At 43.4% G+C, this 65,332-nt stretch overlaps 5 protein-coding genes across 6 annotated transcripts; 4 read left to right on the top strand and 1 right to left on the bottom strand.

The window, feature by feature from the left end:
• Window positions 1–2,891: 2,891 nt before the first annotated feature.
• Window positions 2,892–7,234, top strand: rpl26 (ribosomal protein L26). Its single transcript, XM_071903343.1, has 4 exons — window positions 2,892–2,954; window positions 3,778–3,949; window positions 4,056–4,196; window positions 7,069–7,234. The coding sequence occupies exons 2-4, from the start codon at window positions 3,782–3,784 to the stop codon at window positions 7,195–7,197; spliced, it is 438 nt and encodes a 145-aa protein (XP_071759444.1). The 5' UTR covers window positions 2,892–2,954; window positions 3,778–3,781; the 3' UTR covers window positions 7,198–7,234.
• A 2,109-nt stretch (window positions 7,235–9,343) lies between these two features.
• atp6v0e1 (ATPase H+ transporting V0 subunit e1) lies at window positions 9,344–11,658 on the top strand. 2 transcript variants are annotated; one of them, XM_071903412.2, is made up of 4 exons: window positions 9,344–9,563; window positions 10,118–10,165; window positions 10,994–11,117; window positions 11,264–11,658. In XM_071903412.2, exons 1-3 carry the CDS (start codon window positions 9,460–9,462, stop codon window positions 11,085–11,087), a joined length of 246 nt encoding a protein of 81 aa, XP_071759513.1. In that variant the 5' UTR covers window positions 9,344–9,459; the 3' UTR covers window positions 11,088–11,117; window positions 11,264–11,658. The 2 variants fall into 2 exon arrangements, with proteins under 2 accessions (XP_071759513.1, XP_071759502.1); XM_071903401.2 differs by having other exon boundaries at window positions 9,346–9,563; window positions 11,267–11,658.
• A 480-nt stretch (window positions 11,659–12,138) lies between these two features.
• On the top strand, window positions 12,139–15,999 carry bnip1a (BCL2 interacting protein 1a). The gene is made up of 6 exons (XM_071903473.2): window positions 12,139–12,229; window positions 12,497–12,589; window positions 12,754–12,845; window positions 13,047–13,151; window positions 13,279–13,397; window positions 14,054–15,999. Exons 1-6 carry the CDS (start codon window positions 12,149–12,151, stop codon window positions 14,248–14,250), a joined length of 687 nt encoding a protein of 228 aa, XP_071759574.1. The 5' UTR covers window positions 12,139–12,148; the 3' UTR covers window positions 14,251–15,999.
• Window positions 16,000–17,796: 1,797 nt separating this feature from the next.
• nkx2.5 (NK2 homeobox 5) lies at window positions 17,797–19,501 on the bottom strand. The gene is made up of 2 exons (XM_071903689.2): window positions 19,168–19,501; window positions 17,797–18,470 (listed from the first exon to the last, which is right to left on the bottom strand). Exons 1-2 carry the CDS (start codon window positions 19,499–19,501, stop codon window positions 17,860–17,862), a joined length of 945 nt encoding a protein of 314 aa, XP_071759790.1. The 3' UTR covers window positions 17,797–17,859.
• A 34,458-nt stretch (window positions 19,502–53,959) lies between these two features.
• On the top strand, window positions 53,960–58,201 carry stc2a (stanniocalcin 2a). The gene is made up of 4 exons (XM_071903700.1): window positions 53,960–54,098; window positions 56,389–56,531; window positions 57,356–57,567; window positions 57,841–58,201. The coding sequence occupies exons 1-4, from the start codon at window positions 53,960–53,962 to the stop codon at window positions 58,199–58,201; spliced, it is 855 nt and encodes a 284-aa protein (XP_071759801.1).
• Window positions 58,202–65,332: the final 7,131 nt, after the last annotated feature.

Genomic DNA, 65,332 nt, shown 5'->3' with positions numbered 1-65,332 from the left:
TGTTGACCTCGCCTCTTACAGTAACAGTTAAGAGCTCCACTATTAATTATTATATTTATGACTTGAATTTCACAATGTGCACCGGGCCGTGGGAAAATATGAGAGTGAGTGAGTGAGTATGCTTGAGAAAGAGAGAAAGAGAGAAAGACTGAAGAGAAAGACTTGTCTTACATTTGTTGTATTTGTTGTTTTGTGGTTGTATGCTTTGGCAATATGTATGCATGTATGTCATGGCAATAAAAGCTCATTGAATTGAAGAGAGAGAGAGAGAGAGAGAGAGAGAGAGAGAGAGAGAGAGAGAGAGTGACTGATGAAAGGATAAAGGGCAAGGGGCAATAGTGTGATGCGTAGAGGAAGGAATATATGAGTCAAAGCAGCAAGTGAGTGAGTGAGTGAGTGAGTGAGTGGGTGAATGGGTGAGTGAGTGAGGAGATGAACGACTGCATAAATGCATGAATGGCTTGCTCTCCTCCTTATATAGGTCAGCTCTACAAGCTGTGAAGGCCTCTTGCCATGACCACATATACCCTGTACCACGCTATCTCCCTTCCTGTGCCAGAGGGCTGAGGGCAGAGCGCATGCAGGCGGGAGGAGGGCAACCATGCAAGGCTAAATAATGCAGTGGCTCAGTCTCCACATTATGACCTAGTAAAAGGCTGGTTATACAAACAGTCAGGCCCTCTTGGGCTCTTGGGCTGCCCTGTCTGACTGCAGGACCAGCAGCATGAACCTAACGGCTCTGATAAACCCATCCGCTGCCTGTCAGGGCTCAGGTCAGTCCACTCAACTCAAAATTTCCAAGTCCATGACAATAAATGTATAGACTGGATATAAGTATCTTTACATGGAAAAAGTTTGGGGGATTTTGAGGAAATTCCTCCATCTGGATTGAGTGAATTGTAGATGAATTGAGCCCAGCCCCGTCCCAGAAAGGCCTAATGCCTATACTGTTGTTCGATGGGGATCTAAACAAAGGGTGAGTGATTGAAAAGAACAAGAGAACCAAGAGTATGGGAGAATGGAAGATACTAAGGCAGCAGTAGGTTGGGATGTGTGACTCAAACTGACGAACACAAACTGATTCTAAGACTGTCTCTCTTGAAATGGATAAATGCTGTATAGCGTTTAGGCCTACGTGTTGACAGCCCTCCCTCAAGGATTTAACAAAATCAGTAGAGTACTGGGCTACCCCCTCCCTGGACAGACACAACCACACACACACACACACACACACACACACACACACATACACAGGACTCCCAGTCACATGCTTAAGTGAAGTCAATTGCTTCAGTGCTCTTCCCATCTGCCCCACATCCAGATTTCATAATAGCTCCAAGAACTTCATGGAATGTGACAAATCTGCAGTGGGGGTTTATCAGCCACACAATAACATCACAACTTCTATTCACATGATGCTCCCTCATATGGGTCTGCATGTTGTCATGTACAGAGCAGCAGTATAAACACTCATGTCACCCGCATGCCTTCCTCCCCTCCTCGACCGTACACACTCAAAGTAAACACTCCCAGCCCCTGACAGCCCCTGACAGCCCCCTCGGCGTCCCACCCTTACCTTCGGTGTGGCAAGTGGAGGACAGGATGGTGCTCGGAGGGCGGAAGAGGTACGGGAGATAACGGGAAAAACATTTCATCTTCTTCTCCGATGCTTGCCGATGGGTGAAGCGTTGCGTCGGGGACTCCACATCCGCACTGCCGCCGCGACAGCCAGAGAGCACCGAGGGGTGAGGGAGGGGAAAGGCTCCCTGTCCACACAGCAGCAGCAGCACCAGCAGCAGGGGGCTATGACAGCATCACTTTCAGGCAGGCAGGCAGGCAGACAGACAGCGCAGGCAGGCAGGCAGGCGGGCGGGCAGCAGGCTCCGGTAACTGTGCGCCGGGGAGCGAACAGCGCACTGTGTCAGCGCGTCTCCGCTTCCGTGTCGGTAGTTCACTCCCAGGATAAGACCGCTATAGGACAGGGGGTCGCCCTCCCAGCCTCCCAGGAATCAGATGGGAGGGAGAGATGTGAATGCGTGTTTGCTCTGTCTGTGTCAATACCCCTCCTTGTGTTTGTGTAAAAGCCTCTTGGAGTAATGAAGCTCATTAAAATTAGATGCACCTCAAAGCTGATGATGATAGTGATGTTGATAAAACCCATAGGCCTAACCAAAAAATCACTCCCATGATGTTCCTATAGGCTAATATTCCTATAAGGAGGTGATACTTAGCCAAATAGTGAGTTTATAGCCTAGTGGTTTTTAGGCCTAGTATTTTTTATGTTTGGTATCACTATAATATTCTTATAATGGATTTGCTGTGCTATATGTAGCCTAATAGTAGCCTATCCGAACATTTAGCCTATTATAGCCTAGTTCCTTTTCGTAAGATCCAGGAACAAAGATGACAATAGCCAACACTGTGTGGCGAACATAAGCCAAAGTTAATACTTGATGAATCATAGAGGAAACTTTACAAGTGGTGACCAGGTTATGATTTATTGCTTTTGGCGCCATCTTGTGACACATTTTCATATGGGCAGCAAGTCGCAAAGTACAGAGCTTGACCGTCGCATAGGCTAAATAAAACCATTGGACTGTAGCCCATAAGAAAATAGGGCCCGTTGAAATCATGCTTATGGACTTTGAATGATGCAGGACCATAAAAGGTACAGTCAGATGTAACAAAAAACAAAAACAAAAAGAAATAATTTCAATAAGTCTTATTCAACTAATAGAACCACATACAACAAAGATAACAGCACTAACAAGGCCAAATCAAGGTGCTAGTGGTTGTTGTTTTATTGTAATGGCTATAATATAGATGTTTAGCTGTTCTGTTCTCATATGTATTCTCGTTCTCCAAACGTCTCGCGAGATTTGTGTGTGAACTAATGTCAGCGGAAGTACTTTGAGACTCTCTTTTCCGCCGGCCATAGAGGAGTCATCGGCAGGGTAAGAACTCGGGGCAGACAATTTCACGAAAGTTATCACCATCCATCCTGTATTTCAGCTCAATGTGTATCCCCATAAAGGCGTAAATAGCCTATTTACTTTGTCACAATTAATAAACGGCCAATATTGAACCCAAGTTGCCTATAGATTACCAAGTAAAACCTCAGTATCTCCGTCCCCCTCCCTCGTCTATCAGTAGCCTACCCGCATGTTGACGGCGGAGAATAGGAGGATAGATACAACGCAGAACCGTAGAAAGGTCCCTCGTTTCTGCAGTTAGTGAGCTGAACTCTGACAAATAACATTTTGTTCGAGGTCTGTAACTTAACCTGCTAGCTGTTGAGCTAATGTCCGAGAAATCCTGTCGCTAGGACCTGGCTGTAGTGTTATGCTAATGGTTTAGCGTTAGCTAGCTAACTTAGCATCCCATTTTCCAGAACTACCTTACGTTAATACAGGAAAACCAGAAGGTGGGCATCTAACCGGTTGCGATATGCATACAGGTTGTGTTTCAGGGGAGGTGGTATGCGGAGAAATACTTTAAATGTTAAAGTGGATGTGTTTCCTGAACTGAATGCTAACTAGCTACACCTTAAGATCATGCTTTTTCTGGTACAGTACTTGTACGTAATTTAATGCGGACGCTTAGTGACTAACAGACGCTAGTTACTGTCCTCTCCATTTACTTTTGAACCCTTGGACTTTGCATGATTTAGACAAGTAAGTTGGAAGTTTGTTGGGCCAAGTAGCATTACCCAACCTGAGCATCTTATCTGGCAGTGTGAAGTGGTTTTCAATGGATACCTGTCTTGTGTTCTCATAGCATCATGAAGCTGAATCCATTTGTGACATCCTCTCGGCGCAAGAACCGCAAGAGGCACTTCAATGCCCCCTCACACATCAGGAGGAAGATCATGTCTTCCCCTCTCTCCAAGGAGCTCCGTCAGAAGTACAACGTGAGGTCCATGCCCATCCGCAAAGATGACGAAGTCCAGGTAACGTAGTTTGGCTTGCTAAATGTTTGAGATTTATCAGGGAATTGGTATAAAGGTTTTGCAGCACCAGATTCTTCATTTACGTTTTTGTGTTGTGCGCCAACAGGTTGTCCGTGGACACTACAAAGGCCAGCAGATTGGCAAGGTAGTGCAGGTCTACAGGAAGAAGTACGTCATCTACATTGAGCGTGTGCAGAGAGAGAAGGCCAACGGAACCACAGTCCACGTCGGCATCCACCCCAGCAAGGTGAGACAAAGTTGCCAAGATTGTGTAAATCTGTGTGTCTGCCTTTATGTAAATAAGACAGATTCAAGTGTAAGAGGGGAAGCCCTGTATTGTGCACCATTTTAGTTTTCAAAAGGCACTGGGGAAATCAGTGGATGAAAGCAAAGTTTAACAAGCTGTATGGATTTTTTGCTTTTGTAGAGTTTCATCTGGACTGTGCAAGTAGGCGTCTAACCTGGTAGTCTGTACACCTGCATTGTGCAGGTGTGTAGTTATGAAGGAGTATGACTGGCAAAAATATACTTCTGCAGCACGGTGCAAGAGGCAGGTGTATCCAGGATGGTTTTGTTAGTCCCTGAAAACTCTGCCAGCAGCTCACGCAGAAAACATTTCAGGGTTCCTGCCTCAGTGTCAGCATTGCCGACTCTTTCTCTGTAGTTCGTCAATTTCAAAATAGCCCTCCAGCAGTGCCCCAGTTGGACCATTAGATAATCTTAAAACATAGCCTAGTTTCATAAAACGTAAGAATTTTTTCTGAGAGAAACCAAGCTGAGTGGATGTTCTTCAGACTTGCATGCATTACCTTTTGGTTCCACTGTATCTACAGAAAACGTCATTGTTCTAATTAGTGGTGGTCAGTATGGTAAATATATCACAATATCTTCAGATATTATCAAGACACATTTTTTTTTTATTTTCTAAAGCTAGATTGCAAGTTAGTGGAAATTACAACCCAATTACAATGGTATCAGTACTTCATTTGCAGCCTTTAAGTAAACTATATGCCAGTAAAAGAATTGAGGATCAGTCAAACTAGGTTTTCAGACCCATTTAATGCTCGTTTCAAAAGGTAAACAAGCACAGCATGTCTTCACAATGAAAGAATAAGTAAAACTCATAGGGCCTTAACTTGCCATGGCAAAACATCGTACTTACATAATTGGCCTGGAATTTTCTTGCACCATTCCATGTACAGTTGTGGTATAGTGTTTTTAGAAAAATTGTGGCAGGGCAAACTTGACAGCATGTATTACATCTTGCCAGCCTTTTCTTTTCTAATGGAAGTGCTTCTCAAATGAATTGGCTAACAGGGTCTGATGCTGCCATCAAGTACGCTTCATAAGCTCCCTCTTCCAAGTTGGGAAGTCATAAATACGGCTTGTTGTGCGTTCATGTGCTTTTGGTCAGAAATAACAATGTACCCTGTTGTGGCCGTTTTTGGATTTTATAAATCAAATAGCACAGACATACATTGTGCTGTGGCAGCAGAATGGAGAGGAAGTTATATCATGAATTTGATATTTTAATAATCAAATAATTGACAAATGCACAACAACTAAAAGTTAGTTGAAAATAGAAACAGCAGCATTTATTTATACAGAATACCAAACAATAACTTAGTACACCACTTTTATCCTCAAGTATTGACGCACTTTCCATGCTTTGCGCCTCTTATCTTACATGCAACTCTGGTATCATAGAGAATCCTGGCATAACCATTTTGTTGGGTTGTTCATTTGCGCTCAACTTGTAATTATAATTTCACAAGGAGCTTGGCATTTGAACTAGATGTTAAACCATGCAAATTTAAGATTTCAGATTATTAATAGTTGCAGTGAAAAGTTATGTGAAATCAGTGGATGTAAATGGCTCTAGCAAAAGTTATGAATGGAAAATGCACATTAATTATATGGTACCATATCACAATGTGCACAATCTCCCTGTGAAGACAAATCATTACAGTTAATGCCCACCCTTAGTTCTGACTGCAGCCCTCAGCATACCTGCCAACCATCCAGTTCTCCCTTATTTCAACACATCTGTTAATTCAATTTTTTCCCCCCAACATCTTGTATTTAACACTTATCCTAAGCTCTGCGCTGCATTGAGTGCATTTGGCAGTAAATGTGTTTGTTCATGATCAAATGGAAATGGCGGTAGGTTATAGAATGTCCACAGGCTTTGAAAAAGCTATACAGGTGGCATAACTACCCAGATGTGATTCATGAAAATTACATTTGGTTGTCTGGGGCATGGCTATTTTTTGCAATTGCTGTTGAGCGAGGCTTCTGTCTGTTCCCGCTTGCAGTAACATTTTATTATGTCATCTGCATTTGTGAATTGGCCAAAACAAAGTGTAGTTTCTGCACCACTCATAATGACACACGGAGCGTTTATTTTGGCTTGGCTAATTGCTGGTATAGCCGAGTGTTACAGCTGCATTTTCACATCAATGGGTCAATTTTAAATTGACAAGCAACGGTTGATGAATTGACCAAATATACATAACCATGTAGTGTTTTATGCATAATATGAGCAAATCAGTTTGTTTTACAATTGACCCTATAAAATGCAAAATTAGCAAAAAGGCAAAGCCTATATGACCCCTTCCAAACTGATTCTTGCTCAAACAGCAAGCTGGAATGGTGATCAATACTACTTTAGCATAAACTGATCAGCCCATCCTGTTCACTGTCTGAAGCTGAATTTGTGATCCCTGTTACAATGTTCATGGCTTCTTCATTGTGTATCTGTACAGATTATATTACTGGCCAGACAGATCACCCCTCTTTGCTAGACATTCACTCAGCAGGCACTCAAGCGGTCCATAAGACCAACAACCACATAATTTCTTTGAGGATGTGCACACGTTTAGTGGGTACAGATGTGATCGATTTGTGGACTTGGCTTTGTCATTGTTGGAAATATGTCCTTTTATTTGCTGCACATGAGTCTGTCATTGCATTGCCACTAATGTTATGACTTGTGAACTTGCTAGACTAGGCCAGGATTTTGAGACATGAGGTGAAATGCCCTTCTTGCATTGCAAGACTGATGTAAATGCCAAGAAAAATTCATGGTTTTATTAAAATTTCCATTTTCTTCTTTTCAGGTGGTCATCACCAGGCTAAAGCTGGACAAGGACCGCAAGAAGATCCTGGAGCGCAAGGCCAAGTCTCGCGCTGATGGAAAGGAGAAGGGCAAATACAAGGAGGAGACCATTGAGAAGATGCAGGAGTGAAAAGGATCTTTTGCTAAAAATAAACTGTATAAATGGATTTCACTTTGTCCGTCTCATTTGTTGATAGTGGGAGGAGGGGGTTCCTTCATACTGACATAGTTTCAAGTGTAATTTGGAAGATCAAAATGAAATATTTCATTTGGGTAGAATGCTTTTAATTTTGAAGTATACATATCTTGACTGCGTTCAGGGTCTGTAATCACAGCCACATTCTTCCATTTTGAAAATGTAGTTGTGAAATAGAGCTGAACAATTAATCAGGGGAAAAAATGAAATCGCAATATAAACTTCTGCTATTTCCAAATTGCAGAGGCTGCAATTAATTGCTTAAGAGAGGAGCATCCAAAATGGATTTCTAAACAAGGTATTTTTGTAATCTTTGGTCCATGAATCAAGTATAATATTGGTGAAAAACTTTAATCATACTCAACCTCAGTAAATCCTGCACACTGACATTTTATTTTTAACAAAATCACCTATTTAAACAATTTTAAAGTTCTACAAAATGTGTGACAAAAATGAATTGCAGTTTGAATTGCAATTGCAGTATTCTGTGAAATCAATTGCAATTAGATTTTTTGTCAATATCTTTCAGCCCCATTGTGAAACTACCAGCATCTACTAGAGAGGTAGAACCAGGTAACATTTCATTGTATAAGGGCAGCATAGAGACCTGCACACTAGCTAAAAAAAAGTGTCCAGACCAATGAAATTCTTGCATTAACCAGTTGGTTTTGACATACTGTTGTTTTTTTGATAGTGTATGGGTTTTTATACTGCACTCATTTGATGTCTCTTGGCCTGTGCATCCATCAATCTACAGATTTGGGCTTCTTTAAAGGTGCAGTGAGTTCTTCAAAGTTTCATTGTGTCCCTGATCATATTTATTGGAATTACCCAATCATACTGAGAACTGTGAGTGGAGGGGTCTGAAGTGGTTATGAGAGCGGTCCCCCAGAGAAGCTCACTTTGGAGGTTGACTGCTTGTGCACGTTTATTGGGGTGTGCATGCTGCAGAGTTTATGATGCCTAGCGGTTATTATTCCTGTCCTTTGATCCCTGAAGGATATGAGGATGTCAGAATTATGAGTAGGCAATATGATTGCAATGGCCAGATATGCAGGAGATGTCTGCATGAAAGCACAGTGTTGTGATATTTGCATAGAAATGACAGTTTCATTGAAATGGGGGACCGGGTGATAATCTATCAGAACTTGGCAGACAAGGAAATTGCAGGCGAGCTGAGTGAAATGCTGTTGATGGGTTCATAAGTCTTCTGAGTCTTTCACTGATTGAATTCGTCCTGCATCATTCTAAAGGGTCAGACACTAAGATGGGAGTCGCATGTAATTGGCGTACAATATGAAGCGTTGGTTTACAAAACGCTACATGTGTATTTTGGGGAGGATCATTACCAGAAGTTCATTAAATATCTCTAAAATAGAATGGAGCCTGTCATAGTCAAAATTATTTTGTCCAATAATTTGGGGTACCTATCCTTTAAAAAGTTATATTATTTGTTTTTTGTGCTATCAATCATTTTGTAAACATAGGCTTTTAGGTGTCACTTTTTTTTTCTCTGAATGGGACATATTTCATTTTGGCCTTTTGGAATTAAGCCTGTTATATACTCTTCCTTTGGGTTCCCATATAAAATATTAGGGAAATGTGTCCAGAGCAGAACCCCTTTTAAATCCCCAAACCGGACAGCTCTGTTCCTCACTTCTGATTGCCTGAGTGACGTTTAACGCCGCTGTAAAATACCCAATAAACGCACACCTGACTTTTGTCGCTTAGCAACCACGTCGTAAGAACTGTATTGCTTGGCAGAAGAATAACGTAATAATTTCGATTATTAACACTGAATTACTATAATTGAATAAACTTTTCAATATTTTAAGACTTTAATACTATTTTAAATGTTGGGTTTCTGCTGGTATATAGAAGTAATGAGGCACTCGAACCCTTGCTTTACAGTCATTTTTGATAGCTACGACGGTTGAACTTAGGGTTTTAAACTCCTCTTCTCTCCCTCTTCTAAAGTCCCTGTAGGTTAAAGCACAGTGTCAAGGAAATAGATTCAGACTTTATTGCTCGGTTTTCGTTCCTCCCACCTTCCTTGGCTGATGAATGGTCATGTGATACGTGCTGCCTTTTCTCTGTCGTCGTGTGGATCTTGACTACAGCTGTAAAGTACCGAAGTTGTCTGAGTCCGAAAGTTTGTACTTCTGAGGTCTTCTTGGTCTTGAACCAAACAGAAACATGGCAGAACTTAGTTTTGTCATTCCCATGTCTGTCATGACCCTGTTTTGGGGCATTGTTGGAGGAGTAGTGCCCTGGTTTATCCCCAAAGGGCCAAACAGAGGGTGAGTTTGTTAGCTTGACTAGCTATCAGCTGGCTAGAAAGAGCTAACTTTGTTTTTGTGTTATCCTATCAATGTCATTTGGTGAAAGTAGACTGTCTTCCTTTACCCCGAGAAATAGGATGAGAGAAAGTAGCTTTACTCTCAATAAGTTACTCAACGTTACCTGCAAAACTAAATAAAGTTTATCCTTGTGAGCTACTCGCCATTAAGTAAAAGTCAACGTTAGCTAACTTAGGCTAATTTGACAGTTCTGACTGGTGAGGATAACGCTAGCTTTTGTTTGTTTCTGTATTTTGTTTTGGGCCTTTTGATCGTACTACAAGAAACTTTGTATTTCCTCACTTTTAGACCAAGAATAAATATATTCCGTTTATGGAAAATGTGCCACATTTTGTAACTTCCCTTATTTGCCTCTTTGTCACTTGCATCATGAGATCATGTGTTAAATGAAATGGTCAAGGATGTTTTAAAAACACATTTAAGCTAGTCAGTCTATGCTCATATTTAACTCTATACCTCCAGTTGTAACCATTTCTCGTCTCCTTTGCCCACAGGGTGATAGTTACCATGCTGGTGTTAACTGCAGTGTGCTGCTACCTGTTGTGAGTACTGCCATCCTGGAAATGTAACATGTTGACTCTAACTACATAAGCTGCATCTTAAGTACTGTAGAGTAATATTAGGTGGTGTTGGTCAGAGTGTTTGAAGACAAATCCTAGATTTGCAGCAACATATATACACTAGTTGCATAGTGCATAGTAGATGGTGCACTGCATAGTAGATCAAAATGATGGAGGGTCCAAGAGAATTAGGCTTATAATATACATTTTGAACATTTTGAATGACCAAACCAATTGAGAAGCCTGTCTTTTCCACAAGCCAAAGATTATCCAGTTATACAGCTGAGCCTATGGACAATCTGCGATAACATTGATTGACTCGGATGGAGTTCGATACAGTCTTCTCCCCTACCAATCCATATTAATTGTGTGTGTTGCTGAGAAAAACAGTTTCAAAATTTGTCATGCTTACACATTTTTAACAGGGAAATATAGTTCCTGTTAGTGTTGTTGCGCATATTTCTTCCTCATCGTTAATTATTTATCATCAGAGGCTACCAAGTGTGCAGATAGTGTCGTGTTACATTTCAGATGGGCAAAAGGGGGCAGTAGAGACAAAGCAGAATGTTTCAGCCTTCAAGTTAGTGGTCTGGTGTCCCAAAGGCCCTCAGAGTGACGCTATATGAAATCATCTTAACGACTAGACTGACTTCCTATCGTGATAAATGTAGGCTTAGTAGCAGAATCAACACTTATTGGTGAATAAGAAATACCCATATTGTTGAGCTTTGGAGGATGTCTTTTGAAATACATGCTGGTGTTGTTGTGGTCTCCAATTTGATGTTCATGAATATCCATTCTGTCTCTCAGCTGGCTGATAGCGATCCTGGCCCAGCTGAACCCCCTGTTTGGACCGGCTCTGAGCAATGACACCATCTGGTACCTGAACTATCATTGGCCTTAGTCCACCCTCCCAGGCCTCCTGACAGTACAGGTACACTGCTCATATTTACTTTTCCTTCTGACAGAGAAAAAAACATATTGAACATACAGTTGAGATGTAGCCTATAACTATTTGGATCGGTGGAAGAGCTTTCTCTGTATAACACCTTCAACTGTATTTATTGTGAATTCTCTCAGCAGGGTCGGACCTGAGTCACTGCTCCACACCAATGGAGCGTTCGCTCTTCACTCCACAAAGAGATCGTTCCTTCTTAATCTGCCTTAAAATCGGATCCCTGTGTGATTGTCGAGAGATGCCCACAATGGTGCCTTGTACAAACTTGATTCCCAAAGGACTTCTGAGAGATCTCATTGAATGTGCTTTAATTTAAATAAAATTGGCCTTCGCTTGGCGTTGTTTTGTTCATATGATGTATATTGCGCGTTGAATGCCTTTGCTGTTAATACGAATGGCCTTGCCATAAAAAGTCGATGTGTGGTGTCTTTGATGTGACCTATTTTTGTCTGTTTATATTTGTGATGGATGTACTACATTCATTAATTAGTAATTAATAAACTATGAATCAATTCTAGTGGTCAAGTACTGTGTTGTTTGTTATTATGCCTAATTGATGAGCTCATAACTTTGATTAAAAGTTATAACTGTACTGTAACACATCTATGTCATTACCTAGTAATAATAACATTATCACAAGTGTACATGGAACAAGACTCTTTTTGCACATTAAGTTGAAACATGAGTATATGCAATTTTATCATGATACAATTATTTAAAGTACCTTCAGTTCAGTTTTATGTCCTAGATGGTATCAAAGAACGGTAGGCCATTTCTGTTCAATGCTCTTTACACACGAAAGTAACTAAATCCATGGCATTTCAGTCTGTTATGGTCAAGATTGTTGTTGTTTTATATATAGAACAATGTCTGTATGCCACAAACATCAGTCGATAAGTAGCTTGTAGGAGACCACAGGAGATAACAGTGCATTTTGTCGGACAAAGTCAAAACAGTAATTTACCGGCGTCCCGCTTGCCGTAGTTAGACCCTCTTCGTTGGCAAACATGGCGTCGTCAGATGTCCACGTCCGAATATGTGAACAAGAAATACTCAAATATGACTTAGAAATCAAGGCTCTCGTCCAGGTGGGAATATTAACTTAATAAAACTACTTAATGCTTCGTTATTAGACACTGGTATTTCACCTTGTCATTCAGGGGAATTGGTCGTTTTGTCTCTCAGCACTTGCATTGCGTGTTCCCAGCTGCCAGCAGTAGCTAACGGTACCCGGCATATAGCGTTTCTTTCCATTTAGAAACTACGGCATTACTTAGTTTTGATGCCAATGAATAAACCTTGCAATGATGTATGAGCTGTGTGTGTCTCCCATCTGTGTCATGTTGTCTTTCCAGGATATCAATGAGTGCACAGGACCTCAAAACAAGCTGACAGAGCTGAACTCCAAAGTGAAAGAGAGATTTCACAACCTCAGATTGCGGATTCAGGTAAGAAACATTGCTTGTCAATCTCTCAAACATCATTTGCAGTCATCAGCACAACCATAAGAACTCCAAAATACCCTACACATGTGGTGTAAAGGAGGTAAACCCAGGCTCCAAGCACTGCAGCAACTTGTACTTGGATTTATTATTATTTTTTACTTTGACAGGATTTAGAGCAAATGGGAATGGAGCAGGACAAAGAGTCGGACAAGCAGGCTTTATTCAGCCAGGTAGAGGGACATCGAAAACAGATGCTGAGGTAATGCTTTTTACACTGAAGTAGTAGACTACCATATGCCAACTTATATGAATTGTCATCTTTGTGTCCTCCTCCTTCATTTGTGTTGATAATGCAGACTTCACTGCCACTCTTGGGGGGGGGAAGCATTGTGTCTGCGTAAACAATGTAATATATATTTGTATATTTTATCTAATATATCTTTTTTGTATGTTCTTGTAGTAACCAGACGACTTGGAGGAAAGCCAACCTGGCCAGCAAACTGTCCATAGACAACCTGGAAAAGGAGGCACTTCTTAATGGAGCAGACAGTGCTGTGAGACAAAGGTGAGCTTGAGTCCCCTCAATATCCTAAACTGTCCCTTTGTAGGACCACTTTAATTGGTAGGACGGTTACATCATCTTCATCTCTTCTGTCACTGTGACTATTAAATCCCCTATCCCTTCAAACCAGGAAGATGACCAAAGAGGGCCTGGCCCAGACATCCAGTGATATTACAGAGAGTCTGATGAGTATCAGCCGGATGATGGCCCAGCAGGTACAGCAGAGCGAGGAGACCATGACGTCACTCGGTTAGTGGTGCATCCTTAATCACAAGGATAAAACACCATGTCCTGGTTTATGTGTAGTGTATGTGTGGCTATTACTGTGGAGTTTTATGAATATAGAGATTGAAGTAAGGCAGAAGAACTAGAAAAATCAAAGAACCACATTTCAATAGGAGCTGCACTGGCTTTTATTTTATTTTTTTATTAAAATGACAGTATTTGCATGCCTGTAATGTTTAAAAATGAAGACTATTGAGTAGGGCTAGGCAATAAATATTCAATATTATTGTTTGTTGTCTTTCAATAGAATCACATCGTCATAAAGTAATGATAAGTTATCGCAATGCACAATTCGCAATGCACACTGTTGTCTAAATTGCTGATAATAAGCAAATACTAATTAAAATCTCACACAAAATGAGATCTGAAACAAATAAGGAAATATTATTTGAAAATGTTAGCTTTATCGTACTTTATATTACCGTGCAGTTCAATGTCATGAACATCACTTTGATTATTTAACATAACTTTTCATATGAACAGATACACATACCGTTATATATTGGTATTGAAATAACTTCTTGTTATTATCGTGATATTAATTTAATCACCCAGCCCTCCTGTCAAGAAAAGGCTTGTTGAACCACTGTAGTGAACAGTGTTTTCTCTGTTGTTTGAAGCGACCTCCTCGAGGACGGTCCAGGAGACCAACGAGGAGTTCAAGGCGATGACAGGAACCATCCAGCTTGGGAGGAAGCTCATTACCAAGTACAACCGCAGGGAGCTCACTGATAAACTGCTCATCTTCCTGGCTTTGGCCCTCTTCCTCGCCACCGTCCTCTACATCCTGAAGAAGAGGCTGTTCCCCTTCCTGTAGTCCAGGTACTTTTGAGGAAGCTCTGCTATAACTTTATGCAAATGTTTAGGATTTTAACTGTCCAAAGTCACCACAAACTATTTAAAAACAACTCAACTCTGAATGGTGCGTGTCATGTTATACACAGTGCATTAATTTCTGCTCTATGGAATACGGACTGCTCACTCAGCTTAACTGCAAAGGTGCTGGAAGTAAAACATTGTCCATGAAGAGGAAGGATTTCTGCACATCTAGGTCCATTCAATGTCATATTTATTGCAAAGATTTTGGTCTACGCAACTCTCATCAGACAAAGAGAATGATTAATTCTGCTGTAAAAGAGGATGTACTTGTTTGTAGCACAAATTTGATAGGAAGTCTATCTTTGATTAGTGTGACAGTGATGCTGTGCATTGCTTTTGTTGAAATCTTATGTGAGAAGAGTGACGGCCCATACTGTTCTTTTCTTTTGAACATTCCTATGAAATATCCAAGCTGTTTTATTTTGTTGTTGTTGTTGTTGTTGTTGTTGTTGTTGTTGTATAACATCAAAGATGCATATATACACACAGAAGTTCTTGAAGTATAGAAATTGAATTTCTTTGCGACTCTCAGATGGCACTTTAATTCAAGATACAGGCTTGTTTTGCTTCAGTGGTTACTAACAAATCAGTTGTGTGAATATATATTTTGCAGGCAGATGTAAAACTCATGTTTAGCTATGACATGCTGTAAGTCCTCATATCAGGAGCAAAGTCAATCAGTTTGAGAGTGAAAAATTGTCTTCAATGAAAATAATGTAAACAAAACTTCAGTATAATCAGACTATAGTAAAACAAGTGGCACTATTCTCCTGATTCCAGTTACAGCTCTTCCTTCATCTCTTATCATTCCAATTTCACGTCTAATTGTGCAAATTTATATATAAACATGTATCATCTGTAGACTTTCTGTTGTAGATGATACATTGACTACGTAACAGAAAGGTGTCCCTTTTTGTATATTTCTCAGTCTTTTCTGTAACTGCATCGTAATTTAACCAAACCATCATATAGTTTTCACTGTTCATTTTATTGTTGCCTGATATCATGCAGGTGCTGTGCAAATGATGTGCAAGGCCTATTGTTATATAATGATATAATGATAGTTTTAATTTATTATTCCAATGTAGCAAGTTAATGCAATTTTGGGAGAAGAAGTATTTAAATTATTTCTGCTAACTAAAGATTCAAACGCAACCACACTAACCTGCTGTTGTAGTGTTTCACTATGTAATCAGAACAGTATATTTGCACATGGAATTGTCTGTTTATTGTATTCAGTTATTATATACTGTAGTATGTATATAAGACAAAGTAGCTTCAAAGTAAGAGCGGTTATACTCTCTTCCAACTCTGCCCGTGTTCGCTTGGCACTGGCCTGCAGCAGAGCAGAAAAGCTCAGAAAAGCAGTGGCAGTAATCACATTGGCAGAGATAGAGAAGCATGCGTCCCTGCCTTTCTTCAGATAAGACCCGGAAAAGCAGATTATTCCGACCCGTTTCCCTCTCCCTTTCCAGCGCGGGTGGAGGGTGAGGGGGGATATTTTTAGGTTTGTGTGGCTTTGTTATCTGACGTTGCCTTTTCAACACCTCAGAGGAGCGGGTGGCCGGAGTGGCTACATGACCTTGCTACCCTTTCCACAATTGCCTGACATTGCCATTTTGGAAAGAAAATCTGTGTAAATGTTGTCAGTATTGATTATCAATAAACACACAGCCTTCTGGCCTTATGTTTTGGACCTGTCTCAAATTTGTGTTTTCTTGGGGCATGTTTTTCCATTGAGAATCAAGACAACAGAGTGTGTGTGGAGAGACCTAAGAGATGCCTAAGCATCTCTTACTCATTTAAAGTGGTGGCAATTGGGCATAGCCAGTTCCTCGCCTGTTCATATAGCTGCACACTTAGGCGAGGCTCCTGGCTCTATGTCAAGCAAATTGGACTATTCTTGCATTTAGCACTGCGATAGTGTCAATCAAGTGTCGAGGCGGGCCGTATCTAGACAAGTGGGTCTCAGGAGAGCAAACCCAGTACCGGTCTCATGACGTAGATGCAGGAACCAGGCAGTTATTAGGAATGTGCACCACTCCAGATTCTTGTAGTGAATTCTGCGAGGACCATTTGTTTTTTTCAGTGTTTATCTGTCTGCTATTGGGCTATCATAGACAGAATCTGTACATTATTCATTGCTTAGTGTAAATCCTCCACACTTGAGATTTATCTGAGTTTGTATTTGCAACTGAAACACAGGAATAACTACTTCTTCCCAGCAAAGCGTAATAGTCCAGCTAAAAGTTTAAAAATAGGAAGCTTTAGTAAGAGAATATGCTGTCAGAGCTAATAATAAGGTGCTCATTCAAATATTCAGTTATTTCACACATGATCCCTTGTTAAATATCTGGTTGGATCAGGTAACATCTTTAGTTTGTCCACACTTTAGTATGGAGAAAAGCTTTGAGGCTGGGTCGTCTGACAAAACATATAAGGTCTAGAGCCCAGAGCAGGTGTTTCCAAAATACAGTGAATAAAAATTAGAACATTTTAAATCCATAAAATTAGAAATAACATTTGCCTTGCAGAACTTAATTTGACTCATTTAGTGCAGGTCAAGGTCAAGGCTCACAGCCGTTTCCATCAGAGCAACATTTAATAGAACAGTAAAAACGAGCATGTAGAGCGCACGTGCAGCCGACTGGGTTGTAAACTGTGTAAACTTGAACAACCTTTTAGCCCCATTTAAGCAAATTGAAGGAAGCTTCCTAAATGCCACTTGAACACTTTAACCTGACACCAACCATATGATGCTGCAAGGATTGTCGATGTTAAGGTCTTTTATTTGAATTAGATCTATCGCCAATTCAACCATTAGGCGTTGAGGCCGAGAGGCTTTTATTTTTTTATTATGATTAGTATCTTATTTATATTAGCCTTATGTTATTCATACTGTTAAGATTGCTGAGTGTATTTTTAATGAAATATGCAGGGATTATAATAGTCTAATTATTATCGTACAACTTGTAATTATTTCAGAAGCATTGTATATAATGATAATAATAATAATAATAATATTGATAATAATAATAATAATATAAAAGGACGATTATGTATACATATCAAGTCTATTAAATTGATGAGTTAATTTCCCATAAGCTAAATAATATAACAATTTCACTCAATTGTTAAATAAAGGTACCTTACATTCTTTTGATTATCAAAAATGAAGGCTAATTTTCGCAAAGAAACAACTTTATTTACAAACAATAGGCTATTATTTGCCTCAGGGTCTCAAGATGAAATCAAAACAGTAGGGCAAATAAACCCTTACAGAACTGTTACAGCATTCAAATTACAGTTATGTGAGCTTTGCCTTGAGCTAATGGCCATGAAATTAAATGAAAATATATTTAAACAAAAACTGGTGCTGAAAATAAAAACGAAAAACGGCTTCCTATCAAAAGTACGTTATTAAATAGGGGACATTAAAGTTATACAAACTCCGCAAAGTAATTAAGCACAAATGCATGCAGTCAGCGAATAAGCCTATTTTCTTGAGTAATTACGATGGATTATTGGATCATTTGACCCCCTTATTTTACCATGTCCTAATGCCATGTAATGAGGACACCCCGTTACTGGAGGAAAATGTGTTCTGCACATTATTCAGTTCCCCTACCCCAAAGTTCATGTAATTCCCGTTGCTGGAGGATCCTTGCATAGTTTGCATGGTGGCTGCTGGATAATTGCAAGCATAGTTCGTGTTGCAGCCCGGGCTGGGGTAGTTACTGAAGGCTGGGTAGTTGTTGTAAGTGAAATGGTTGATGTGGCCCATGTTGTAGGAGGTGTTGTAGGTGGCCGTGTCTGCGAGGCAAGGCTTCCCGTCGCGCACCAGGACCGGGACCGAGACTCGTCTGGGCGGCGGGAGGGACACCATCTCCAGGCTCTGGTCCTGCCTTTGCCGTTTGCACTTGTACCTCCTGTTCTGGAACCAGATCTTCACCTGGGTCGGGGTGAGTTTGAGCACCCCGGCCAGGTGGTCTCTCTCCGGGGCGGACAGGTACCTCTGCTGCTTGAAGCGCCGCTCCAGTTCGTACACCTGCGCCTGGGAGAAGAGGACCCGCGGCTTCCTGCGCCTCCGAGGTTTGGGCCGGTCTGGATCCTCGGCCTTCATGTCCTCCATAGCCTCGGCTGGAGGACTGAACTCTTCTGATGTGATAAAAAAAAACCACAGAGAGAGAGAGAGAGAGGTGGTGAAAATGGATAGGTTTATTATTATAATCATATTAGTATCAATAGGCTATTACTACTACCATTAGTACGACTACTAGGCCTACTTCTGCTGCTGCAAATAATAATAATAATAATAATTTAATATAATAGTATGATATATGTTCTAGTTGCATGATGGTACAACACCATATAACAGACTGAAGCTCAAACATTTTGGCCCTAATCCTGCCAAGGTTAGTGGTTCGAGTCCCGCTGGGCCACCCATGATGCTCATGGTACTGTAAAACGCTTTGGATAAAAGCACCAACAAAATGGTATACATTGTGTAATAGTAGGCTATAACATGATGTTGTTATAATCTGTGCTCAATTTGGAAATGTCATTTATTCTAATGCAATCTTAAGTACATTGATTTTGTTTGTTTTATTTGAAAACGTACTTTAATAAATCTTAAACATAGTCTAGCCTACAAGTTAATGTTGACCATCACTTTAAGTGTTGTATTGATTGATTCAGAAACGCAATTAAAATAGCCTATACAGTAAAAATGGTTCCTATATTAGCGCTTTAGTAGAGTTGTTTGTAGCGTGTTTGTTGCGTTTTGTACAAACCAGAGTTTGGGCCTCAAGGCCTGATTTTGCATACAGTTGAATTTTTGGTCTCTAGAACTCACCTTTTCTGTGTTTTCCCTCAAAACAGTCTGATTTCCCATCCTTCACTATGTCCATTTCTATGAGGGATTTCCCATAAAAGGTAGAAGCGAAGCTGAGTGCATTACTTCTGCTGGCTTTAGATTCGTGGTGGAGGTCTTCTCCAAACAGCGAGGCTCCGGACGACATCTCCCGGAGAGGCTCCTGCTTTAAGCGGGCCAGCATGCAGGAGGAGGTCGGCACGGTGCAGTCCATACGAGAAGAAATGTCCAAAGACACCATGTCGTCATGACTCTGCTCCAAGTTTAATATATCCTTTACAGAGAAGGGAGTGGACGTGCTAGGGCTAGGAAACATTGCCAAGAACAAAAACCTATAAACCTGTCATAAGGAGGCAACAACAACAAAAAAAACCCTGCCTACAAACTCTCTCCAGTTCCTGGTAATATTTACTGAGTTCAAGTGTTAGTTTGTTATACCGGACTGATCTTGAGTGAAGTGTGCATTTTGAATGTCAACCCTGTCTCCTAACTTTTCCTTGGCCTCCCTCTCCCTGTGACGCAGAGAGGTGGGAAGGGGGAGTCAGTGGGACCCTCGTATATGGAGCCACTGCTGCTCCCATTACAAATGACGTAAAATGATGCCTGGTAATCTTGCATGTAGGCCTAATATACGTCTGTTCATTTGCTGCAAAAAAAAAAAAAAAACACCTTGCCTAGTCAAAATCGTAGCCTATTTTTCCTAAAAAAAAAAAAAAATTTTTAAAATGAAAAAATCTGACAATAACCTTATGAAAAGTGATCTAATTCCACGTCCTTCCAACGCAAATCAACTCGTTAATTATTTCCTTAAGTGATTTTCTTGAGTAATCTTTCCTATTCTGCCTTATTCTGTCTTGTTTCGTGATACTGTCCAGTGAAACTGCACTGGAAACAGGTGAAATTACCTCACTTCACAGGCAGATTTTTTTCACTTGTTTTAAGGAAACTATTCTCGATACTAGACTAAATGACTTGTTTAGGTGTTTTATGTTTTTTCCAGTGTTGCAGTTCGTCATTACGCACAACGTGAATATATCCCAGTTTATTCTAGAGGCACAGTATTTGGACGGGAATGGACACACAGCTTCAAGTAGCCTGCCAGACATAATTTATACAACAGTGCAGAAACTAATATGTTATCTTATAATCTATAAATATTTCAACAGCTGAGTAGCCAACACTGCACTAACCTATAGGCCTATGTTTCTTGAGAGAATTTAGCAGGGGATAATATGAGTGGGTGTGTGCGTGCGTGCCTGCGTGCGTGCGTGCGTGGGGTACCGGCCTGCCTTAATAGTTTAATCCGACGGGAAACGGAGCAGACAACAAGTTGGTCCCTGAACACGGAACCTGAAACCAGGAGCGACACACTCTGCTGTCTGCCTCCAAGAGATCCTGGAGCCACTGTCGGGCTTATCAGGACGTGATAACAGATGACAACAAACCTGCACCCTCCCTCCCTCCCACCCACGCTGCAGGCCATGTCTCCGAGTGTCACATATGACACTCAGTTCTTATTGCTCTGTTGCAGCCCGTTTAAAAGTCCTATTTCATCGCGTTGAGACAAATGCTTCTAGTTTTGTCCGTTTAAAGCCTTTTATGGTTGGTAAGGTGGTCTAGTGTTTAGAAAGACCATCCTTGAACCAGAAGGCCCGGGTTCAAGCCCCATGTCAGCAAGTATCCGCTCTACTGAAGTGCTTTTGAGCAAGACACCCACTGTTATATATAGTTTAAACACACTCTGGAGAGAGGGAAGTGAGAAGAGAATTTACCTAAAGGGGTCAATAAAGTGTCTAATTATTTATTTGATACATATAATATTTATCACACGGGTTAAATGTTCGAAACATTTCTCTGGACAGCAGGGAAATAGAGAGAACTGTGCGTAATGACGCATTTCCAAAGCTGCCCACTGCACGGTTGGCACTAAACCTGCTATTAATGCCTGTGGAGACGGTCACAGGAGACAGACAGTATTATCGTTTGTTTTATCTCCAGCGTTTAGCGCAGCCACGGGGTAAATGGGTCCCCCCTGTCTCCGACCCAGCGATGGTGTTTATAGTTTTAAAGACTATTTGCGCGCCTCGCGAGCTGATGAATGGCCATGAAATCTTTCTCAGGCGCAGTGAGAGTCAACACTGGCCCGTCTCTTGCTGTAATAATTGGTGAAATAAAGTAAACGAATACGGGAAGCACACGGCATGGAAAATGTTTTCTTCATGATTGATTTCCATTGGCCTTCACGCGTAAGTCCGAGAGCTTTGTTAGAGTGTAATGTTTTTGGTCAAATAGTAATCTTCGCTTGGCTGCATTTCTGTCATTAACTGCCAAAAGAAATATAAAGAAAAGTAACAATCATAAACCTTAGGCCCATTAATCCTATGGCTGATGAATTAGACTCCAAACTGAATACATCTTCAGTTCCTCTGGATGGTAGCTTATTCTGTCAACTGTAAATTGAACATGACAGGTCTGGCATGTGTTTCATATCCCTAATGCTTTGGGCTGCATCAGCCCCGCGGTCCCCTTTGACCCGTCTTTCTGCAGCACATCTCCAACTCAGATAAAGCCGTAGATAAGGTTGCTTAAAAACTTCCGCTGCACGAACGTGTGGATATTTTGAGGCTTGCGTGTCGGAATGGGCTTCTGTGTGTGTGTGTGTGTGTGTGTGTGTGTGTGTGTGTGTGTGTGTGTGCGTGTGCGTGTGCGTGTGCGAGTGTGTGTGTGTGTGTGTGTGTGTGTGTGTGTGTGTGTGTGTGTGACCCAAATTAAAATTTTTGTCTGTGGCCTAAACGTTCCTGGTGGCGCAAGACGCCGCTTTAAAATGGGCTGGCGCACTCTGTCCTCGAGGCCTTTTCGGTGATTTAGAATCCATTAACGCTTTGGTAATTAGACTAATTGGGATGGAATAGACACATTAGGACAAAATCCGAGCAAGAAGGAAATAGCAAACATTTTGCACTTTCTCTAAGTAAAAGAATGAGCTTATTGCCCACTCAAAATGCTTGTGCGTTTAAGCTGTAATGCAATAGATCTTTTTAATACTCGTTCGACAAATAAAGTACCTACAAGCCTGTTTTGAGTTGTTTTCTCTTAGTAGTATTCTACTACTCTTGATGACTATGTACAAATAACAAAGTTTCTTTTAGCAGTTTGTTAGTAAGCTCTCATAAAATAACATACTTGTTATATTTTATGTGTAAGAAGTTTTTCAGTTAAAGGAGAATACTACTGAAATTCAGCATTCATAAAAACGGTTAGACCTATGTCCTGAGATAGTTCAGGTTTACAAATGAACATTCACTAGTGTTTTCCATAACTAGACATGAGAAAACAAGGCTTGTCTGTCCCTTAATCTGTTGTGACACAGATGCATTTCCACTGAGAATCAGTTGGAGGAATAAAATGGGAAAAGGTGGCAGGAGGAACGCAACATAATTCCTTGGTCTCTTTGTATGGCAATACTGTAAATATAGTTAATTTGGGTGTTAACAAATGATACGAACATATTGAGTCTATTCTATTGTTAACAAAGTTGCAGACTCTTCACTGTCAATGGAGCAGCTCCGGACTGTGGCCTACATCTTGATTTATCTGGTCATAAATAATGACTGGACTTTCCTAGATTAAGGAATTATGGGAATTATTGAATTGTTTGTTATTCTCCTTCAGCCTTTATTCACGGACCACCTTCAAAATGCAAAATAAACTTTGAATTGACTTCTTCTTGTGATCTGGTCACACCATAACATCACAACAGATTATTTCGTGCTACTCGGTCTTCTACTCTCAGCAGAACATTATCCTGATATTTAGGAAATTCATATCACCACCTGTTTTTACTTTCATTCTATTCCCGTGTGCCTCCCTATTCCCCCATGCATCAATTAATGGTTGATACAGTCCCCTTTGCTCTCGGTCCAAGGCCAGGCCACGGCAACTGTACTCTCACACCGTGTCTCCATCTCTCTCACACCCTGAATGTTTCATATAATATTAGTAACTGGGGATGAGATTTCATGAGCTGCCTCTGCTGTTTAGACAGGAGTGATGTGGTTTGAGTCAGTGAGACAAATCTTTTGGGACCCTCGCCCCCAACTCCCCGCCTCACCCCTCGTGCTAGACTACCACCATGTGGCCACTGGAGGAACTAGATCAGACAGTGGTTTACAGCAATAATCTGTTGTCTATTCACTTTCTTGATTATGAAGATGATGATGAGGATTTTTATGATAAGGATGATGATAGCTGTACTGTGAGAAAAAGTTCATTTGGTGGTCAACATGCTGTATCATTTATTGCGTGACATGAATGTAACCACAACCCTAAAGCATCCGCTGATCCTGAGTCTGCCGGTCGTCGTAACTGGAAACTAACTGGGATGAAAGTTATGTCGAGTGCCATCTGTCTGTGCATCATTTGTCTTGTCTGGTGCAGGGAGCAGCATCGCCTCTCCCCTCTGTCCTCTGCCTCCTCCCAACCACCCCACACACACACACACACACACACACACCCCAGTTCATGTTCATAGGCTTGGCAAGGCTTCACACGGTCTGCCGCTGAGTTCAAGGTGGTGTGATGGCCCCCGAGGGCATAAGAGGATGGCTGCTCCCCTGTGCCGAGTGTGCTGCTTTAGTTTTGTCTACGGCCCTCTGTACAGCTGATGTTTGAGGTCACTGGTAGGATGCTGCTGTGCTCCAGCTCATGAGCTGATGAATGGATTTCGAGGGACAGGTTGTCCCATGTTGACATATACAGACTGATATGCAGCAGGGACATTCATTTACTACAAGTGCAGGAATCAGTTTCACTCCCACGATTTTCCTTTTGAGTCCTTTTGAATCTCTTTTTTGTTTGCTTGGTATGTGCAATGCTCATCTCTTCAGGTTGCTGTTGCACTTGTTGTGCACTTAACCAATTTGTATACTACAGCTGTTCTGCTAGCTTGTATCTACTTTTGACTGCTGCAGTGTGTTCTATTAGTTTGCATGTTTTTCTTTTTGATCAGTACAAGAAATGGCCAGAGGGGGGCAGCGTCACACAGTGGTTGCGCCCAACCGCATTAACATCTCTTCCTCATCATGTCTTTTTGAATAGAGGAAACATAATTCAACAGTCTTCCACATCCTCAACTCATATTCTGTTAGCAGAAAACAGCAAATTTTCTCACATCCTCAACCCATATTCTTATTTTGTTCAACATTGTCCCTCTGCTTTCATAACAGGTATTACAGAAAAGGATGCTGCAGTGGAGTTTTTCAACCTATTGCAAATGTTGCTCTTTTGGTGTGACCAACCTACTTATGTATAAAAGATTGTTTCGTACAAATTTTATGTTTATCTGCTCTGTTCATTTGCTCTGATGATAAATTTCAAGCTACTAATGGCTGGTTATTTGTGATTCCCTGGCAGGATGCACTCTGATGATTTAACCTGTTATCCAGCATCAAAAGCCAATATGTTGCAAAAAAAGAGTGTCAGCAAAAAGTCAACATCTGTGACAGTGCAGGCTAAGTGGCACAGTGTGTCGTCATCAGTGTCAGCTTGCAGGACAGTAACCTACTCTGTCACCTCTAAATAGGACATGACTGGTCTGTTAGGAGCTGTTTTATATGCCTAATGCTCTGGGTATGTAAATACACAACTTGATGTCCTCCTTTGCGCTCTGAATATTAGTTTGCATAATCATGAGCTCATCATACCAGGTTCCTCCAGTGACGCAGGAGTGTCTGTGTGCCCTGAGGTTTGCATTGTCCCTCTGCAAGCCTGGCTGTGCTGTATCAGCTCAGTGTGATGGGCCTGCGTCACGCTGCTTTATGGCCCTTAATTCACCCAGCCTGCTCCAGCCCATTTAACATGCTGACTGCTCTCTTTTCCATGCAATTGGAGTTGACCAAGAAATGAGGTAAGGGCATTGCTAATAGGCTAAATGACCAACATTGTAATAAGGCTTGCCGGAGCAGCTTGATTACCACACTTGGCCCGATAGATAATTCATGTGGAGACAAAGGCGGTGTGGAAAGAGCACTGGTCTCTGTGCACGTCTCTGGTCAAAGATGTGCCCTCTGCCGCCCATCAGGTCCAGATACACACACACACACACACACACACACACACACACACACACACACTGTAACCGCTGGCAGTAACCAAGGAGGCCACCAAATCCTTGGCATCATCACTGCTGTTCCTGTACAAAAGCTATGATGCTGTAAGTAATGACAATCATAGATGGTTTGTTTATATGCACACACACACACACACACACACACACACACACACAGACATCATTCACTTACTCACCCGCACACAAGACATTGCCATCTGACTGAGCCCATTTTCATCATCTCTGATTGTGAGGCAACTTCAACAGCAATTAGAGCATTGATCAGTGTGTCATCGTCTTGGCATACAGATAGTGGCTGGATTCACTGCAGAAAGCCCTGTAGGAATGACAGATTAACAGATCAGGCATCGCTTCAGCCAACTCCAGCCCATTGTTTTCTGTACTGGACAGCGGACTGCGGGGACACCGACATGATGGCTTGACCTTTCTCCTGGACAGTCACTCTGAAGACTGTCGGGCAGTCAAACATGGCTGAGAAAAAAAGAGTAGTAAATAAATAAGGCTAATTATAACACACTGCGCCGTAAAAGCTCCTCTGTGCTCCGAGCCACCGAGTCACCTTAGTGAGCACAGGGCTGCGTAAGGTTACTGTACGGCCACTGTGCGTGCATGTGTGTCAATGTGTGTGTTTGAGTGTGTTAATGTGTGTCCTCTCCCTGTCTTTCCTCACTGCCTGTCTCTCTCCCTCTCTCTCTAATGGGGACAGTATGAGAAGAGAGCTTGTGCTCCGTCCGGACCTTTCTAATTGCCCCTGCCACAGAGGCCTGATACAGCAAGACCCTGTGTTCCCAGCAGGTCAGGCGTGCCTGTGTGTGTGTGTGTGTGTGTGTGTGTGTGTGTGTGTGTGTGTGTGTGTGTGTGAGAGAGAGAGAGAGAGAGAGAGAGAGAGAGAGACTTGAGCAGACAGAATCATCACTCAGGTGGTGCTCCCTTGGCTCCACCACACACATTCAGGCCCCACATAGAGAACACCATTCATTATAAATATCAGACCTACAGGGGGAGAGCAGGAGCGGTGGGTAGAGATATGAGATGAGGAGGAGGTGAAGGAGGAGGAGAGCAGAGGCTGGGACAGTGTGATGAGTGGGAGAGATGGAGAAGAAGAATAACACAGAGGAGTGCAGCACAGGCACCAAGATGTATTAGGTAGATGATGACTTTAAAGTTAACAGAAGAAAAATCTACTTTTATATCTCAACCCAACAATAACAATAAGAAAAGTGGTGTCTATACCAGTCTGCAGCACAACCCACTTTAAGAGAAAGCTTCATAGATAAACACACACACACACACACACACACACACACACACACGCACACACACAGCTCCATCTCATCCCAGCACATAATCTTCCCGCAGCTCTAAGGCCCTCTGCTACTACCAGGCCAGGTTATGAAATCCACCCAGGGCCAGGTTACAAAATCCTCTCTGTGGCATCTGCCAGGGAAGGCAGCTCTATGTTGACAGATGGGCACAGCATTCCTGGGCCCCGGGCCTCGCCAGCGCACTGCCAGGAGCGGGACTGAAGGAGCCATGGAGAGGCTGACTGGCATTTCTTTACACCTATGTGCTTAATTTCTGTGGCAACCTCGAGGCACGTACGACATGAGTTACATTCCCCGAATGCTGCTCCTTCAAACTGACACGTAGGGTAGTGATGGGTGTTACTGGGGAATGAATAGGGTAGTGATGGGTGTTGTGGATTCAGGCATGTGTCTGGTTTAATTAAAATTGCAATAAAATGGGCTGGTATCTAATAGTGTCGTCTTGACTTGGTCAAATATGCGCTACATTCCCGTGGCGATGTCCTGATTTCCTGACAAATAGATAAAACATCAATCAGTAAAGCCACAGAATTAGTAACATATTTTCTTGATTTATTCACAGGCATCAGCCAGCTGCACTGAACTGAGCTGAATGTAGAAGAGAAGTTGTTATAGCAGTCTGCCTCCAGAGCCCAAGCAGGCTCAGTCCCATGCTGGCCCAGTTATGTGAACTATGTCCAGGCAGGGGAGAAAAGTTCGACCCCTTCCCCCACACCTCCCGCTGCTTCCACACGGATAGTGTTCTACATGCTCAAGGTGAGTGAAATACCAGTGCAGCCCCTGTTAGCCTTGTGCTTTACTCGCCCAGGGTCTCCATCTACCACCTGCTCTGACTCCGTCCCCTAACCAGGTCACGCTAACGAAACATGGCTATTTAGCTCTCACTCAGAATGTACAGGGAAATAAAACCCAAACAAAACTATGCTACGTGGGCAAGACATATTTTTTACCCTGGGGTCAACACACACAAACAAACAAACACTTTCTCTTTGCACGCTCCAGCCGCCTCTCTTTCAGTCGTCCTCTCATCTGCATGAATGCGGTCATGAAATGTATATTCTACATTGCAATTCACTGGAGCGTTTGGAACACAAATATAGCTTTGGCATGAGTGAATTTAATAGGTTGGCATTCTGCAAAACCATGCCACATTCTCCACAATCACGTTCGCCACTCTTTAACATCTAGCACTGCATGGACACAATGTTCCAAGAAGCAGTGCGTGGCCGGTGCCTTGCCAACTGCCCCAACAGTGAGAAATTACAGTGATTACTCCTAAGCAATCTCACTATGGATTGATGTATGCATGGGGTCGGGGAAGGGGGGGAAGAACAGGAACATTGGCAAGTTTCACAGCAGAGAACAACAAACGTGCGCGAGTCGTTGACCTCAAAATCACTGTTAAAACACGGTGTCCCCATTTGATAATTATCCTCGTCCAGAGATGAGGTCAGGCTGAAAATCAGCTGAAAACAAAGTGGGATGATGATGGCGGTGGTGACAACGGGGGAATGAAAAGGAGAGGAGAAGAGGACATGACAGGGTGAAAATGAGGGAGAGAGAGAGCGAGAGAGAGTGTGGTGGGACTCACTGCTTGGTGTGAGTGAGCATGGGAAATGCGTGGGACTTCTGGACCATCACTGTGGACCGGCTCCAAAGGGATCTGTTTGGTGACTGACACACACGCGCGCACATACATATATGCAGGCACGCATGCGCACACACACACACACACACACACACACACAGACACACACACAACCAAGTGTAGAGCCACTAATTCACTATGAGAAGGGCTTAGTCCTCTCAACAGCACTCCATTTAATGCTTGGCTGCAGCGGAGGTCAGCTTTGACAACTCCACAGCTCTTCATCTGAGCTACTTACCTGCACCTTTTCTAGATTACTTGATTGTCTGTCAGACCTCACTCTGCTCAAAATTTTACCTTTGAAATGTGCTCAAAATTTAACATTTGGATTTCAGCAATTCAAATATTAAATATTGATCATATCGCCTGTGGTTACATCTATAGGCTAGCCCCAACTGTTCACGATGCTCTTCACTTGTCAGGGGATGGTGCAAAAATGGTGCGGTATAAATTCAACCACCAGAGGGCAAAATCTGGTCAGAAACCATTATGGAGAGTCCCTCAAGCTCACGTGCATGCACACACACACACACACACACACACACACCCACACACACACACACACATTCATGTACCTGCATGCACACATAACTTCCCATCGTCCGCCACTTACACCAAAGCTTTACTATGTCAGCGTTTACATTCTTCAACCCAAAATGGTAGCATACAGTACATAAATTGAAGTACGGTGACATCACAGACTAACCAGTTTACATCACACTTACTGTTCAATGTATAGGACCGGATGCCGAGCGGGTTTGCATATGTGAACACAGAATAAACTCCTCACTCGCACTCGTAATGATTGAATTATAATGGCTGATTTCTAAAATCCTAAGGCACAATCAGGGATTAAAATAATTGCAAGTTTAGAAAGGGAAATGTGATGTACTGGCCCCCATAGCTCCTCTCAGTGCCCACTGGGACCAAACCTCCATAAACTGTCTCCTCTCAGCTGTGACAGAGAGAGAGGACTCAATGCTGACTCTCCATATGAGCTCACCTCATGGTAGATTATGGGCCATTGGCTACTTTAAAGCCAAACTGTGGATGGATTCAGCATGATGCGGTCTTCTCTCATGCCAAGGATATTTTTATGGCTGATGTGGTGGAGCCATTGGGAGGTCTGATTGCCCTTCGAGATATGCCAATACAACCAGAGCTGCCTGTGGTGGCTGATACAGGCTACTGCACCGTAAATCCGGCTTTGACGAAGCAAGACTGCAAGGGCGGCTGTGAACAGCAGCACAGTATTACGCAGCATTTATGCAGCCCATTCTGCCCTGTGGACGCACGCCCATTAGCCCACGCATGTCCAGATGTGTGGCAACACATGTTTCTTTTTTTTACATTTTGTATACATCTGTGCAGAAATGTCAAGTATAGATTGTATGGGTCAGCTGTTGTGGAGCCCATGCTGAGAGCTGAGTGGAGCGGGGCCGCTGAGGGCCATGACGTGTGCTGTGACTGCATGCGTGTGCACTTTTATATGGCTTTAATTACAGACTGTGAACACAGACAGACTTGTTTATTCTGCTGCGTAGTACACACTGAGGCCTGGTTGGCACCACAAACACACGTGCCACACACACACACACGCACACGAGCAAGGCACCAACACACACTCAGGGCACACATGCACAATGCGGACACACGCAGAAACAAAAATATGTGAGCACTTGCACTTACACACATGTGCATGCACACACGCACGAACGCACACATACACACACACACACAGACACACATACATACACACACACTCACACGCACGCACACACACACACCCTGCTTTGTAGTAGAAAAACTATCTATCCTGGACCGCACAGCACGTTGTACCTGCCAGTTCAGTGAGTCACTTGTAATTTATATTAATCAATTTAGTCATTTACGGATTATCTGAGTGGGAGATCATCAGTCTCAGGACATATAAAATAGTTCTTCTTTTCATCATTTTTATGATGAATACCTCAAAACTTTTCTACTGCACAGGTAGTAAGCAGCCCCAGTTTTCCAGGTTTATAGTAACCTATCACCACCATGAAAGTAACCTACAATTCAAAGTTGTATTCAAATTCCCTGAGCTTAAACAAACGGGCTATTTAAAGGGCATCAGCCTAACATAGGCTGCTTTATTTTGAGTAGACGAAGACGGTATAAATAGACTTTGAGGAGTGCAACAAGCGAATGCTTCATATGAAATGGCTGGCGTTACATCATTGCCTGTGAGAGTGAAGTTCTGGAGAGGCGCTGGGCTCTCTGGGCCAGCCATTATGGTTTGTACTAATGTTCTGGTTTCACAATCCAAACATTCTAAGAGCTGTTATTTGCTCTCTTTTTCCCTTTTACTCAGTAATTCTGCTTCTTTTTTTCAGCAGAGCAAAGCTGTCAACAGAGAGGAGAAGCAGCTTTAAGTGGGAGACAGAAAAGGGATGGAGGAGGAGAGAGACGGGAAGAAGAGAGTTGGATGCGGAGAGAGGAGAGAATGAAAAGTAAAACAACACATTGAAAACTGACTATATCAAACCTTAAGGTGTTTTTGGTGTGTATGTTGCCCTTGTATCGTCTGTGAGGCATAGTTATAATCTGTACTCTATATGTCGATATGCAGGTTTCCCAACATATGTATGCATTGTGTGTGTGCGCGGGTGTATATGTTTGTGTGTCTGTGCGCCTGCGTGTGCGTTCGTCTGCGTCTGTGCAAGTGTGTGTGCAGAAAGAGACGACGGCTGGTGCGGTTACAGCATGAATAAGACCGAACGCCTCTTTTCCAGCTTTCTGGCTCACACCTCTAGTCACGACCACTCGAGCAGCATGGTGTCTCACTATACAGTCAGCGCCGGGGCCGAGGGGGGCGGCTCATGAGGCAGCATCCACCATGTGGTCGACATACTGCAACTCATCATTACCGCTGGCTTCGACGGTCGGTACCGAATGACTCGTATGACTGAATCAGCGCCACTGTGAGAAGTTCCAAGCTGTAGCTAAAATCACAGGACAAACTGAAGTCCCCCGTCATGCATCTCTCCTGCATTTATCCTCTGTCAGTAACGCGGCCTGCTCTTTCTCAAATGTCATAAAGTAGAGCTGAATTGGCACGTTGTAACACCAGTCTTGCGTCTTTCAGCTGGCCTGGCTGGTTTATAGATCGTTCCTTATGACTTATGATAGTTGAAGAGAGAACAAAGTTTGGATTTTTGAGTGCAGAGAGGATGGGGCGAAAAACGGTGGCAGTTCACTGTGCGGACTTCTATGATCGCTACATTTGTATTTTATACGAATGTATAGAAATTGTTGGACTTCATAAGATCTTTTAATGCTCTGCGTTGGACTTGAGCGGATACTTACTGGCATTCACCTTGAGCTGGTATTCTGTTGTCCAACCTTAACACACAGTTGGATTATACAACTACTCTGTGATTGTACATATAGTCCTTGCAGGAAAACTGGAAATTTGAGATTTTGAGCAATGGTGTGTGAGTTGAAGGAAAGTATTCAAATCACCTCTGGGTCACTGAGAAAGTAATTGGAGCACAATTTGTTTCTCTTCGTTAGAACGGCAGGTCCTCATCCCCCTGTTTCCCTCAAAGAGAAATGGTTTCTGTTCATCACCAAGACAAATGTTGTGAAAATGAACCCAATGTACCGACTGTGTTCTTTTTCACTGGCATGCTGTTTTACTTAACAGGCCGCTAATGGCATATTTATCAACGGGCTGCCATTATTTCATTGACACAAGTCATGTTTTCTTAATCTGCAATTATGCTGCAATTGCACACCAGCTGCAAAATCACGAGGATGGTGGTTCTCTAAAATGCTATTGGACTGTACCGCTGAGCTGTCTGACTAGGGTTTTTTTTTCATATAATTGAAGTGAAACTGCTGATTCCATTGCAGATCCATTGGATAGTCCTGCTACCCAGACAGTGAATGATGAGCCTCATTACGTCACTTGCATCCAACCTGATGAAACTTCACTGATGGAATCCACATGCATATGGTAAACTATTCCTATAGGAAGTATGGCTTTGGCTGGACGCCTGATTATGAATGAACTGCATTTCATGTCAGGCTCCCAGACGCTTGATTGCACTTCCAGTGAAAACAGCTATTTGGGTAATTGTCCTGCCTTTTTAATGCTTCCCCTGTGATCCATTTTACAATACAGGGGAAGCAGAGTGGATATAGCTTAGAATTGTTACCTGGAAAAATGCAGGTAATGCAGGTCTTCCCCCTTGAACTACGCACTCGTGTTAGGCACTTATGACAAACTTATGAGAGACAGACAGAGAGAGAGGGAGAGAGGGACAGAGAGGGAGAGAGAGACAGAGAGTTGTGAAGGCTTAGTGTTTCTGTGTTATCATTCCTCAAGCAAGGCATTATAGCAGAGCACATCCAACACAGGGCGCGTGCTGCAAGAGGCACCGAGGGAGTGCCTGGCATGGTTGGCACGGTGCCGTGGCCTGTGCTGCCTGGTGCATGCCAGTCATTTCTGTGTGAAGCTGGAGCTGTCGCCACATGGACAGCTGGTTGTGAGCCGTTGAGCCCCGCTACAGCGCACATCCCTTTTCGCCATCCATAAGTTAGACCCGGGTGCATAATACCCGTCGACCCGGATCAGTTTACCCTCTCTAAATCACTGCCATAGCCATTTGTTTGGAGAGCATGAAACTGACCTTAGATCGGTGCCTGGAAACAAAATGACACCCTCCGGCGTTCCACAGCAGTGCAACAGGACCCTGTCCCGAGTTAGATGAGCCTGCTTTCAATCAGCACACATCAGGCTGTATATCAGGTCTAATTAGTGTATGCGGGCCTGCAGCACAGAGCCTGGTGTGAGACATGAGCTTTCCGTGCGCTCCGAGCTCTCCCCCGCACGGCAGGGCCAGACCTCGTGCCTATACGGCTTGCATTGCGTGGGACGTGACGCACAACTTTTATGGGCTCGCTCTCTCTCATCTTAACGGCACATGTGTCACAGTCTGAATAAGATCCCATAACGATCAGATCAAAAGCATGAAACACGGACATCGACATTCATGCCGCTGTCGTACACGCGTCACGGCCCACATCAATGCCAAAGTCCAATTCTTGGCATGAGTGGATGGACGTAGGCCTTGAAAAAGTCAGTGAGTGCTAGAGGGGAGGGTAGTGTAGTATGTGGGGCAGGATGGGGATATGAGGGGTATTCAGAAAAGTTAGCTCTCTATAAGAATATACAGAAAAAAGGGAATATAAAAGTTGTAAGGGGTTGTGTGAACGAAAAAGGAGTGACAGGGACAGGGATCATGGGGAGTAGGAGACCTGTGGGAATGAAGAGAGGAGAGGTTAGACGTACGCTGGCCTAAGGGCAGAGGTTGGCCGAGCTGTGTGACTTTATTGGGAAAATTAGGGTAAGTGGTGTGGGGAGCATGTGGGTGGGGGTGTTGTGTGGGAGTGGGGGTGGGTAACTGGCAGGGGAATTTACTTACTGGCCCTCGAGAGACGTTCCTCAGTTACGCTGTGGCTGTTGAAAAACTAATCCTTGCAGTAAATCATGACATTATACATCCACACAGCTAAAATTATCCCGTGAAGGTCAGGCAGAAATTCTGACCAGGGTTTGGCTGCATTCTCCCAAAGTGCTACCAATCCAGAACCAGACAAACATCCAGACAAACATAGTTCTATCACTCTGGCAGCTTCGCACAGCTCCCTGACAATGTCCAAACATTGCAATTTCAATTTGCACGCCCTGAATCATTACACAAAATGCAGGTATTTTAGGTAGGCCGAAATTGTTTTATTATTTTTAACACACTAATTGCAAGGCAAATGGCCTTAATTGTAACCCCAGCCTCTGAAATAAACAAGGCTGAAAAATGAAAGTGGTGATTATGGTTTCCTCGGGCCTGATGTGGGATTTGTGAAGCTGCTGCCAAGTGCGTTTTCATGTCACTGTTGCGAGTTCCTGCCCAACATAGACACACTGAATCACTCATCAGAATGCATGCCTTAATGGAGGACAGTTTGAAGCTTCTGTCCAATACGGGAGAGATGCTGAATCCAGCCACCCCCGTCATTCCTTCCTCGATGGAATGTTCCATAGGCTGTACCCTCCACAATTACTCCTTACCCCTGTGATGAATGGTGGAAAAACTGGATTTGACAAATAATATCTATCAGTGCCTCTTTTTCCTAGAAAAACAGTTAAATAGTTATGATACAACCCAGCAAAAAATGCACAAACTGCATTATAACATACAGGAAGGATTTTAATGCTGCAATTAGAATAATGCGAAATGTCGGTGATATGATTTGTTATATGTGCCAGAGGTCAGTGAGAGGCAAAAGCCAGTGGTTTGGGACTTCTTCTTCTTCTCTCGATTTCCATTTAGCTACACTTGAGGCATTTAGATGCTCCTATTTCAGTCCATTCATACCCTGAAGACTGGACTTTACTGGATCATATGAGTGCGAGTCCACTGCCATTTAATATCTCCAGTGAGCAGGTTACTGGTGAATGTGATGCTCTATCTGGCGATCAGTCAGTCAAACCAATATGTCAGGATGACCGAGGCTTTGGGAGCTGAGTGTAGGGTAGAGGTGAGGGTCGGTGTGACCTTTCTCAGCATAGACTTGATTCTTGCTGCCTCGGCCAGGCGTTCTCTTGCCGGGAGCCCCTGCCAGGCGCTCACCGTGCCAGTGTTGTGCTTGGCCAGATGCAGGAAGAATTGCACTGCTGGCAACACACACACACACACACATATATACACACATAAACGCACACAGGCAAACACATACTCACACAAAATGCTCTGAGAGGTCTGAGCCCGACATACACAGGGGTAATGATTTAGGGCCCAAATTAGGTTTTAAATTGGCTTCTGTCTGTTTCAGATTGTTTATGGATCATTTGCTAACCCTAACCCTAACTGCTATGCCTTCCCTTATTGAGACCCAGGCTGGCATGAACACAGACACACGCTCACACACGCATGCATGCACGCACACACACACACACACCTTGACACCATGATCAATAACGAATTCAAATCATGGAATACGCAAGTGAGGAACTTCATCTGTTTCAAGTATCTGTCAATATGTCAACTGCTCCAAGCTTCCAAATCCAATATTCCTCAGGTAGAATTAATTAACAGCAACTCTGATAATAAAAATGGCACCTTGGCAAATCCCTGCACACAGTCGCTCGGTGGCAGCTTATCTACGACAACAGGAGCTACCTTGAGTAACCCTCTTTTAGCTTCTCTCTCTTTCTGTTCCCTCTCTCCTTGTCTCTCACTTATGCATGCACATTCACACACACACACACACACACACATTTGTGCAGTTGCACAAACACACATGCACTCGCGCGTGCACATAAATTATTGGAGTACTACAAAGCTGATATGAAGGCTCTGGAGAGATTGCGGTTGCTCCCCAAGCTGAGGATGAGGTTCATCCTGTGGAGATATTTTAATGAGGGAGCACTGATCTACATAAGCCAGTAAGCAGGAGGGCATTAGGCATTACCTCAGTTCCTCTCTGCCTCTCTCTCATCTCTCAGCCCATATATACAGTATCTCTCGTGGCTCATTCGACTGGCTGGGCAATGAAAGTTGGCTGTTATTTTGCTTTGCTTTGCAATCCTTCCCCCTCTCTCTTCATATCTAATCTCAACCCACATCCCACCTTCTCTCCCTCTTTATCTCTTAAGCGCTCAATGTGTGGCCTGCATGGATGGATGAAGAAAGATGGGATGAAGGATGAACAGCGTCTTGGCTCATTCATGTAAGAAGCAGCTGATTAACTACCTTCCTCCTGCAGGCACTTCTGCTTGGTGAGCTTGTATAAAACTAACCTAATAACAGTTCTGGAGTCAGCTCAAGCATCGACATCAATCATACAGCTTAATGGTTGGTGACTGACCAGAGATCGGGGTTCAAGAGATAGAATGAAGGATGAATAGTCTAGGCATCTTAAGCATCCACATCAATACACTTTACTATTCTGCTACTGAAGTTTGGCCTTAGCACTGGGGCAATAATCATGTAGAATATATTGTGTGTGTGCGTGTGTGTGTGTTTGTGTGTATGTGTGCAGAAGGAAAGAGAGAACTCATGAACGTGAAGACTACATTTGGCACCAAGAGTATACATGCCATTCAAAGAAAAGTGTTTTGACAGCAGACACGAAGATTCAGCAAGACTTTGGTTTCTCTCGCTGTCTGTTGTCACTCGTGGGTTTTTAAACACTCTTTCAGCTCCCAGAGTGGTGGGAATCCATCCCAAACTCCAAAACAGAAGGCTTTTTGACCGGGTCTCGCATTTTACGGACTGTTCTGTAATAGCGCTGTAAAGTAGTTTAGAGTAAAAGTTTAGAGAAGTTCAGGGGGTTCGGCATTTTAGAATAGCTGTGCAGAACCGAGGCGAGTTTTCTCTTCGGTCCCAAGCAACTCTATATCAGGGCTGTCAATGGGTCGGAGCACACCGGAGAGACATTTGAGGAGTGAATTTTACGACAGAACACACATTCCGCTTAATTTTTTTTCTTTAATCCCTGAAAAAAATAGATACAGAGAAGTGATGGTGGTTGTACAATGTTTTTGGCCACTTAGACAAGTCACAAGCTGTAACTCTTGCTGCTTTGAACGCACACTAACCCACTCAGCCAATAAAATTACAGTTTAACATGATTTTGTCCTTACCACCACCACTTTTCAACGACTGGTTTGGTTCGTTTTCACGTTTTCGGGCCAATCGCAGCACTTAAAAATGGAAAACTCCACCCAGTCGGGAAGCCGGGCCACACTACACAAACACACAATCGGATGACAGGCGCAAACAGTTTAATCTGAGCTGCGGAGCTGCCAAGTTGTGTTTTGAATATGTTGAGAAAGAGTAAAATAGACAAATGGTCGTATTTCCAACCCAATGTGAGTGATAAAACAATTTGTTCAATGATTTTAACTTGTAGACAGATAGATTTGTAATGGTAATTTTCCTTGGCAATTTTCTAAACTGGCTAGCTAACATATTATCCATCCTGGTAACTGAAATGGCTAACAGTCTGAAGTTTGCTTACTAGCTAGCTTGGCAAGGAGAGTGAAGGAATATGTAGCTATCTATCGTTGCTAAATATGTTGCAGTGGTGTATCATGTATTGTCTTTGAGTTAATCTAAATATAGTCATTTAAAAAGCTGCCTATAGACAGCCATTAGTCTTGTAATTTCTGAATGCATGCACTGCTTTTTATTTTAATATTTAACAGAGCCAAATGGAGGCAGGAGGATCAGCTCAGAAGAGAGGAGACAGGCCAGCAGAGTTGAGGTGAGTAGGTGATGTAGAAAGTTAATGAGGCTAAAATAAGAGTATTCCTGGTTTTCCTTAACACAAAGCTAAAGCTGTTGTTGGTGCCATCATATAAAAGTGTCTCAAAGTCTCAAAGTGGTGAGGACTACTATGTCATATGTGTTTATCTGAAATTAATCAACACCCCTCCAGCCAGTCAGAATCAAGCATTCATCCAGGCCATTGTTAAATAAATATGAATGGATGATTGAGAGCTGATTTCTTTTTTGTCATGTCATGTTTCCTCTAGCAGGAGGAAGTTGAGACAAAGTGGGAGAAAATATGAATGATGCCCCGGTATGATCACCTTCAAATGGGGAGATACTAGTAAAATATGAAACAAGTGAATTGTATTTTTTTTTAAAGGTAATGTTGTCCATTCCATCAATATCATAGGAAAGACAGCAAGAGACTGAGGGAGTCAGGGTGACAGCAAACAGCCATACCAACCAAACCCCTAATCCACAATGGTGCAGAAGCTGTCAGACAGGACATTGCATACCCATGGCATCACTATAGACTTTTTTGTGTTTTATTTTATGTATGCGGCTGTTAATGCTAAGTGGTATGGAAATATTCCATCAAATTATAATAATTAAAAGCTGTAATGCAATGCTCCAATCAGTCTTGGAGCAAGTATGGGATTGTATATGGTGATATCGCCTAATGTTGCACAAAAGTGAGAATAAATCATGCATACAGGGTCACAATAAAACTACAGCAACACTATATGCAACACTGCCATCTAGGGGTTCATTGCAGTGTGCAGTAAAAACATGAATGAGAAATGGAAAGGTGACATTTTTTGGCCTGTCAGTAGGCTACTCTTCACAATTTAGCTCAAGATATATCTGAAGAACATTTGCATATACACTTCATGAGGATAACTTTTAAATATAGATCATATATTGCCTAAAAATACTTACTGTTATAAGATCTTTAATTTCATCAATTTAAGTTTAATGTTAATAAGATTATTGTGATACATGTGTGCATACATTGTGTTTCTGTGAAGTTATTAGAGTATTTGTCCAACTGCCTAATTTGTTTTTGAGGGTAAATAATGATAAAAACACCATCAGACATTGGGTTCTGACAGTAAAATAAATATTCTGTACTAGAGGTGCCACCAGTCATGCCAAATAATGTAAAAATGCATAAAATTGCACAGTGTGCAAAAAACAGGGAGGAGCCCCAGACCCCCCGACTTAAATGGCTCTACCACTTCTAAAGTGAAGTCGATACCTTTGTCAGCAACATACCATCAGGATACAAGTGTTTTAGCTATCTGAGTTTAATTTCATGCTGAGGATATTTTAGTCAAGTTAAAATGCTCTCTAAAAATGCATTAAAATGCAATAAAAATTTTGCAAAAAATTGCACCGGGGAGCACACTCCCTGGACAGGTGGGCTCAGAAGGCTTTTAAGTGATTCTGATAAGTGATGCTAGAGCATTACCTGTAATCTTAGAAGCTTAATAAATGGGGGCCTGGAAGTTATACTGTGGATATTACACTGTAGAGTATACTCTTGTATTTGCTTATATAACCTGTGTAAATATTTTGTTGCATTCCATGTAGGTCAAATGAGTGTTACAGTTGCACAATCCTCATTACACTGCTTTCTGACCGAAACCTGTCTATGATCTATTAACTCTAACCAATTTGTTCTTCATGCCTCAACAGCTTTATTCAGAATTATTTGTTCCACCTGCATCTTGACTGTTCAAGAGCTAAAGCTAACTGTCTGTCTGCACTCGGTGTCCTGGTTGACCCCGACAGAGATACAAGTATTGAGAAAAAGTCGACAGAAGGAGACAAAGGGAGCCGTCATTGCCATCTAAAATGACAAAACATAATAGGTTGAGCTTATAAACTGTTGGTTATGTGACCCGACAGCTAGGATTCAGGTATGAAGTAATGAATGGAGTGAGGTAATCCTGGACCTCAGTGAGTAACAAACAGAAGTGGAGTGAGTGCATTCAAGGACTGTCCCCCATCTGAACTTCAGTTGATCAATTAACTCCATTATGTTAATCTGGGATGCACTCCATGTTCCCTGTGGCTCTCAGGCCACCCAGGAACCTGGATGAGCCAAGACACCGAGGACAGGGAGATGAGTTCATTTCCCTCCAAAAGGTGAATGAGGTCATCAACTGAGGAGCCCCGGGCCATCCATCCTCCTGAGAGGTCGCCCCGGGGGCCGGCACACCATGAACATGCACAACATGTCCTGGGAACCGCCACTTTCATCTCTTTGATGGGGACACGCTCAAATGGAAATTTATCAGAGTCTATTTTTATTTGTGTTTTCATTTGCCAAGGCTTTAATAGGGCCCAGATTCATCGTGTAAAATGCCATTTAAGCGCTGATGCACAGAGGGGCAGACTCAAAACACGCACACACACACACACACACATAAAAAAAACAACAACAACAAAACAACAAAGGAGACATTCTTGGTTCTACCCGATCAAGGTCTGTGGTGACATCCGGAGCTTTTAAGAGGAACAAGGCAACATGAAGCAGCTTTGTGTTGGTAGGGAGGTTGCCACTCTGGTGAAGGAGGCATCCCGACAGGCGACTCATGACAGTGTCAGGATCCAGTGCGACAGTTATTGCTTTGAGCCGAGCGGCCCTGACACACCACTTCACGACCACTTCAATGACCGAGAGAAGCAGCCGTGACTAAAAATAAAGAGGCAGAAAGGCTAAGAATAGCCTCGCCATGAGAGGAAGGAGTGAATTACTGCAGCGATAAGCCATGATTCCTACACATGCAGTTGGAGCGCGATGTGGCGGGGGCACGCAAATTGGTACCAGCTGTGTGGCCTGGGAGTATGCCGCTGCGGATGGCAGACAGGGTCCAACTATGCGGATTAATCATTTACTCATATAACGCAGCCACGTTGGAAACCTCAGGCACTCAGTGCATTTATCTCCATTCATGTGTGGTGGCACTCATGCTTGGCTTTGTTCGGCAGTGCATGCATTCATGTGTGCGTATGTGTGTCTCATAAAACAATACTTGCCTCAGAATTTACTACCTCGTCCATTAAGGTTACTTTCTGACTTCGGGAGAATTCTCGCCCCGCCGATCATTCATCTCAACACTCTGAAACACGAGCGATGTGATTGTTATCACCCCCACCTCCGCCCCCCCATCCCCTCCTTCCCAGTCCTATCTCCTTCTATAATGCTCTATTGATAGTGTCCAAAGAGTGTTGGCGTTGATCTGTTTCCAAGTACGGATTTGACTTTCGTAGAATCCATTTGGCCCACATTTTGGTTTCAAATGCATTCCAAAGATTTAGCACCCTGTTTTCTAGGAATTAAATGTTCTGAGAATACTCAGGGAACTATATTTCACAGAAAAATTTGATTTAGATAAAAAAAAGTGTGATTTTGATAGTGAAAACAGTGAGCGAGCCTGCCAACAAATAAAGTTTATTGGTTTGAGAAACACAGGCCTTTAAGAAAAAGCTGAGATGTCAAAAAAGATGTTTCTCACACAGGGCAAGAGACTCCCTCTACACTGAGCACTATGGATGTACGGCAGCTACTGCCAGGTCTTATAAACCGCTGAGTTCACACACACTCACACACACACACAGAGACTCCTATAGTAGACAGGTTCTGGTCCGTGAGAGAGTGAAGTAAAGCGGCATGTCATATGTCAATCTAGTTTTATAGATGGGGGTTGCAATAACATAAACACTCAGCCACATGATGACTGACTTTTCACAACTTCACACACACACACACACACACACGCACGCACACAAATAGCATTGCCTCTTTGAGTTGTTGGTTTATAGGCCAAGACCCTCATGTGTTGCTCAGTGAAGCCTCTGTTTACAGTGCTGTTTTTACAGGTCTATAAAATATTAGTCTGAACCACTCTGCTCTTGTATGTGTGGAAAAGCCACATCTGTAGCCTGCTGGTTTGTCATGAGAGGCTGTGGGGAATAAGAGCTAATGCCGTGGCTTGGGACCCTTCCTATAACAACACAGACTCCTTCGAGGGTCCCACCATGACAGCCAAGATCACTGGTTGGGCCTTGCCTGCTGTATATATTTTCAACAACAAACACACTACAGGGGACTCGTGGCAGGTTTGCCGACCAACCCCTCTGGCCTGTTGCCAAGAGCAGCTCTCAGACGGCAAGTTGTTCCTCTGACATCACCGCACATCAAAGCCTGCCCGGGGATGGCAGGTAGACCTGTGTGGATACCTCCAAGCATGGACATCCAGCCGCTGATAGAAACACTCAGACATGTGTCCACGGGCGCTGGCAGTCGGGGAGGCAGGGGGAAGTGGACGGGGCAGAGCGAAAAAGTGATGTGGTACTGTTACCCTGCATTCAATTGGTGTCTGATTCACCGTCTAAACGAGTTTCCGACCAGGAAGTGCAACATGAACACATTATTAGATGCAGCACCAATTGGCCGAGTTGTGACGTAATCACTCTTTCCAACATGGCTGAACAGAGCGTAGAGTCGTACGTGAACAGTTTCATTTCATACAATAAAGCCGAATTTAAAAGACATGGATATTCCTTGATAACTATAGTGCTACGGCATTCAATTTCCTGTGGCATTTACATTCATAACTGCCTGAAGCCCAAGATTGCTTGCTAGCTAGGCTATCGCTAGCTCGATTGCTAACGTTAGCCTAGAAGGCTGGCAATGTGTGTAAACAGTTGATGACTACGGAGGAAACAATTTTCCGACCGTAAAGCACGTGAACGCAACTACTCGGATGGCCGAGTTGTGACGTATTCCCGACTTAGAGAAAAGTACGACCCCACATCACTTGAATGCAGCATTAGTCATATCAGGGTGGGGAGGGCTATCTTTTTAAGAGGCCCAGCATTCCTAGCAGCGCCCTTGCCTCTCGCCAGGAGAGGGACAGGACGTCCAGAGAAGAAAAAGGCCCAAATCTGGCTAAACTAGTCATACCAGGCATGCCTCATGTCTGCCTGTCCTACAGCCCGTCTCTCCTCTCTGTCTGTCTTTCTCTCCGTCCCGCTGTCTCTCTGCTGCTTTATTTCCTTCTTCACTGTAACAGTTTTACAGGCTTCCCCAGCGCTTGGTAAAAGAATATCTTTGTTAGCTGACTGGATTATAATAATCCCCTAAATCAGCTCTGGCTCCACAGGCGATGCCACTAAAGCTACTCCTTCCTGAGTCCAGGACCAGTGTTCCTTTATCAGAGAGAGAGAGCGAGCGAGAGAGAAAGAGAGAGAGAGAGAGCGAGAGAGAGAGGAAAGCATCTGTCTTTATTCATCTGTATTCATTTATTCATCACTCCCTGCAGAGTCAAATCAGCTCACACAAACTTTTAATCAATTTCTACCAGCTATAGAGCACAAACAGAAAACTCAAATGCCCATTTATAAGCTCTTGACAGATTTCCATTTCCATAGCCAAGCGTTCTGCTCACATTATACGTGAGGAGGGTGAAGCCAGCTCACACCATGACAGGTACACATAAAACCAACAGTGAGAGCGAACTCAACTTAGAAAATGTTACTTATTTGTTGTTTTGGGAGAGACTTTGTGTAACTATACAGACCAAAAATGCAAAGAGGATTTTGTTTTTCCAATAAAAAGCATTTGCTCCTCTGTTCGCTGTCCAGCACAACTAATGCACCCAATGCTTAGCACATCATTACAAGGAGAATGTTTGGAATCTAACATATACACAACACATAAACAGACTGAGTTATATTTGTATATCCAATGAATAACTGCGTCTCTGAAAAATGTAAATAACTCCAAAAGACAAACTGAATCTTTAGAGGGGATATAAACCATGAGAACATGAAAAAGCAAGAGAGAGAGACAGAGAGAGAGATAGAGAGAGAGAGAAAGAGAGAGAGAGAGAGAGAAAGAGGAGAATTGGACAATGAGGTATAATGATGGAAGATGGCCTAGGGCATAGTATCTGGTGTATACATACATCATATACACCACTTTATATACTGCATGCATACATTTACCACACACACACACACACACACATACAAAGTGCATCCTATCCACCAACCCAGCAGTAGGAATGTGGGTCCAGTAAATATCTAGAAGGGGAGAGATGACAGATGGCAGTCCTGAACACAATAATTACCACATACTTCCCACCGCGGTGCATGTCTGCTACATCCTTGGCTCTTCAGGCCAACTCCCTCTAACCAGAACCAAGGGCTCACATTCAACCAGCAAAGAGCCCACACAGCAACTTCACAGAGCTTGGTCTCACTAGGAACCCATGGGCTTGGGTTAGCAGCTAATTCAAGCCCACAACATATAGACTGGCTAGCTGTTAACCAGAAGCATGGGCCCACGGACATATAGGTTAGCAGTTTAATCTAACTCAAAGCATGTGATACCAGCGCCCAGATCGACTCTGACCGCAGAAGCCCAAAACCACAGAGGCACCAGGGGAGCCATTGTCTGCCTCTCTCACCAAACCTACCGTGACAGACTCCACTAAGACCCCGTTTAGCCCCGCGGCTGCCTCTCACACCATAAACACTCAACTTCAATTCACTAACTTTCTGCTGCTCCCATCCAACCCACAGGTATGACAACGCACGCTGGAATGGTCAAGACAGAGTAATCATCGGATTGGGGGTTAGAATCCACAACCATGAAGATGAGTGGAGCCCACCACTGCAATGTCATGAAAACTAAGTTTCACCCCCACGGTGCCGGGGCTCTTTGGGCCCGAAAATAGACTTAGCGCCTTGCTTTTCCCATGCGGTCTCCTTTGTGAAACATTCAGAGCCAAACAAGATGAAGAAATCAACAGTGCAACAAGTTCTTAATTGTCCATTTGTTAATTTGTTATAGCTTGTGAACAACTAGATATTATGTTTAGACATAACTAACAAATAACTTTGCAATACAGTCTTTAGCGTTGAAATACAACAAACCGAAAGAGAATAGGTTATATTATATGTCTCAGTCAATGGATAAATAAGGGTTTAAGGGATGGATGAGGGATTGCGAACTAGAGAAAACCGTCTATGCTATGGTGCAAAAACCGGCAGAGGCAGCCTGCTCCCTCCGTCTTACTGTGATCTTTCAGCACAAGGTAATGATGAGGGATGAACATGCCTTCCAGGGTTCACTGAGTTGGACTTCAAGCACTCCTCTGACCCCTTCTGTGCACTTAGCTCTGATGCTTGGCCACGCAAGGAATGTTCACACACAGGGACGCAAACACAAACACACAGGCATGACCTGAAAACAGGTAGCAAGTTATCTATCATCCCTGACCTGCAAGACCTTGGCTAACATGGCTTTCTATAACACATTATGATAGCTGATGATAGCTGCTGGCCTGCAGCTGCATAGCTCTAATGCAGTCTTGGCTAACAATGGTTAGTAGCTGCATTTTTCTGGCCAAAGCCTCCTCTGAGCTTTTATATGAAGTCCACAGTATTCATCCAACTGCTTCTTTATGTTTTTGTGCCCACATTGCTAGTTTTTTGCCTTCCCTCTGGTTCTATTTTTATCCTCTCTCTCTCTTTCTCTCACTCTCTCTTTCTCTCTCCCTCTGTCTCGCTCTTTCTCTTTCTACTGGTTGAAGAGGAGTGAAGAGAGAGAGAGAGAGAGAGAGAGAGAGAGAAAGAGAGAGAGAGAGAGAGCGCCTTCCAACCCCATAGGACTGGACCCCGTCAGCCATGCAGCCTCAGTGATGGAACCACAAGCATTGGTAACCACACTCACAAATGCTTATGTCAGATGTTATAAAGTGCTCGTGTAGGCCTTATGAAGGACCCCTGTGTGCCATCTCTAATAAAGGGCCCTTTTATACCCATGGCGACTCACAGAGTGGTCTGGCCAGGGGCTGAATCCTAAAAATAAAGAAACATACATATGCATTTTAGGAATTGGTATTTTCGTGTTGCAGAGAATTCTTGCGCACTGACTGATGCTACACCAAAGTTTTATTTAGGAGGTACACTTAAAAAAGAAAGAGTTCATGGGTCCTAATTAAAACGATTCATTATAGTTTGACAGCGACACTAAAATAGGCAGTCTTCTGACCTCTTTTTTTTCAGACTGGATCGGGATGAGGTTGGGAACATGTTGGTCAGCAATGCTGTTTACAGAACTGCCAAGCACATAAATTCATCTTCGCTCCCTGTGAGTTGACGTATTGTCAAAATAGTGGCACTTAATCAGTGAGATTTCCCTAAGGAACAGAATGTACAGAGCAAACAGAAACACCAGGGCCAGTTTCGTACCGCCCACTGCTCACACCAGAAAACTTGTGTCTCAAGCGTTTCTAGCGATGAAGAAATGAAGAGGCTGTACATGCAGTCCGGTTGACAAGAAACTAAGCAGCCTGTACGGGCTGAAGTGAATGAGAAACACATGGGAGCAAAGAGTTTGATAGGGAGATATTGAGGCTCACCTCCTGAACCCTGATGATTTAAAGCCATGCTTTGGCTTGCATGCTACCTCTTCCTCCTTCTTCCTCTTCTTCCCCCTTCTTATCTTCCTCTCCTGATTGCCTCCTCCCTCTCTCTGCTCTAAGCCTCTCCTTCCTCTTTTTCCCCCTCCATTTCCTCATCACCTTCTGTCTCTCATCTGCGATGATGCTGGGAGAGGGGTAAATGGAATGCGTGTGTGTGTGTGTGTGTGTGTGTGTGTGTGTGTGTGTGTGTGATGGGGGGGTCTGCTGAGAGCCTCTGCTCCGCGGATGTCATAATTAGGAACCAGAATTCCGGGAATTCCTGGGAAGGTTGGACGCTCCTAGAAGGCTTTTCATCTGCCCGAGCGGCCCTGCCCCCTCTCAGCCGCCGGCCTTACGGAAAAATACAACATGTTCCAACACACACCATCACAGCAATCAATTACCCCTAACTGTAGAACACACATCGTAAACAACAAATATCCCAAAACATCCTACAATTGTAACCTCATGGCACTGAGGTTCACAAGCATCTCTGACATGCTGGTTTGATCTGGACCCAACCGCTAATTCATGAGCTGGCTAATTACCCTCAACTATTCTAAATATATCGTGTGCTTTATTTATAGCACTATCAAAAAATAGTTTTTCCCAAATGAAAAAAAGATTGCTATAAGCATATGGTACTCCTCAACAGGACAATGAAACTCTTTATTCTTTACAGACAGGTAGACTTATGTAAGACTATTAGATTATCATCATAACAGTCCAATGCTGTTTTCTGTAAACACCGGCGCCAGTATAGGAACAATGCTCTCCAACTAAGTCACGTCAAACAACACATTTCTAATGAGCTACGAAACAAGGATATCATTGTTTACCGAATGGCCTCGCAGGGTCCAAGATACGACTGAGATAAACACTGATGAAAATCAAAAGTTGGATATTTCACCGTGAGAATGTGACAGTTAATATAGCTATGACTCCTGTCGACCTCATAAAACCTCCTGACAGGTTGGATGAGCTGGCTATTATATGGGAATTGATTCTGAATGGTCAGTGGCATCCACCCTGCTAGGAATGCAAATCCATAAGTGAGCAGTTTAGTAGTTTTTGTGCCATCCAGGCCCCCGTCTTCTCCCACACAACCGTGAGAATTAAGCATGGGTCCTCTACTGTATATGGCAAGGGATTTAAAATGGGACAGAGGTGGAGGAAGGCAGGGTGGGAGAGAGGAAGTGAGTTGCCTGCTGAACAAAAGGCCAGTAAACTGATCCTTTAGCCACCCCAACCTCCCCCACTTTACACCCTCTCACCCACCAAAAAACACACCTCTTAGTTCCCCTCAGGCAGTCAGGAAACTGTGTGTGTGTGTGTGTGTGTGTGTGTGCCTGTGTGTGTGTGTGTTAGGGGAGGCAGTGTCTCAGGAACACCTGCTTAGCATGCTCCAACAGTCACTTTCACTTGTTTCTGTCATGGTAGGAGCGCTGCCAGGAGAAGTGGTGTACCAATTTGGACAGGTGAAAAGGGTGGGGCTGAAGAGCCGCACTGTGCAGAAATGCTGCAGAAGCTATATTCGGTCAAAATGAGCTCACCTCTAAGACGTATACATTACACAGTTGGTTTATTCATTTATTTTCCATATTACCAGCGAGTGAATAAATGAATACATAAACGGACAACCGAGGCTGCCATACGCCCTCTCAAACACATTTACACACCGGAGCCCGCATTTCGGTCCTGCAGTCGAAAGAGGTATTGTTCCACCACGAGAATACTGTGAGCCAGCTTGTCTTCTAACACAGTCTAATGAGGCAGGAACAAATGACTATCCACTCTAACACTCTTTCTCTACGTGCACTTCCCTGAATATTGTCAATTATCCCCCATGTCTTGGCTGACCTGACTCTGAATGTGGGTCACAGGCTACACAATCACCTGGTAATTACCAGAGAGTAAACAAGCCAAGCCAGGGGAGAAGTTTTAATGATTGTCAGGCTGCCACAAAGGACCCTTCATCTCTAATGAGGGGTAAGTGTGTCATATTATGTTACAGAATTGTTGGGGCTGCCCATCGTGATAAATATAGCCTCCCAGGATCCAATATTATGGGATCAAGTCGAAATCAGGGGATCAATGGGATCAAGTAGAAGTGTAAGCCAGAAAAGCTCCATTTGCCTCAATGATGTTGTCTAAACGGGCCTTACATAATAAGCCCTTTGCCCAATTCTTGAAACCGATGATTAATTGCTCACCAGTCTTTTCAACAGCTATGACACTATGTGCCACCCACGGAGTCCGCTCTGGCCTCATGTCTCACACTCATTAAATGGGGCCTTTGTGTCCCAGCTGCTTTCTTTTGTCCCAGCATGCCCACCTATCAGAGGGGTCGACCCCTGTGTCTCTAGCCAGGATGACATCACCTCTGCCCTCATCGGGGCAGCCAAGGTGAGGGCTCACATGGGCAGCGTTGGCCCATCTCTCTCCTCTTATCACTCAATCACTCCTTTGTGCTGGCGAGGCCTACAGGCTTATATAGACAGTAATGAGATGGAGGACTTTGTTATCTGCCAGCGCCGCAGCAATATAACTCATACAGAGCAAACTCTATAATAGCACATTGTTTGAGGCGAGTTAAGTGAGGTTTCTGAGATGTAGCGCTTTCACACCGGCTGGAAACAGAGCCCAGAGCTGGCTGGCTAAACGGGGCCAGTAAAACTTCTCTTTTCACGAGTCAGGTGAGTTAACAGACCAGAGAGTGCATTAAAGGGAGGGAGAGAGAGAGAGAGAGAGAGGTAGAATGACACAGAGAGAGACAGAGAGAGAGAGAGAGAGAGAGAGAGAAGTTTTGCAACTCTACACTACAAGGCACTGCTCTCATGCTGCATGTTTTCTCTGCAGTATGCACACACACAGCAGAAGAATGTCACACACACACGCACGCACACACACACACACACACACACACACACACACACGCACACACACATGCATAAACTGACCCAAATTTAGTAACTACAGTACTAAGATATCATCTTCAGGTTCCTCGAAGACTTAGAGTCACATTTCCTTCGGTATTTCAGGGGCTTTTTCCTCTCTCTCCCTCTCTCTCACTGCCTCTCTCTCTCCCTCTCTCTCTCTTTCTCTCTCTATCTGTCTATCTATCCACACACACACACACACACATAGTCACTCACTCACGCAGTCTTTCTAAACACTGCTCCATTCCCATGCCCCTTCTCCTCCTCGGGGCATCATATTGTCACTTGCACACAGAGGCACGACAACCTGGCGTGTGAGTGTGTATGAGGGGATACTGTATGTTTTCGACCATGGCAGTAAGTGCTCAACACTTACTGTCCAACAGCATTCCACTCTTGAGTCTGAGCCTCTAGCACTAGCCGAATTACACCCACATGCTTCCCGTAAAGCAGTATAACATGTTAGCAAGTCCGTGTAAACTGGTAACATTAATTGTTGTTACAGAAGCCTCTTTCCCTGCGATGTGACCCCCCCCTCCCCTCACGCACACACACACACTCACACACCCCAGCCTGGCCTCTCTGTTGTGGTTTCATTGGTTGATCACTCGCCAGGGCCCCAGGGGGCCCAACTCGGAACACATGTCTGCTTTCTGTATGTTTACAGTACACCAGTCAGAGTGAATGAATGTTACTGCTGTCAAAGCATACTTGTCTATTTTCTGGAGAGTGTCACCAAAAGAGACAAAGCCTTAACGCAACATACACATGAAATAGATTCCTACCGCCTTTGAAACAACACAGATAAAAAAATAAAACACCACAGCACTCTCACTGTCACGCAACCAACAACATCAAGCAGACCGTGATCGTCATCACACTTCAGATGCAACGTGTTCATGATCAGAGGCAATGACAGATTTGCATTGTGGTCAGATATTTAAGTAGCTGTCGTGGATGCAGCTAAGTTCTGAATGACAAGCATTTGGAGGCTATCATTCGGTTACACTCGTGATGTTCATCCTTACATGGCATATGAGATAATGTTCTGGTTCATTCAGTATGCATACAACATCACCCTCAAACCTATATTGCAATAAATAATAGATTTCACATATACTTCAGTAGCCTATATGTTTAGAGATGTTTCAAAATATACAAACATTGGTCAAAAATGTACACGTTTGTATGTACACATCTATTTTCAGCAAGTATCCAAAATATATTTTGGCCACTCAAAATAAATTCCAAATGAATGTCATCTACATGTACAAATACATTTTTGGCCAATTTTTGTATATTTATATCTCTAAAAATAGTTCTACAGTAGTCTGAAGTAGCCTATATGTGTAATGTATATTATATATTTTTTTTTTCATTCATTTGTTTTTTGCAGTATGGGAAATGAGTCCAAGCTCTACTTGAACTAACGACAGTTTAGGTAGAGAGACTGTTGCAAGACACTGAACCCCTGCCTCCTCACTCGTTGCAAATTTCGCCGGAAAACGTGAATGTAAAGACCGATATTGCGTCAATAATACATTTTCTAAACGTGGTCTCGATTCATTTGGTCATTTTGAGGTCTGGAAGCTGAGAAGCTGCAGTAGGATCTGGCTGCGTCGGCGCACGTTGCCAGTTCCTTGGCGTTTCGTGCTGCATTCAGGTGAAATGGTAGATACGAGCTTCGTACCGTTCACCTCAGCTTTTCAGTGGTGAATGCTGCTAGAAACTACCATTCACCTCAGCTTTCAGGTGGTAACTACTTGAAAATTTAATTCATGTCAGCTTTAAGGTGGTAAATGCTACTTGGGAACTCTAAGTTTGGGAATGCACCCCAATTTATCTGATTTAAGTAAATTCTGCTGTCACCTACAAGGAGATACCTGTAGCTTAGTTTGGTGCAGAGAAGGGATATATTCATTCCTATCAGTTTGACATCACAGTGTTTGGTTTGCTGTAAACTCAAGTGAATCACTCACTAAGTGCAGGTCTGTTAAGTGTGTAAAAAGACTGAGAATAGTTATCAGTGCGCCAAAGTCTACAAAATACTAGAAGCGTGGCGTTTTAACACGGTGAACACTTCCAAGGCGTTGACGGTTTTTCCCATTGAACATGAACGCAGCAACAGTAGGCAGCGGTGACGCGCACTAGTACAAGCCTGTGGTCTACTGGAGCGCGTTGATTGGGCCAAATCGAGGGTGTGTTCACAGCGTGGGTAGCTTTTAACAGACGTGAATTGAGTAGGAGATTCCAGTTTGTGGTACAGGCACAACTGGAAACACACCGACCACATCTCCAAAAGTGTGCCATGGTGCGCGCACCCCCCCCCCGCCCCCCTCCAATCTCCTGTGTGAGCCTGTCTGAAATCCTATGAACTTTGAAAATACTGCTGCACTGCAATTTCCGTTCTGTGCTCATCCACCTCAAACAACGATAGCCTATTTGTGGCACACATAATGGAATAACTTCTTTCCTTATGAAGAAGAACTAGGAGGCTATTGCATTTAGAGGGGTACTATACAAATATGACAGCAAACTATAGATCCCTATAGGCTAGGCTATATATTATAGTGACACCATAAAAGATAAAATACCATAAAGAACGACAAGGTCACTATAACTTCACCATTGCGTACCACAGGCACTCCATACGTCTCCATAGGAGTATTAGGCTATGTGAATACTGAAATGTTGGGGTTGTCTGCGCTGCAGCATCCCATCGCCAAAATACCTCCCAGCTGTGGTGACTTCTCTAAAATTCATTCCACAGACTAAAACCTCAATTAAAACGATAGATACTCCAATCTCAAGATGATAATTATCTATATTTAGAGCTATAAGTGATCGTCATTTTGGTTAGCATTGAGCGGGAGTCCAATTGCTGCACGGAGCTAATTGCATTGATGGTCTAGCCTGGGTTTTAGACTTTTCCAGCAAACAGAGCCAAAACTTCCCATAAAAAAGATTTTTACTCTGAAGAGAGCTGAAATTTTATGATAAACAGATTTCAAAGTCACAGATCTATCAATAGAGCGCAATGGCAGCATCGATAGAATAGAATAGAATAGAATAGAATAGAATATGTCACTAGGATCTTTGGGAAAGGAATCATGGCATTCACTGCACTGATTGTGTGTGTGTGTGTGTGTGTGTGTGTGTGTGTGTGTGTGTGTGTGTGTGTGTGTGTAACAATCAGACGGGCAGAGAAACAGACAGACAGACACACACATGCACGCACGTACTCGTACACCAGCTGTCAGTATATGGCTGCCTATACGGGTTACCGTTACCGGTCTCTTGTCCTGTCCCCCCACAGGACGTCCGGTGTTCTACCGTATTTGGTGACCCATCAGATTCTGAGACCTGCCGTGTTGGTTAGGTTGGTTAGGTTTAGGCATGAGGAGTGAGATGGTTGGGGTTAGGGTAAGAATATCAGGGCAGGTCACAGAATCTGATGGGTCACCAAATTCGGTGTAACACCGGCATGCAGGTGACGGGCGACGCTCATCGGCTTTCATTGCACCACTGGCACCTATAGGCCTTTACCTGAAAGTGGCATTAGGTCACTGGAAACACTTCGATTACAGAGACTTTATGTTCCATTTGAGGGCTCGGTCTGCTCGCAGTCATTCCACATGGCATCCTCAAGTGTTGCTCTTGAAAAAGATTCCTCTAGCGTCTCCAAATGCGCACCCGTGCCAATGTTGGTCCTCTATTCTTAGACCATTCCCTGTAATAGTGGTTACCAAACCTCATTGTCAAAACTGAACCGGTCATTGTGTAGCAGACCCCTTCACGTTCAGTTCCCGAAAATTATTGCTAGGCTATTCCTATATAGGGTCTTATAGTGTGTCTATGGTGTTCAGGTTATATTGACCTTATTGTACATTACATGATATGTATCCCCTATAGTCTCATATATAATAGCCTATTCATATAGGCTAGACTATAGACTATTATATATAGTTTATAGTTTTGCTGTAAAATTTGTATGTTATCCCTCTAAACTGATAAGAGTTACTATAGTTCATTTTCCTAAGCGTTTCTCAAATAGCAGACTTGTCTGTGACTTTTCACCCACTTTCTATAAAAGAGCAGCTAGAAGCAACTGCTACAACATGCACCTAGGTAGCTGCAGCTTACTTAAAGCAGAACTATTTTAAAAACTTGCAATAATGACTTAGTAGCTTGTAGACCCACAAGCTATGCTTATTTAATGTACTTGGACATCATATGCTTGGCTTATCTCTAATAGTTTGTTGGCAAGTTAAGTATTTCTTGATCATCCCAGAGTTCTCATACACAGTCTGGTAGCTTTGCTCATGGATTCTTTACTGCTCCAGTTTTATGACAGAAAGAGGTTTCTACTGACTTTCACTGCAACTGCAAAAACATGTACAGGTAACTTGAATTTACATAGCCTAGCAATGTATGCAGCCCATACATTGCTAGTGAAACCTAATTAGAATGTAGTAGGTTATAGTAGACCTACGGGTTATTTTAATATACTTGGCATCATATGCTTGATTTGGACCAGTTTAGTGTGTGAGGCATTGCTTGATCATCCTTGAGCTGTCATACACAGACTTACACATTAATATTTCTTTATAGCTCCAGTTTTATGGCAAAAAAAGGGACTTTCACTGGACACTCCCCTAAAACCTTGGACGTGGATGTCTGCGTCTCTGATTGGTCGTGAAGCCCCGACCGACAACACCTGCTTAACTCCTTCATCCAAATTGACACCCGGGGCTCCGAGAAATATAGGCAGCATCCCTCCTCCCAGCTCCTGCACTCAGTCCCACAGCTGCCCTATAAGACACCAACCCGCAGCTTTACTGATCACTGATCCAAGGTAAACCCAAAGCTAGGCGCTCACACACACAACCGGATCTTTGTTGGGAATTGCAGCGCACTTTCGGAGACGCAATGTTGGTTAAACTGGCCGTAGCGCTGCTGGTTTTGTCAGTGTTGGAGCAAGTAGTGGGATCGGATAATATCGAAATTCATGACAGCCCCCCGGAGAAGCCTGCGAGCCAGAAAGGACGCCTTTCCCTGCAGAATACAGGTAAGAAACGGGTGTTTATAGACGAGAATGTGTGGAGAGGATTTGGTCGGGGCAACTGCTCACACATCTATGAGGGGTTTGTCCGGACACGTGTTTCTGTAGCCGTAAATTAAACCATGCAGGGGACACGTCCGGGCGATTTGAGCAATCCGCTGTTTTTAACTTAAATATCGGCCTTATAGTGCACATCATTTAGCCTTTTCGATTACCCAGAAAGTCGATATCTTGTAAATACTCTCAGACAGAAATTCAATATGTTAGTAAACTATTAATAGAACGGCACAAGGTAATAGGTAATGTATACGGCAGCGCATCTAGGTGTGCGTGCGTGCTGGCGTGCGTGTGTGTGTGCGTTATAGAAAAGTGTTTCAGTGGTTTTGTGGGAAAATATGGGTTTTGTGTCTGCTGTATCTACTGAAGTGAAAGTTGGGTGATGTGCTCAAGCAGGTTAGTGGAGCAGTAGTGGTTGTAGTAGTTTAGTGGTTGGCCAGTAGGCTACTCGCAAGCTGGACTTTATTTATTGATGCCATCCTTGGGAAAATGTTGCTTAGGCCTACACACCAAAAAAGCCAATCCGATACGTCTAGTCCACTAACCCGACACAAAGCATTAATAGTAATTTGGGTTGCTGCCTTAGCCTATTTGATTTAGGCTACCATTCCCTGATAGCTGCCTCTGGTTTAAGTTTTTCTTCATACAGACCATGACGTGCGACCAACCGTGTGAACCTGTATGAAATTATTAGAGACGAATTGTAATCTTGTTTCCACGCCGAAAAAATAGGGACAAACTCCAAGGCAGGTTTCACAGCAGAGTCCCTGGTAACACCACTGTGTAATTCAATGCACGTTGCGGCCAAGCTCGTACGATCCAAGCACATTCCCGTGATGCCAACACAAGCACTGCCGACAGCGGCTCACTTTTCCTGCGCACTAAAGTTCAACTCAGTGCCTACAAACCCCGCACCAGCTCTCCCTCCTTCCCCCTACTACTGCCCCCAACAGAGGCTCTTTGTTGACAACCATAATTTCTCAAATAAAGCGGAGTTAATCCCTTATTTGCTGCAGACCTAGTCAAATCAATGACTTCTTTACGCAAACGGCCGGTGCGCACTTTGGACTATGATGGAAAAAAAAGTTTTTCTGCCCATCAGTTATCAGCTCCAAGTCAAATCACGCGTGTAATTATATTTAACTTAGGTCAACAGTTGGGGTTTTCATAGCCAAATGGGAGTTGTAAGCCACATTTCGGCTACCCATATAATTTGCCATATTAACTTAAAAATAAAAGTTTCTCGACGATGTCACATTGCGTCCACAACATATGCAGTGAGAGAGGTTCTCTGCCTGTAGTCAGATGGCATGCCTCGTAATACATACTGTCAGACTACAATTTGGGGTTGAAAGAGAGACCTTCCCTTTCTTTTGGTCATTTCGGTCCACTATCATTTGTTTTATTCCTGTCCTCCATGGCTACAGTAGAAAGCAAAGGGCACTTGAGGGCCAGCCAGTGGTGTGCCAATGTACAGCCTAGCAATAGCTGATGTTACATATACTCACATTGCATATAGGCACACAAATCCACCTATCAGTTACCCTATTAACTCATTTACACCTGAGAGGCATTACTAGCCTACTGTTGTATCCCCCCTCCTCCTCCCCGCTTGCCACTAAAAGAGGAATGAGGTATATGTGTTTGTGTGTGTGTGTGTGTGTGTGTGTGTGGTGGTCTCATATGATGAAGACTATGCAATAATGTAATCCCCCCTGAAATCACTGCTGTCAATATACATTTACACGATATCTACACGATATCCTCTATCTACCGCTGATGAGAGACTTGTTGATGCAGATTCAGTAAACAGACAATGGAAATGACTGCATTTGTATTTCCTCCACAAGTAGTCAAGGCTGTATCTGCAATGCACCATCCTATCTCAATGCTAGGCGGTGCAGATGGATTCTGGTGCAGAATGACACAGTAATATCTCTGTCACCAAGTGTTCCTCTGCAGGAACCCCTCAGCTCAGGAAATCAGAGTTCTGCCCCCCGCCCCGCTTTTCTCTCTCTGGATAGTTGCAGCTGAAACAGACTCGAGGCCATGAAGACACGAAAGACAACTGAAATAGTTATACGCCACATCAGCTTTGTCGTTTGTGCGGCAATTAGCGCTGAAGTGGAGCTTTGCCTCGTAGCTGTGTGGTCCTCATTGCCGACACGGCTGTACAGTCTGTTGTTATCTCACTGCACAGATGACAAGGTCCCTCCCCTAACCTGTTCTCTCTTTCCAGCTGAGATCCAGCACTGCCTAGTGAGTGCAGGGGATGTTGGCTGCGGCGTGTTTGAGTGCTTTGAGAATAACTCCTGTGAGATACGAGGGCTACAGGAAATCTGCATGACCTTCCTGCACAACGCTGGCAAGTTTGACTCTCAGGTAATAAACTGGTGTGTGTGTGTGTCCGTCTGTCATCGCATGTTGCTTACATCCTTGCAAGAAACGGTGCAACCTGGGAATGGAACGTCCCCTTTTTACTGGTTCAGGGCTCCACAAAGGACACCCGGGATTGTGCCTTTATCATGAATTACTTCCACTTACCACATATACCTCGAAGGTACCGATTCTTCTACAGGCGTAATCATACATGCACACTCCTCAATCTCTTTTCCTCTCTCACGGAGTTCAGTTCCCTCTCATTGGACTGATGGGTGTACAGTTAAGGCCAGGGGGAGCCAGCTGGCCACAAGCCCAGCTGGCTCCTTTTTCATACGGGTAGAGGAGGCTGTGGTCCTGCCTCATCAAGCCAGGCCTTACTGGGTCTTAATCTGTCTATTAGGGTCACATACTAGGAACATGCTCCTTTAGGGGTCAAATTTAGCAAGTTTTACCGGAATGAGGGAATATCTTTCACTGCTATTCACCTATGCTATAATCTCCCCATCCTTTGCTAGAAGCATGTACTTACACACCCATACAACATCTGCTCCAACACACCCGCTCACACAATCCACCACAGCTGAAACAGGTGCACAACCTTGCCCTAGTACCAAAACTATTAGTTGGAATGACTCAGTTATACAGCATCAACAACTTGTGGAGCCAAAGTGTTTGCCTTCTTCTTGGGCTGATGTGTGAACCCTCTGGTTTCTTCCACATCAGTCACATATTTGCATCAACAAGAGAATTTGTCTTGAGGGCTCACAGGTATGTGTGTGCATGTGTGTGTGTGTGTGTGTGTGTTTGTGTGTCTGTATACACAGGGGAAGTCCTTCATCAAGGATGCTCTGAAGTGTATGGCCCACGGTCTGCGCCACAAGTTCAGCTGTATCAGCCGGAAGTGTGTGTCCATTAAAGAGATGGTGTTCCAGCTCCAGAGAGAGTGCTACATCAAACACAACCTCTGCTCCGCCGCGAAGGAGAATGTTGCCGTCATGGTGGAGATGATTCATTTCCAAGACCTCTTCCCTAAAGGGTGAGTGGCTGCTTCCCCTCTGGACAGCGTCTCTGAATGTATCTCTGTTCCTCTGCGACTCGAGCCCCTACGCTTCTCTGTAGCGCATTCTTCCTCTTCTATCTCTGTTTACCTTCCCTGCACTCCTCTGCTAGCTCGTTCCGCTCTTCCATCTGCAGTGCTGGTGCCATGCCCGTTTATTCCTTTAATTTCCTACACCTTGATATATCGTGCTTGTGACCATTAAATCACAGCCGTTGGCATCATATGAGTTATCTGCCTCTCTCTGTCCAGGCCATATGTGGAGCTGGTGAACATTCTGCTGAGCTGCGGAGAGGAGGTGAAGGAGACGCTAACACGGAGCGTGCGGCTACAGTGCGAGCAGAACTGGGGCGCTCTGTGCGACAGCCTCAGCCTCTGCTCCTCCCTCACCCCGCCTCCCGCCGGCACCGCCGTCGAACAGCGCCGCCCCGCGCCGTCCCAACCCGAGCCGGAGCACCCCCGCCCCCCTCGGCAGGGCGACAAGGACAAGCCCAGCAAGGGGGGCTTCAACGCCCACCCTCGCAACCGCAGTCAGGGACCCCGCCGCCAGAGCCCCGAGGCCGGAGTGGTGGCCGAGCAGGAAGACCCCGAGGCCACCGACATCCGGAGGTGAAAACACAGGAGACTGTCCAGACCCCCCCGACCCCAACACCATCGAAACCCCACTCACACACTTACGTGCATTCACACAATAATGCATACACACATGTGCACACTAGCACCAAAACAAAACTCACCCACCCACACACCCACACACACTCTCAGACACATGCATACACAAATTCCCGGACAGACTGAGCAGAAGGAAACAAGCCCCCACCTTTTCTGTCCTTATTCCTCCCTCTCCAGTCATTCCAGCAGTCCCACATGGTAAACTTGCAGGGTAATTGTGGTGTAGCTTGTACTGTTATGCCAGACTGTAGGCCACGTTTTTTTTTTTTTTGTTTATTATTGAATAATAATAATTGTTATTATCATGATTATTTCAATTGTTAGGACTATTTCGGCTCTAATATAGCATTTCTCAAATCATACTTACTGTAAGATTTGATTATATTTGTATTATTTATTTTATTCTTTATGCAATGTTGAAATATCAAAATGTACATAGAAATATACTTATCTATATTTATATAAACATGTATAAATATAGTTACCATATGCAATACTGATATACTATATATGAAATAGTATATGGTGTGCTTTCTGGTGTTTTCGTCACAGTATTGCACCCATCACACATTGGTCTGTAGATATGTAACATACACCATTTGTTGTTTCAAAGTGGGAATGTGTATTATAATTATAGATACTTGATGATTAAATACAAATTGTACAGGTTTCAAGTCCAGTACTGGCACATATGAATTGTAGTGCATGATGGCCAAGAAGCCAGCAAACTTGTACATTCTTAAAGTGAAAATCCACTCTAAAGAGGATGCATATATAATACTATGAATTTGGACAGTCATTGCAGAATTGTGTGTATTGATAAGTCTCTCACTAAGCTAGAAATAAGAGAGCCAGGACTGATCTGTGATGTCATCAAGCACCGCTCTCTGGGGCGGCTCCAGTGGCAATGAATGGGAGAACAACAAGTTTTATTGATTCGTTTTTTGTTTCATAACTGTAAGTGCTACTATGAAATGTATCTCTTTTGGATGTAAAAACTCAAAGTACCACAAAGTCAGTCTCACATTCATCGTCAATGGAGCCTCAGAAAGCGTCTCCCAGTGACAATGCAGATTAACATTATGTTTATAGCTTCAGGAGACAGTTCTTGTTCACAAATATTGATTGAACTGTCAAAGATTAGACATTCTGAGTTAGAGTTGGTTTTCCCTTTAAATTGCCTGCTATCAGTGAATTGCAGCAAAGAGAGGATGCACAATAGTAGCTCAAAGTTCAATGTTTAGTCCTGTCAGACGTCCTCCATCTTATTTCAAATGTAAAATCACACACATCAAGGTGCCTAAACTTGTTTGTGTCCACAGCGACCGCTTCTCTGTGATTTTCAAGTGAACGGATGATGTTGTGTGGTGGGGAGACTTTAAAGCAGATGTTCAATTGATTTAGAGCTATTTTAAGATGATGTTGAGCCACAAAAGTCTTAGATCTTGCACTTTGGATGATTGTCAGTTGGATATCGGTGTCGGGCTGCGGCAGGTTCAGAGGTGAGACCGGGTCAGCAGAGCGGTCTGAACCGGGTCTCATGGGATTTTTTTAACTTGAGCAGTCCTGCCTTCCAGCCCTGTCCTTACACACCTTATCAACTACAGCACCATGATTGTTTCAGTTTAGTCTGTTTATACTGGATTGGAACAAAATCCTGCTTCCCCACTTGCTCCGTAGGACCAGATTGAACTCTCCTTTAGAAGAGCCTTGTAGCCCTGTTCTGGTGTCCCTGTGGCCAGGCAAGAGGCTTGACAGAGACCCTCCTGATCTCTGGCCTCTCTAAATTAGCCCTTATTCCTCTAGATCCCTTACCTAGGTCAGGAGAGACATGAAGGCCTGCTATTCTCCCCCTTAGAGCCGCAGGCAGCGCAGCGAGGACCCAGGAACTGGGTTAAGTCCACACACGGGGGCTCTGGCGCTGTTATTCTAAATGTTATATTTACCGAGGCCACCAGAGAATTCCTCTGGGCCACAGCCAAGAGCCAGCAACAGAGGGAGGCAGAGGAGACTAGAGCGAAGGAGAGAGCTCCACTCACTGTTTTTTTCGCGATGATTCACTCTTGTCTTTCCTCCTCCTACTACTCTTCCTCTCCTCTCTTCCTCCTTCAGCTCACAGACACAGGCGTTTGACCATTTCAGGCCAGTCACATGCTGTAGCTGCAGAAAACACTTTGAGAGCACATTGCACCACATGATGCAAAGCGCCTGGCCCAACAAAAATAATAAAAAAAACAAAAACAAATACAGGACTGGAAATGTGCTCACATTTTGTTGGCTCCTCTAAGGGTTTTTCACTTTGTTTTCTCTTATGCATTTACAGTATGGTAATGTTTTCACTACGTTTTCCCTCCAGTCATTTAGAGACTATCACAAGCTCCGAGGGTTGGAATCATCAGTGAGGCTTTCAGGCTTTTCGCTGATGGAGTCTTTCTTTTCTATTCAGTTTTTTGAAGTTGGGATTCCTATGACATCCCAGTACAGTTTATGAGACATAAGCTAATCCTATTGAGAATGTACTGTATGTTTGTAAAATGACAATCTGTCCAGCTCTCTATTATTAGGTTTGATATGGCTCTTGTAATACTGTAGTGGCTTGAATGACTTTTGTTTTTGTGTTCAGAGGGAAATGAACTAACCATGTTTCCTGTGTTTTTAATGTTCAGTCACCACATTACGTGTTTTCCTCTGGTTATGCACAAGGACTCTCGTTTCCTTCACCATTTAAAATACAGAACATGGTCTAGAAGGTTGTAACGCACCTGTAAGACAACGGGCATACAGTACTATAAATATCTTTGGACTCATGAAGTCAGATGTATCTTGTTATCATTAAAATATTTTTGTCGGTATTTTGTACATGTCTGTCTCTTTTGCAATGTTTGTCTCTTTCATCACAGCTTGTTTTACTTTGAGCCATATTAAAGTAGTGTAAACACAAGACGCATGCACACCATGTACAGATGTGATGTTGTGGGACAGTAAAAGAGGTAGAATTCATTCCCTGCCTAGCGATTCAATTGTCCGTATTTTGTGCTCCTGTGCAAGAAAAAGCCACATCGCCATGTTTTGGTCATGGATGAGGAGGAAAAAGAAAGAACAGTCTGTGGTATAAATTCAACCAGCTCTCAGCAGGTTAGCAGAGAAGGCCCCGCCGTCTCAGGTATACACACAGGTTAAAAGACACCCCATTGTCGTTTGACTTGCCGCCTCCTTTCTGACAGTGAAATACGGGCTGTGTTTAAAGTTTCAAGGACTGGAAATATCCACCCTATTGAAAGGCCTAAACATTTACGTCAGCGGCTCTGGATTGTATGCAATGCTTTGGGGTGGGTTGAGGGTGTCAGTTTTTATGAGTTCCCCCAACAGTGTGTATTGCCTCGCTAAACATTTAGACAATGTTCTGATTTGAAAAGTAGACTTCCAAAGTGTTGTTTGGGGGGTTTAAGTCATTCTAGAGTTAAGTTAAATGTACTGAGGTGGATTTGCACTGCCCAAATATGGGAGTCTGAAACACAAATCCTGTCCTCATCATTTTTCCATTCCCCTGCAGTGTGACTGGGAAGAATAAATGCCCACATACTGTAACGTCTGAGTGAGATGAGGTCTTCAACTTGAACACTAATATGGGCTAAGTGCCACGCCATAACACATCATACAGCTTCTGTAATATCTGCACCTGTGCAGCTCAGTGCGAAGCTGCCTTGCAGAGTCTGCCACAGTGCAGTTTTTTCACAGCCAAGCTCTGAGTGTGTAGTTGCATCAAATGACCGCTGGGTGGCGACATCTCTCTGCTGCTTGTCACAAGAGCAGGAAACACGTGGTGTACATAAGCAGGGTCAATACAGATATGTGGAAACCTAGCCTATATAGTACTTCCATGCCATTTCACTTTTTGATAAGTGCGGGTTAAATATAATTGATTGAAGCCAAGAATGGTTCCTTAAAGTTGAAATGAGTAGGCTACAAGCACTTGTAAGAGGCTTGGCTTCATTTTTCTTCTGTAATTGTTTAAGTATTTGGCGGCACTGATTCTGTTTTTAAATGTGATTATGAAGTGTCCAAACTTCCCGTTGAGTTGTCCTCATTTCATAGCCAGGTCTTAGTGTTTTGGAAACTATTGCACGAACAAAACTTATGCCACAGAACAATCCAGTATGGAATAACAGATGCATTTTGTATTATGTTTTATAGTGACTTGATGAATAAGTATCTATTTTGCACTTAATGAATAATGAAGATATTGTCTTAGGTTACAGTGAGTAGCACAAGACCTACAACCTTGTTTGTTAACAAGGACAATCCACTACTGTGATCAAAGCTACTCCAAATTTAGTCAGTGCATTATCTTATTCAGTAATATACCAAGCTTAAGCAGCCTGAAAACTTCTGATTAGAAATAAACAAAATATTAAGATCTACTCTCAAAAACAGAATGTCAACTGGCCCTTGTTAAAGGAAAAGGCTCACTGCTTTAAAACTAGAACAAGATATACTTTATTTCCTCTACTTCCTCAGGGTAAAGAAGTCCACATTAAACCATAAATCATATATCCATTGACTTGCACTTTCCACTATCAAAAACAAACTAAAAACTTTCCTATTCTCCAAAGCTTATGATTAGCTACTGTGTATGTATGTATGTGTGTGTGTGTGTGTGTGTGTGTGTGTGTGTGTGTGTGTGTGTGTGTGTGTGTGTGTGTACTCGTATTGTGGCACTTGTTTCTTGTGCAGTTGGTTGCATGTGCGGCTATGTGACGGGGCGGGGGTTTCTGTTCGATTGTGTTGATGTTTTTTGGGGTTTTTATTGCTGTGTGGTATGTTTAATATATGTTGGGTGTATGCTTCACTGGTTCAGTTTCTGCATTTTACTCATGCTTATATTATATATAATATAATATATATATTTATGTTGCTCATGTTACCTATGTTCTCATGTTTTATGCCTGTATTTTTTGTCTTTCAATGTAAAGCACATTGAGTAATGAAATGCGCTTTAAAAATAAATTGCCATTGCCAATTGCCATTGCAGATTTAATGGGCTTCAACAACGGCATCTTTTGTAACACTGAAATTAAGAGTGGAGAGCATTACTTGTGAGTTGACTAAAGCCTTTTGGGATGAACTGTATGGTTTCAAAACATGTGATTCCTGCAATACAATACAATAAGATAGAATATTAAGTCTTTGTGGAGTGTGTTTATGAAGACCCATATCTATCTATCTATCTATCTATCTATCTATCTATCTATTCTCAACCACCTCGTTGTATCCTGAAGTGTTCAATTCAATATCTACATTCAAAAGAACTTTGCAAATACATTGAAATCCTTGTGGGCGTCACATAGCAGTTATGACATTTGCAATAAATCAGCCTTTACAGTGTAGAGAAAGTGGGTGTTGTAGTGTGTATTTTCCACTGCAGAGTGTGTATAGTGTGTATTTTCCACCGCACACAGATAGAAAGGGCCGTGTGCGCTACATGCCAACACATCCACTGACACAGTCGCCTGGTGTCACACTATAGTCACGGAGCTGTGATAAGACAATTCACTGGGATGAGAGAAATGATGCCGCATCACCCTCGGCCTGTGGCAACAGTGCAACAAGTCTGAGCTGAATGACCGACTGGCAAAACAATGAGCTGCTGGCTGAAGCCGAAATCTCCCACCGTGCATACAACGGGTTGGTATGGCAACAGAGGCTGTATCAATATGGGAGCAGCAGAGATCAGGTCTGAGAGGAGGCTGAGCTGCAGCCAGACTCTGCGTCTCTGAAGGGAGAAACCTGAGCTAGTCAGCTCCAGGTGCTTTGTGAACGGCTCCCCTGCGCTCTAGTGTGAACTAATGAATTAATGACTGGGTGCCTGCGTTCCATGGATGAATCATTTAAGACCCATCCAGGGTGAATAGGTGCACCCCTCTTCTGTCTCTTGCTGGACCGCAGAAGAGGAACGTCCTGCCCTGGTCTGACAATATGTACTGACATAGTGGTTTGTTTATAAGAGACAAGAAAAAAGTATATATTCTGAATTTTCAATATCCCTATGTCCCTATGCTAAGTGTTATTACATATCTAAGAGTGGAACCTCTATAGCCCAGCTCAGTTTCCCGAGGGAATACAGAGTGTGTTGCTCTCAGGAGGAAAAATGCTGACACAACTCACTGTGCTCAGGTTACTGTCAGCCTCAAAAGGCCTGTACCAGACCAGGTCCACTGTACTCAGCAGTCAGGAGCACACACAACATGGTGGATCCTAACTCACACACACACACACACAGCCATACACATGCAGATACTGTATGCATACACACATACAAACGATCTGAGCGTACAGATTCACATGGGTATATGGCAACAGAGTTCCAAAGAGTGTGTGCTGCCAGTCAAAACTTAAAGAGAGAGAGAGAGAGAGAGAGAGAGTGAGAAGAACAAGCCCTCGTCAGACCCAAACCATGCAGGAATCTGCTGTATATTGCAAGTAATGGTCAACCTGACTTCATTTTTTTCTGTCAGGTTTCAGAATTTACAGCTCAAATGGTATGTGTGAACCTCCATCCCATATGGGCTGACAGTGACACCTGGATCGGTAGCCTGTTATTCAAAACAGCGAGGGGAAGCTCGTGGCTTATAGGCACATTGTTGTGTAGTTAAACCACCCCGACAGGCCCTGCAGCATGGGGGAGTGGGGTGGGGTGATGCCTGCTACAGGATATACAAGTAAAAGGGTGGGTTCCACCTTGGGGGACTGGAGCAGAGTGTTGACAGGCAGGGCAGAGACCGGCTCAGGAGGCTATAGTAGAGTATAAGTAGAGTAAATGTCACTGACTGATGCTGGATGGGTCAACAGATCATTAAAGCTATTGTGATTCAGCTTTGACAAAATGGCAAAATAAACAACAATGCCTCATAAACTATCACAGATTCAATAAAGGTATGATCGTTTATTGAGGGCATGATTCAGCATAGCAATATAGCAAAAAGTTATCTGGTTGGTGTGTGTGATAAATATAAGGGTGGGTGTGCATAATAGTGGGGGTGGGTGGGTGGTGGTGGTGGTGGTGGTGGGTGGG

This window comes from Centroberyx gerrardi, chromosome 16, assembly GCF_048128805.1.
Source record: "Centroberyx gerrardi isolate f3 chromosome 16, fCenGer3.hap1.cur.20231027, whole genome shotgun sequence".
Classification (NCBI taxonomy): domain Eukaryota; kingdom Metazoa; phylum Chordata; class Actinopteri; order Beryciformes; family Berycidae; genus Centroberyx; species Centroberyx gerrardi.
This window is presented reverse-complemented; position numbering and strand designations above follow the sequence as displayed.

Coding starts and splice junctions, on each gene's coding strand:
- rpl26 (XM_071903343.1), top strand. CDS start 3,782: ATGAAGCTGAATCCATTTGTGACATCCTCTCGGCGCAAGAACCGCAAG. Junction 3,950..4,055: donor GCAAAGATGACGAAGTCCAG/GTAACGTAGTTT, acceptor GTGCGCCAACAG/GTTGTCCGTGGACACTACAA. Junction 4,197..7,068: donor TCGGCATCCACCCCAGCAAG/GTGAGACAAAGT, acceptor TCTTCTTTTCAG/GTGGTCATCACCAGGCTAAA.
- atp6v0e1 (XM_071903412.2), top strand. CDS start 9,460: ATGGCAGAACTTAGTTTTGTCATTCCCATGTCTGTCATGACCCTGTTT. Junction 9,564..10,117: donor CCCAAAGGGCCAAACAGAGG/GTGAGTTTGTTA, acceptor CTTTGCCCACAG/GGTGATAGTTACCATGCTGG. Junction 10,166..10,993: donor GCAGTGTGCTGCTACCTGTT/GTGAGTACTGCC, acceptor TCTGTCTCTCAG/CTGGCTGATAGCGATCCTGG.
- bnip1a (XM_071903473.2), top strand. CDS start 12,149: ATGGCGTCGTCAGATGTCCACGTCCGAATATGTGAACAAGAAATACTC. Junction 12,230..12,496: donor AAATCAAGGCTCTCGTCCAG/GTGGGAATATTA, acceptor TTGTCTTTCCAG/GATATCAATGAGTGCACAGG. Junction 12,590..12,753: donor ACCTCAGATTGCGGATTCAG/GTAAGAAACATT, acceptor TTACTTTGACAG/GATTTAGAGCAAATGGGAAT.
- nkx2.5 (XM_071903689.2), bottom strand. CDS start 19,501: ATGTTTCCTAGCCCTAGCACGTCCACTCCCTTCTCTGTAAAGGATATA. Junction 18,471..19,167: donor TGAGGGAAAACACAGAAAAG/GTGAGTTCTAGA, acceptor TTATCACATCAG/AAGAGTTCAGTCCTCCAGCC.
- stc2a (XM_071903700.1), top strand. CDS start 53,960: ATGTTGGTTAAACTGGCCGTAGCGCTGCTGGTTTTGTCAGTGTTGGAG. Junction 56,532..57,355: donor CTGGCAAGTTTGACTCTCAG/GTAATAAACTGG, acceptor CTGTATACACAG/GGGAAGTCCTTCATCAAGGA. Junction 57,568..57,840: donor CAAGACCTCTTCCCTAAAGG/GTGAGTGGCTGC, acceptor CTCTCTGTCCAG/GCCATATGTGGAGCTGGTGA.